The 66,646-nt window shown below is 34.7% G+C and overlaps 4 protein-coding genes across 4 annotated transcripts; 2 read left to right on the top strand and 2 right to left on the bottom strand.

The window, feature by feature from the left end:
• Positions 1–745: 745 nt before the first annotated feature.
• On the bottom strand, positions 746–14,639 carry LOC129001694 (esterase FE4-like). Its single transcript, XM_054429088.1, has 10 exons — positions 14,453–14,639; positions 12,284–12,442; positions 11,600–11,756; positions 11,083–11,268; positions 10,524–10,723; positions 8,620–8,794; positions 7,550–7,725; positions 6,858–7,035; positions 4,053–4,185; positions 746–2,043 (listed from the first exon to the last, which is right to left on the bottom strand). The coding sequence occupies exons 1-10, from the start codon at positions 14,600–14,602 to the stop codon at positions 1,887–1,889; spliced, it is 1,671 nt and encodes a 556-aa protein (XP_054285063.1). The 5' UTR covers positions 14,603–14,639; the 3' UTR covers positions 746–1,886.
• Positions 14,640–20,631: 5,992 nt separating this feature from the next.
• LOC129001752 (ankyrin repeat and SAM domain-containing protein 6-like) lies at positions 20,632–25,391 on the top strand. Its single transcript, XM_054429186.1, has 6 exons — positions 20,632–20,745; positions 21,544–21,748; positions 22,533–22,727; positions 23,314–23,860; positions 24,420–24,552; positions 25,166–25,391. The coding sequence occupies exons 1-6, from the start codon at positions 20,737–20,739 to the stop codon at positions 25,286–25,288; spliced, it is 1,212 nt and encodes a 403-aa protein (XP_054285161.1). The 5' UTR covers positions 20,632–20,736; the 3' UTR covers positions 25,289–25,391.
• Positions 25,326–46,910, bottom strand: LOC129001750 (uncharacterized protein C18orf63-like). The gene is made up of 11 exons (XM_054429185.1): positions 46,886–46,910; positions 41,475–41,643; positions 40,886–41,021; positions 39,745–39,919; positions 38,692–38,830; positions 37,570–37,666; positions 35,791–35,949; positions 29,171–29,275; positions 28,471–28,695; positions 27,305–27,427; positions 25,326–26,414 (listed from the first exon to the last, which is right to left on the bottom strand). Exons 2-11 carry the CDS (start codon positions 41,630–41,632, stop codon positions 26,169–26,171), a joined length of 1,563 nt encoding a protein of 520 aa, XP_054285160.1. The 5' UTR covers positions 41,633–41,643; positions 46,886–46,910; the 3' UTR covers positions 25,326–26,168.
• A 2,412-nt stretch (positions 46,911–49,322) lies between these two features.
• Positions 49,323–64,179, top strand: LOC129001526 (prolactin regulatory element-binding protein-like). Its single transcript, XM_054428849.1, has 8 exons — positions 49,323–49,569; positions 50,938–51,145; positions 54,537–54,732; positions 55,730–55,904; positions 57,333–57,451; positions 57,630–57,870; positions 60,008–60,167; positions 63,763–64,179. The coding sequence occupies exons 1-8, from the start codon at positions 49,435–49,437 to the stop codon at positions 63,846–63,848; spliced, it is 1,320 nt and encodes a 439-aa protein (XP_054284824.1). The 5' UTR covers positions 49,323–49,434; the 3' UTR covers positions 63,849–64,179.
• Positions 64,180–66,646: the final 2,467 nt, after the last annotated feature.

Raw genomic sequence — 66,646 nt, 5'->3', positions numbered from 1 at the left:
ATAATAGGGATATGATGAGACATAGGTAATTGTTTTCACCCTTATCAGGTATATACCAAATATATCACAGATTTTGAGTTACAAAGTGACACAGGCTGCTAGCACTCTTTATTATAAATTAGTGTTTCGGTTTGACAGGATTTTCAATTTTTTTATTTAGGTTTTTGATGGTGATTTTCCTATGAAAAAGAAAAATAGTAAAATAGGATTTTAATAAAAATTGCTACAACAACTTTTAGAAAATTTTAGAATATTGTAGGGTTATTTTAATTTTTTTTTTATGTTAAAAACTCAAATGCAATTACAGTTCAAAAGTTGTTGTAGGTTTTGTGATTTTTCCCATAAAATATCATAGTACCTAACCCCCACCGCATATGCAATATAAGCTTTGTTGACAAGCTATAATGGGAGAAAGTACGTGTCAGTTTGCTGATACTGTACCACTTATTTATTTGTAACTTTTAAAATGGATCTCAAATTACACTTAGATGATCTAAGATGACACTATTAAAAATTCATTGAGAACAACAAAAAATTGAATAACATAGGTTTTGTTTTTGATGAAATGTTATGGTAGATATGCACGTGCTAACAGAAGTTGTTTTATTTGATAACAAATTTATTTTCACATGAATTGGTAAAGGCAGTACTTTTCATAATAAAAAAAAAAATAAAAAGTATTTTATCAGAACTGTCAACAACGTATTTAACTTATTGTCGGAAAGGTTCAGTAATAACAAGCATCATTCATTGGAATTTTATTTGTATTAACTCTTGTAAGGAATGAGAACATTTTATGTTATCAAGTCAAAAACAATACTACATGGAGTACCTTAACTATAAAGTAAGGCAGTATGTCATTTCAGATGAGAGTGGCAATCTAAAATCGACAGCATTCCCTACAGTTATTAGTTCTAAAACTATTTTCTAAGATAATATATCCAAATGCTTGCAAAATAAACATTGATATGGCTTAGTATAAAAAATAAATTTCAACAGTGTATTACCAGTGTAAATTACCACAGTTTATTTACTACAGAACAAGACCTGCAATGTTCTAGCCTTGACAAAATAAACAATTTTGTTTTACTGTCTTGACCTTGGCATTAAGAGAAATGGTCAGTGATGTGATTTAAATCAGAGAAGATATTATACTTACAAGAAACACATGTAAAATAATATACGTTCTATATGTAAGATATGAACTGATATGAATAGAAAATATATCAAAATGAGTTAAATGGTCCAAAAGTTATGTTTTACACATGATAAAGGTTGTTGACAAACTTATGGGAGAAAGTATGTGTCAGAATGCTGATACCGTTTATTAACTTTGGTGTATTATTAAAAGAAATAGTATGTTTTACCATGAAACATTTTATTTAATGTATTTACAAACAGGATATTAGAAGAGGCAAAGCTAGTCAATCATCAACAGCTGACTATAACTTCCATGTAGCCTTTACAGTATGGTTTCATCATGAACTTGCAGAAAATAAATAAGAGAGTTGCATGTAGTTCTTTCTCTCCTTTTTAAAGAGAAAAGCGGCCTGTTTTAACCTATAATTTGGCCATTGACATTAGGTCTTAAATGCATGTGCATGCAAATTATCAAGCAAATGGGGAGCAGGTACATTACAAGAATGAACTGCACTGATATATTTTAACTGACGGCACAGGGACGTGCAGTCGTGCACCCACAACATCGCTACCTTAAATTTGGTAGACTGTCTCACTATCCACAGAGCCACTGTCTCATCACACTGGGTTCTCTTACTTACCCCTCAATTATAGCCCGAGAGAGATTTTGAGAAAATAATTGTGAGCAAAATTAAAAATACTGATTAGTTACTCTTTAAGCTTCCATAACTGCCAATTAAACTATATTAACAATATTTGTCTGCGATCTGCAGCCAAAAGTTGATTCTGTCAGCAAAAGGCACTCCTTCTTTGACAGTCCAGTCAGTCCCAATGTCCATGTAGCAGGGACTGGACTGGGAGTCCGGGGTCCACCTCACTCCACATTCAGCCACATTTGGATTTCTGGATCGACATCATAAAACAATGCTGAATTTATTCCAGTTTAAAGAGCTTGAATTGTACTACTGTAATTACCTACCTTTTTTGTTGCCTACGTTCGCTGAAGGGTGTATTCACCCTATGTACATTTTGTCAGCTATTATGGCATTTTAAAGGGGGTCTTATATCATCATATCACAAACACCAACACTACGAATTGTCTACTACACAAATTATTTAGTCACTGGTATTGTGGAGGGGCCAAACGGGTGACACTTTGACGGACATACGGCGGAGTCATAGATCTTTCCTCCTCAAGTTAATTTCTTACACTGATGGGGCTGGGGAGGTTAAAATTTGTTGTAAATAGACTATTCATAAATTTGTCATAAAAAAATAAGTCATTCATATTTCTGTAAGTCAATAAGTCAGTCATAAAAATAGTCATTCACCTATTGGGTCTGATGGTGATTAGAGTGCCCAATTGAAATTGATCACCACTTACCATTGTTTATGTATATTTACAATCTTGTGGCGTTTCTTTTATTTACTTTCCATAATTAAATGAATAAAAAACCTCCTTGAACTCGTTATTTTATTTGTGATTGTTATTATAGTATTTTCACCTCATCTTTCAAATAGAAGATTCAGAGTTTTGAAAAACAAGTTGGTGGACACACTCACAAGAGAGAAATAGGTAAAAACTAGCTGTGTACCCGTTCTACGCACGGGGATCTTATAATATTCAGTTGAAACCTTCTTATATAAAGAACAGCAGTTGGTTTGCATATTTTAAGATATGCTGGCCAAACTATTATACATAGCTTCATTTTATGTTGTTTTTTGTTGTTCCGGATCGGTATGACAATCAATAAAAGGTTAAATTACCTCTGTGTCTGCCGGTCGATCCTATAACGGTAGGCTTACTTTTATTTTTACTATCTGATCTCGTTTGCATGGCTCAATCACGTCCTGGTTGAAGTTCGTTCGCTACGCTCACTCACCTGTATGTTGGAGCTCGTTCGCTGCGCTCACTTTCCTTCAGGTTAGCTCGTTCGCTACGCTCACTTGCCTTCAGGTTAGCTCGTTCGCTACGCTCACTCGCCTCCAGGTTGCAAATTAGCTGTTGTCATAAATGTAAAAGAAATAATAGTGCTAGTGCTGCACCCTGTTGGTAATCCTTGTAACTTTAATGCTATTGAACATCACAGAACAGAACCAACTTGTTTAATTGAAACAGCTGTTAAGATTCAATAATTTCATTTCTCATAAGGTTAACATGGGCTTCCAGAAATTCCACGTCAAAAATCGACAAAAACTTGATTTTCAAGGGTTTACTGTTAAATATCTAACTGTCTCATATTCGATGAAATACGTCTAAAACCATCTCATATATGTATAGTATTTGGAAAATAAGTTTCAGGCGGGACAGTGCTATAGTTATTGAGGAGTAGTTGTAATAAAGTGCGTATTTTAGCGTTACCAAGAGAATGACAGATAGACAGACAGACAGACAGACAGACAGACAGACAGAAATTGAGATAAGGTTTGATTCGGTTTCTCTGACCTATGAAATGTAAAAATAACCAAAAAGTTCATTATTCTAAGCAATGTACAGACAAAACTCTAATTTTATTTATATAGATGAGCAAAATTCCTGGTTTTAGATGTAACTCACAAATAATCTACCTACTGTGGATTGTTATAGTTGTTCCTCTCTCATCAAGCTTGGTTATCATAGGTAAACTACTAGTCCTAAATTAAGCTATTGCGCCCTGGGGCCGATATATTGGCCATTGAATGGTATAAAAATGGCTTTGGAGGTCTCATCATGTGGTTTGAAAAAGTAATTAACTGAAGTAGGTACAACTTTATTTTACAATAAACAAATTGTAAACTTTTTTCCACTTGTTGAGCAAAGAAATTGAGTGTGTATAAAATTTACTGTTAAGTATGCAGGCCTCTATTAAAATGAAAATATTAATTGTCTATCACACTTTACTGAATGGATATATAAAGAGTAATTTGCTCACCCAGTTCGTGCAAAGGTAGTCCATGCTTTTACATGTTTGGAAATCCCTTCCCTGTGTTCATCTGTCAATTCTGGTAATGACAAGAAGGAGGTGGTTCTGAAGAGGTACATAAAATCGGCTGCATGGCAAGTTTCTAAGTAAACAGACCATTTGCATTTTAAAATTATTATTATCATCAATTATCAATCATTGATATGGGGACACCACCAGGGTGCGTATTTTAACCCAAATATGAGTGTAAAATGGTGAGAGATCATGGTGGAATGAAAAAACATAGGTGTGCTATTCCCGTCATATTCTGAAGTCACTTGGATTGCAAACAAAAGATCACCTGATTGTAACTGTCAAATTAGTACATGTATTTGTTTTGATTTGGTTGCTATTGTTTGTATAATGTGTGTTTTTATAAAAAACAATAACAATCAAATCAAAACAAATACATACTAATTTGACAGTTACAATCAGGTGATCTTTTGTTTGTAATCCGAGTGACGTCAGAGTATGACGGGAATAGCACACCTATGTTTTTTCCTTCCACCATGGTGAGAGATGATCTGAGGGTATTTACTCAGGGGAGGTATAGAAGAGGCTACGATGACAGCTGTGGGCTTCTTATTAGCTGAGGGAACGCCATTACCGTAACAAAACGATCAGTAGTCATCGGCCTCGGTGGTCTAATGGTTAGCGTGCCGTGCCGGGCTGATATGCTGAAGGTCCCGGGTTCAAATCCCGCTCGTGGCATTATCTTTTTGTCCAAGATTTTTTTATTATCAGCAAGTTTGGTTGGTTTGGTTCAGTTATGACAGTTTAATTTTATTATTAAGTCATTATAAAATTTTAGTAGAGCAATTTCTAGTTTTATTTAATAAACAGAATTATTTTTTCTATTAATAAACTTTTGTTATATTATTTCATTATCAGCAAGTTTGGTTAGTTCGGTTAGGTTATGATAGTTTAATTTTATAATTAAAAAATAATAAAATTGAATTTGAGGCATTTATAATTTTATTTTATGAACAGAACTATTTTTGCGATTAGTAAACCTTCTTTGCCAAAGTACTCTCTACTACAGCGCTGTTCACGGAGGAATTTTGAACTAATGCCTCATTCGTACCTCCCCTAAGTCAGACCCTGATCTGAGTAGCTTTGTTTGTTAGTGACTAAGATCAGCTGCTTCAATAGCCAGATTTTATTTGAAGCATGGATGGGAACAGATGGGTCTAGTTTTGAAAGCAGGATATGAGCTAAGTTCTCTGAGTAATGTAGCCTTGTAAACGACTCTTAGTAACTCGCCAGAAAAATTAATTAAATCACTATTCACGATGATAAATGTATTCTTAAATACTGTTATGTACTTTTAAGATCCTCTCCTCAACAGCTCTACCACTTTTCATGAGTTGCACACCAGCAGACCTGACCGTGATCAACATAGTAATGTATTTCCAAGTGGGAGACAGAGCTGTACACATATCGGAAAGCTCAAATACTGGTTAACCTAGTTCTGGTGAAGTACTTCTTAACTTGTCACCTTGATTAGCACATGTCAGGCTTATAGCAGTTTTTTTAGTTATCTTCATAAAAAAGTTAACGTTTTGTTATTAAGGCTTGCTTATGAATGTTTTTTTATGTTACTCTTTAAATGTGATATATCTAGTAAAAGGTTAACATCTCCTACTATGGTTCCTCACATTACCTACCCTGTGTGCTTTCAAAATACAACACATTACAAATATTTCTTATAGTGTTGTGATTAGTGTGGAATTCCTAAAGCAAGATTTTTAAAACTTTTGCCATGCAACTCTTAGGGTAACAGCTACACATTTTGCATCTCTAAAATCAGCTTATGTCAATTTGGCAGCATTTGTTGGCTGTTGTGAAACATTGTGTGTAAGGCTGCCGCCACACTGACATTTTTTTCACGCACAAATGCAGCACAAATAAGTTAGGGTGGCATTGAAATGAACTGCTCGCTACTGCAGGAACACACTCTGCGTGGCACTCCCCATTACATTTAATGCTGCTCATATTTTTTGGCTGTTTTCCCACTGCGTTTTTGCGTGAAAACCGCCCGTGTGGCCAAAGCCTACAAAGCCTTGTAATTTACATGTGCAGAAATACATATTTTACTCCTTACTGGTGTTAGCTTTCTTCTACTCCTGCTGATTCTTCTACAAAACTTTAGCTTACAGAATTTGTTCTTTTAGAAAGACGTAACAAGTATAATGAAAAGACTCTTTAGGTTCATAGTTTTCATCACAGAGCATAGAATAAATATAGAGGCGGCACTTGCCGTCTGGAGTGAAGCAGGATTCTTGTACCAAGATGGCGGCCGGCCCGGTCTGCATTTACATTTAACCATGGAAACCACCAATCAATATTTACTTTTACTCTCACTTAAACTCTCACCTCTGAACTTTGAAAGCTCGCGGGGCAGAGTCCTAGGTCAATATCGAAGGGCGGATAGCTCTATATGTATCCTTGAAGCAGTGGCTTCATCTAATTCATAAAGTAGCATAGAATAACACAGTGGTAATGACGCCTTGTTTTCAAAGTTCCGAGCCTGACTCTCTTACCAAGATGGTGGAAATCGGCTTCACTATTGGTATAGCTGTAGGTAAAGGAGTGGCGACTCTATATTTATTCTATGCTCTGTGGTTTTCATTTGATTACAAAAGTAGCTTGATGAATCTTATTTACTGAATAAACTTAATTTTTCTCTCAAGGTCATTTCAATTTTCATCTCAGTCCATGTTCAAGTTTGTTACACTGTTTGGGAATATTTTCTTCCTCACACATGTACTGTACCTGAACGAGATAGCAAGGCAGCCATGGGATTGTCAGGACCCATCATGGATGCAAATAACTGGCAGTAACAGTTCTTGTGGTTCGTGAACAAGTAGGAGTATACAGGTTGAGAGGAGTTTGACAACAAGTACCTCCTGGTATCACCAAGTCCGACGTTAAACAGGTAGTCACTCTCAAACTGCAGAGTAGAAAAGTAAATTTAGCAATAACAAATCAGTATTCTGATTCCCCATAAAATATTTATGAGAAAATAATAAAATACCGTAGCTAAATTTTACATACGATGTTCGGATCAGGTCATCATTTAAGATAGTAAATGTATCATCAATGCACATCTGACAAGCAAAGGATAATGTTTTGTTTCAGTTTTTAAGTTCTCTTGATAATATTTGGTAGTGTAAAAATGTTTACAATTTGTACCAGACAAAAGAAATTTTACACTTTTGATTAATTTAACCATATATACAATATTTATCCAAGTTAGTCGGTTAAGTTGCCTAACATAATATTGTAATTCAATTTGTAAAAAAACAGAATTTGTTAAACAATTAATTTAATTAGTTTTTGGGTGACACTCTTGCAACAAAGAAGAAAATTGCCAATAAAAAAACGTTAGTTCTCTCATGATATCAGGTGTACGTTATAAAATAAATAAATATACATAGGCTATAATTATAATATACTACACATACAGCAAGTAATTCCTCAATGTTTTTCACAGCTTTTCCTTTGAAGTAGAACTCCTTGATTGCATCTTGTACTTTTTTATGTTCTTTACTACCCAGCTTTATCCCCAAAGATGGGGGAACGAGTATTTCTGGCTTGGCATTCATTGCATTGGGGAGGAGGTCAAAACTCAGCTTGTACACTGAAAATGATTCATGAAAATGATTCAAATGTTTTGTTGGGCCTACTTTACTTTATAGTATAAGTGCCATTCATGTAAAGCCTGTGGTATATTAAAGTATTAGTATTACCTATAAGTTATTCCATATTCTTTGTCTTATATGATTTGTTGTGTTACGGTAACACTGTGTTGAAACGTATCTTTTGTATATCGGTGACTTCCGTTATCCTATACTAGACACAGGCTCTGAAACTGTATGGATCCACTACCATGTACTGTGCCATGATTATCGTAATAAATCCAGTGTTAGTAAAATATACTATATATTTTTTTTTAATAACCAACAAGTGAAAATACAAAGCCTGCTCCACACTTTCAATTTTACTTGTAAATTCTAGGTGAACAAGCCGAATTAACGTTATAATATGGTTAGAAAATTATGTGAAGTAAAAGTTCAAGCCAGGAGTTTGATTGTGTGTGAGAGCATCAGTTCAGTCAATCAAATCAGTTCATATAATGTTTTATATAACAAGCCATTTTGAAACCAATATTAATTTTTTATCTGCTTTTCATCAGTGAGCAACAAAGTCGAACAACGGGTTTCAATGACTAGAGGGGAGAAAAATGCTGTGCGAGTTAAGCACTTCAACTTAAGCAAGATCACAATAGTGTACCTTATTTTTGTTTGGTTGCATACTTTTACATTACAGAGTTGTTATCATTTCAGCGATCAAATGTATTTGGTTTGTAATAAACAAGTTTTTTGTTAATTATATGACTTATATTACAATTTTGTTAGTTCCATTAAGTGATATACCGTTTAAACATAAAATTTTGGTCTCTATAAACGTAGAGTTACTAATATTTTGTCTCTTGTTATATGTTGTGTATGTGTACGGTTTAAAGTGGACTTACTCATTATAAATAAAGCAGACACAGATCCCTCATTCTCACACACTCCCAGAATGGTTGGTACTTTGTTGTATTCTCCTCTCTTCATTAGGTTAGTAGGAGTGTCCGGGAGGAATTTGTCATCTCCAGCAACCTCTACGCAAGGAGAGAACACTAATCCGACCAACATTATGTAGTCCTGTGAAAGAGTATTGAATGTAGTAAGTGAATGTAGTAAGTGAATGCTTGAAACTAAAAGCTCCAAGAATCATTCACTGATCCAGCTGTCTTTTATCATTGGGCTTTTAATAAATTATGCTGACTAATGAAACACAGCTGGTCTTATAGTCAGTAATAAAGATAGATAAGCCATCATACACTCCATTCTACACTCACATTATTTGGGTTAAAAATATAGGTGGCGTCCCCAGCTCGAATGATAATGATAATAATTTAATTGAGCAAATTTCATAATTTTTTGTAAATACTGCAGTAAAAGTAAAACAGTTAATAAACAAGTTAATACATGCCCTGGTCTAAAATAGCTCTTTTCCCTCTGGGAAGTATATCGTTTTTTTTAGTCCCTAAGGAGTAAAATTCGGCTGCTGTAAACTCACTTGTAAACTTTGATTGTAAGCGATTGTGACGGCCTGGCATATTTGCCTCATTTTGTTGTCATTTGTTAAATTTGAGCTTAAGCTGATTGGTCTTACTCCATAAACCTGGCCCGTTGGCTATCACCGAATATTTGCTAGGTTGATGTGTCGACCGTATTTAGCAATATTGTATTTTATTTAACTTCATATAAGTCTCCAAGTGAACTTTAAAACTCATATTCCAATTCATTTCATTACTTTCTAACCCTACAATAATCCTAACCAGACGTCGTGGCTTAGCCGGATATACCCTGGAATGCGCTGACTTTGCAGTGCACGTGGATCGTGATAAGCAATGTTACATTTCTAGACTCGTTTCTCGCTTCAATTAGTTTCATTAGCACCTGTTGTAATCGTTTGGGCGCAGCACTAGTCGGACAGCTGTTGTTACATTGAATCATGGGCTGAGCGCTCAGCGTGCGCTGATTGGCTGACGATGGTCATGTAACCACGCTGATGCTTCCGCTCTGACAACGCCAAAGCCTCAAATGGCGCCGTGATGTAGGGTCCTAAGGTCGGGTCCGCGCGCACGGTCCCACCCTTTCTTTTACTCTTACTCCTTTCTTCTAAGTCCGTGTACGGTCTAAATTCAGTATTGTAATTCGTAGTATTCGGTCGGTTGCGGTTTGATTTTTAATTTGTAATGTGTTATTTTGATCGATATAATTGTTAAAGCTGAATTTTTAAGTAATAAAGTGTTATCTGATCCCTCATCCACGAGTTTAATTGGTCTCCTGCTCCCAACCGGTACGAAGACTACAAGAGATGGTGTCGACCTGCGACACGATCACATTAATTAAATCGATTGTTTTGATCGGTTGTAGCTTATTGTTGTGAGCTTATTACTAGTTCGGCATATTGGTAGTAATTTACACTAACACAATTTTAATAGATGAACTAATGGAACCAACAGCTGATTGTTTGAATTAGCAAAATTTAAAACAAGCTGGAAATTGTTTTGAGAGGTTATCTTTACATGATAAGTGTTTTCGTGTTCAAATCAGTTGTTTAAACATTTTTGTGCAATATGCTGAAAAATATAGTTCATCATACGGGCAAAAAGTGTCTTTTCAACCCTCGTACATTATTCGACCTCCTCTTTGCCTCAGGTGTGAAACTTGAGCTCGGGTCGAAAAGAATTACTTACTCCCTAGTGATGCAATATACTATTTAACTATTTTCTATCATCTTATGAACACAAAACTCATAATCTTGTAAAAAAAGTTGTAGGTGTATAGCAAGTAAGTTCAAGTAAAAACTAAAAAAGCTCACCTCATCCTTGATGAATACTTCTGTAGCTTTAACAATGTCATCACTTGGAATAGACTTCAGAAATTCAAATACTTCATGAGGATCATCTGATGTACAACCTAAAGTTTTCGCAAGTTTCATTCCAACTTTTTTTGGTGATGGTTGAAAAGCCCATGGATCCTGACAAAACCCACTTTGGATAATAGCTTTGTGAAACAAACCTATAAAACATGACCGGGTTAGTTGGAATCATATGAAATATTTACACAAGCTCTATATGCATAACAGATGTACAATGTTTAACATCTTGGTGTTTTTACTTAAATTTGGTACAGGAATATATTTAAGTAGGTATTTGTGGATCAAGCCAATTAGTATCAGACATGATGGGATGTTCCAACTGACTATATTTTACTGTGACCAAAGTATAAACGTCTTAGCGAAAATCTTTCTAATTACCTCCATCCTGGCTTTCAGTTTTTTTTAACTAATCCTAGAATTTCTGTTGTGCTTACTTAAAAGATAAATTGATAATTTCTTATCAATTCATAAATTTAAAATAAGAAAATACGTTAAGTACCTTTAGACAGAGGAGACAGCAGATGGTATTGCACTGAAGCACCTCCTGCACTGATACCAAAGATGGTGACATTGTTTGAGTCTCCTCCGAAACTATCAATGTTGTCTTGGACCCATCTGAGAGCTAATGTTTGGTCCTTGAGTCCTGCGTTGCCTGGAACCTCTTCATTTTCAAAAGAGAGGAAGCCTGACAAGACAATGAAACACATCACATAATAGTCTTCAGCCAAATTATTTCATTCATAAATGAATAAAACTACCTGCATTACTGTTACAAATTGCATTTTCTTAAAAGTTGTTGTATTCGACAAAAGATAGTTATTAATATCAGCACACTCTTGTGACGGCACAATTCAAATACATTAATTTTCATTTTAAAACTCCTGGCTATAACTGTGGCTACTTGTATAGTCTATGGTGATAAAAAATAGCTAGTTCTCCTTGTATTTTTGTGCTAAACATTGCCATGTTATTAAAAACATCAAATTTGTATACATATTACACTGTATCAATATTACCAAACGCTCCACATCGATAGTTCAAGGACACCAACACAATGTCTTCTGTTATGAAGTAGTCTGGTCCTGCAGCCTTTGAGCCTCCAGATCCCCCAGCAAAACCTCCTCCGTGGATGTGGACCATCACTGGCTTCTTGAGACCACTCTTCTCTGGCAGCTGGAACAGTTTGCTATTGACAATATTTGATGCATTAGGTTGATCAATTAGTAAATAACTATCTTATTTGTTATTGAAGAATTTGTTCATTGCATTAGTACCAACCTTGTGAAAATGATGTACAGCCTTTTCTATTCAACAAAATTATTATATAATTAATAAGAGTTGTGGGCTTATTGAGATTGGAACACACACACACAAAATTAAAACTCTTAATTATTTTTGACATATACCTATAACTGCAAAGAAAAATAAGTGACTACATCTGGAGGTGTATAAGCTTCCTTATACACCCTCAGATGTGGTCCCATCAATAAGCTACAACTTCTTATAGCTTATTGGTTTAAGAGTAGGAAACAACAAAGGAGCAAAACAGGTCTAGAACTTATGATCTGAGGTAAATATTAAAATTAATATTAAAATTAATTGTTATCTTAAATCACATTTTCATATCCTATGATTCTTTTAATTTTCCAGACTGTTAAAAACCAAATGTCTGTGCTTTTATGATACCACCAAAGTCTAACCTGCTTTATGTAAATGTTGAGATAGAGACAGTCCTCTTCTCCATCAGTTTCCTTGTTGGGGTCAGTCCCTGGGAGTCGCAGGAGCAGACGCTGCTTAGGGTCGTGTCCGTCTTCCAATGCATCTCTCACGCCTGTCCATCCACCATAGGGCAGAGGGGCCTGAAAAAAACAGTGACAATTTTTAAAACATTTGTATTTAGAATTAATTTCAAGTGTTGAGGTTGAAAATTGCAATGGAGGTAATTTTCCACAGTAGAAACTTATTCTGAAAAATTTCTACATATTTATATCTCTAAAGGGGTTTTAAAACGATCACCGATGGCTCATAAATGAGCAACACCTATTATATGTATTTCAATAAACCAGCCAGATATATACAATGGTCCACACCATTGCTTTCTGATGTGGTACGACCCCCAGAGAAAAACGGGACTGATCCCTTTAGCCCATCTAACAAACAACATACAAAACACCCCCTCCTCCCAGACAAATTATATGCAATCTCCTTAACTGATGTTTAAAAAATATTGACTTTAAGTAAAAATACCCCTGCCGCAGCAAGCCTGCAGACTAAGCAAATTTCCATTTGCCTGATTAGATTTTTTAAATCTTTTCAAATAACATTAGGTTTAACAAGTACCTAGGTTTGCTGCCTACAGGAAGGGAAATAAAGTGTGTTTTTTAGTAAAATATTAACAGCTTAGTATATAATAAATAGATTTGCCAAGTTTGATCCAAATATATCCTTAACAAGCAAACTACAACAGTTTAAAATTATTCTCCATACTTAATACTTTAATACTTTTCCTTAAGAATAATAAGGGCATTTTTTACATATAACCATACAAAAACACTTCAATATACTAAATTATTAGTTTTTTAAGCTCTTCAAAATGGTCTAGAGAAAATTTGGAAAATTTTTTGTTTTGAGGGTCAAAAACGAGAAAAACCTAAAAAATGTAATCTAAATCGGATCATTTTTGCTCGAGTTATCGTGCTAACGGACACATATATAATATGAATTTGAACGGTTTTTGGCTTCTGGGGACATCAAAATGAAAAAGTAAATCGATCCTGGGTCCAAATATTACCATGAGACCTACAGTAATAGATTATTCCCCATATGGAAAATTCGCTAAAAGACTACCTAATTTTAGATAATCATAGTGAATTTAGTTAAAGACAATAAACTTTCCATGCTAAGGCTCATACAACCTTAACACAAAGGACAAAAATAATCACATTTTACAATCAAAATTGTTATGATAATTACAATCTATATATTTAAAAGGCCAACATGGCCCAAAAGATGATTTATACCTCTACACCTACCTTGTGGGGAATTTCCCTTCTCTTTTTCATTTTTTTTTAATTTAAAATTTTAATGTCGATTTTCCCATAAAAACCCATAAAATAACGGAAAAATCAGATTTTCTCAAAAATGGCCCGAACGATTTTGAAAAAAAAATTAGTATGTTGTAGCCCTTTAAATTCTGAACAAAATGGTAGAATTTCATTTCTGTAAAAACTACGGTTCAAAAGTTATTTTAAATTATGTTATTTTCCCATTAAAAAAACCCATAAAATAAGAGAAAATCTTATTTTCGAGAGAAACCGATTTAGATTGAAATTAGCATGTGATAATACTTATAATTCCAAACCACATAGAGCAACCCCCATCGCTGTAAAAACTATGTTTCTAAAGTTATTGTAACTTATGTTATTTTCCCATAAAACCCCTTTTAAAAAACAGAAAATGGATTTTTTGAGAAAAAACCGATTGTGATTGAAATCCTTCTGTTATGCTCTTTATAATTCTAAACAAAATAGTGCATCCCTTCATTCCTGTTAAAATTACTGTTCAAAAGTTAATGAAACTTTTGAGATTGTATTTACCTATTAAATACCATAGTTACTCTCATCGCTTACCCATGATAAAGGTTGTTGATGAGCTAATGGGAGAAAGTATGTGTCAGATTGCTGATACCTTTTATTTTTAATACCATCAAAGTCTAGATGTCATATAATATTGAATAGCAACATCATAACATAACATGATGTGCTATCTACCAATAATCAATGCATGAAACATTGTAAAATACAATTTGAAAAAGTGAAGGTAGTGACAATTATGAATTGTGTAAAACATTCATTTCTTTTATGTATTACCTTGAACCTGAGTTCTCCGACAGGTGGCTTTCCGTAGGGAATTCCTCGGAAAGAGTAGTATTTCTCTCCATCAAATGCAGAAGTTTGAGTTCTGCCTTTCAGAGTTCCTAGTTTTGTCTCTATCAGTACGGTTTCTATCTGCTCCTCCATCTTAATCTCACAAGCAGCTGTTAGGTTGAAGGATTAACTGTCAAAAAACACTATTAGTTAAAAGTTACACCATGGATAAAACATACTCCCTTAGTAGATTTCTCATCCTTATATGGATCATTTGAAGACAATTTTATTGTTAGTTCCATCCCGTGTACTGTAGAGGTTGTGTTTTGTTTACAGTTTGTTTCTTGTTATTTCAGTCATTTAAAACCTTGTCTTACAAAATAAAACGATCTACAGTAATCATAAACAATAACTCGTCCCCTAATATATAAGGTATATATACCGTAACTATTGACTATGCTGTAACCAAACAATAAAGAAAAAATCAAGAGGAATTAAACCTAAAATAATAGAAACAAAATTTTGTTGACACTAGCGATTAGTGCCACTGGACATGAACTAGACACAAAAAACAAGCTTGAAAATTTACAATGGGATGAGAAGACTACTTGTGTTGGTTGGTCTATGACATTACACAGTTTCCCTTAACTCTGAAGCACTGCTTTTGTTTTCAGTCAATTATCAATTATCAATTATCAATTATCAATTATTTAAGATGGGGACGCCACTATGTGCGTATTTTAACCCAAATATGAGTGAAGGATGAGTGTAGGATGAGTGGCGCGATCTTGTAGTCTTGTTAGACACTAAGGCCGACATGTTCCTTAGACACAGCTGTTAATTAATAGCCCATACAGCTAATAGCAACTAAGGGACCTACAGTTTATTGTGGAATCCAAACCACATTTTTTCCTTGTAATTAACGAATTAGTCTAATTATTAGGATAGTACTGCGGATAGTCGTAGTACTCACTAGTGCGGACGTTAATCCACACCAGGGAGCATCGCATCCACAGTGCATTCCTATAATTATCCACGTACGAATGGTTGGATTAATATTGACTGTTGTATTTTTTTAATACATCAATGATTGTCTGGTTATAGTACACACCTTCAATAGTATAGGGAAAATAGGCAAATTAATCTGTCAAGATCGTCGATTGAGTATCCGTGCAGTTGCCAAAACTGTGGGAATTGACAAAGAATCTGTTCGGCAAATATTACATGAAAAATTCAATATGAGAAAAGTGTGTTCCAAAATGGTGCCAAAATCCTGACATCTGATCTGACATCTTAAAAAACATTAGAGAAGATCCTGGACTGTGGGAAAGAGTTATTGTGTGTGACGAATCATGGTATTTTACCTATGGCCCAGAAACTTTGCGAAAACCAATGCACTGGATGAGTCTGAATTCACTACGAATGAAGAAAGCTCAAATGTCAAAATCAAAATTCAAGGCCATAATGATTGTTTTTTCTTACATCCATGGAATTTTGCATGAAATTGGGTTCCTGGAGGTCAAACCTTGAATAAAGAATACTATCTTGAGATTTTGACTACCCTTCGTGAGGGAGTACAAAGAAAGCAGCCAGAGTTGTGGAAGAACAAGTCGTGGATAAGACATTTTTGGCCAAGCATGAGATCCCTCTGTTGGGACATCCACCCTACTCACCAGACCTAGCTCTGCGTGATTTATTTATGTTCCCAAAAGTGAAGGAGGCGTTGAAGGGGGCCAGAGACTGTGGAAGCTGTGAAACAAAAAGCGACGGAGACTTTGAACATGCTGTCAGAAAATGACTTAAAACACTGTTTTGAACAATGGGAAATTTGAATAAAAAGATGAAGGGATAGTGGAGTATATAGTGTATATTGAAGGTGATAAGGATAAAGTTGTAAAGGGAAAAAATTAAAACAGTTACACTAAAAATTCTGTTTTTTTCTAGCCACACCTTGTATACTAACTGTAGACATAGGCGCCCACAGAGGAGTGCAAGGGGGTGCGCTTGCACCCCCCTGGCTAAAAAATAAGAAATAAATTTAATACCCATAATGTTCTGTAATCAATTAGGTTTTTAAGGAATTTATAAAAGTACGTTCATAATGGTCATGTCTAAGAAATGTTTGAAGTTTATGTTTAAACCAAATAAGTAGTTGACTCACAGATGTGCTATTCTATGTACTACTATTCAGAAAACAAAACATAAACTTTCTTGGCTGTTATTGAGGCTTTATTCGACTGTAATTTTATTTTTCTTTATAGTTGTTTGGTTTGTGGATTTGACCATATAAATTATACATAATAATTTCAAATAGCTTATTAATTTAATGTTGGTATATAAATGATGACTTGATGCACAATATTTTGTTTTGGTTGGTTCTATGTGTTACAAAATAGTGTAAAAATACGTTTTAAAACACTATATTTACAGACATTTTCAGACCCCCGAATGTTCATTAGACCTATGCACCCCCCTGTTTCAAATCCTGCGAGCGCCCATGGCTGTAGATTTGATCCATTTTTTTGGGACAACCCTGTATTTATTATTCATTGAAGATTTAAAAGTAAAAATACAATGAAAAGAAACTAAGAGATTTTTTATTCTTGTTTCCAATGACAACCTTGGATCTTGAGACGAGAGGCCTTGGATAATGCAAGTCATTCGTTTTGCTGAATGGAGCACTTACTGCACAAGGCTTGAAACAGTTCAAACATGTTGAAAGATAAAGTGCTATGTTAGTTGGAAAAAATTATTATTTTGTATTTTAAAATGTAATATAGTCTTATTTCTATATTACATTTTAAAATACATGCTTTTGGTTGGCAATGACTAATCAGCAATTTATCAGCAAGTCTGAAAATATACTTAGAATATAGTGTTCCCTCTTTGATTTATGATCAACTTCCGGATATATATTTTTATTATTTTACCAAAAACAGTCTTATTTTATTTACAAAGTAGTGAGGCCATATTTTAATGGCGAAAGACACTCTCGCCAATCCAGTGAATACATTAAAACGATTTGGATCTTGATAGATAATCTCGTTTTTCAGGAGAAGGCCTCGTAAAATGCCTCTTTGGCCGTGACAGACAGACAGAAATAGAGATAAGACTTGTTTCAGCTTCTTGAATGTATAAAACTACATTTTTCCTGGGAACGGGGTTTTATGGGGGCTTTTATGGGGTAAAAATTGGTTTTTCTCATTTTTGACCCTAAAACATAAAATTTCAAAATTTCTCTCTAGACCTTCTTAAAGAGCTTAAAAAACCAAATAATTCAGTACATCAAAGTGATTTTGTACGGTTATTAGTTACGGAGAAAATTTAAAAAAATGTTATTTTAAAATTCCCATGTTATTCTTATGAAGAATATTGTAAAAAGTTCTAATTTGTTTGTTTATGGATATATTTTAATTAAATTTGGCAAATTTATTTATTTTATACTAAGCTATTAACATTTTACTAAAAATACACTTTATTAGTTTCCCTGTAGCAGCAAACCAAGGTACTTGTTAGCCTAATTTTGTTTAAATAGATTTATTTGAAAATCAATTCAGAATAATGGAAATTCGCTTAGACAGCAGGTTTGCTGCGGCGGGGGTATTTTTCTTTCAATTTACTGTTCTCATTTTTTCAACTAGTTTTATATTTACCTACTAAGCAAACCATACATTTTCTTATGATAGTATTTTTGTAATAAAAAAACAGTGATTTAACAGAGTTAACAACAAAATTTTTTAATTAAAACAAATTGTTGATAAGTGATTTTGATGCATAAAACAACTGCTGTTAACAAAATATTTTAAACTCCGTAATAATTTCCAACGCCTTCTTGTGGAAAACATGTGTGTTGTGAATACTGAAAATCTTTTGGAAACATAAAAATGTAAAAGAATGAACTATTGTGTTCTTTGGATTGTTGGAAACTTTGGTTCAAAACTCATGTAGCCATCCCATATTCACATTGTGATGAAAAGTGTGTTTGAGACTATTTCTGACACTTGCTACAATTATAACTCTGGCCTTGCATTGTTGGACGTTCCAGTGGTCTACACACGCATCACTTGTAAACTATGTTGAATTGCACTGATGAATACCACTTTATGTACTTGTAATGATATATAGTAAGTAAAATAAGGAAAATTTCCCGCACTAAATGATCATTGTGTTACACTGTGCTAATTTGCAACTAAAAAGACTAATCAACTGGGTCTGTGCATTAATGTCAGTGACTTTGTTTACTATCTTATTCACAAGCTTCTATAAAGAAGATTTAATCCATATTTTGTTAAATTTTTAAAAACGATTCAGTAGGTACCTAAACCATCAAATTAAAGGGTGACTTGAAGTTAAATATTAATATATTTATATTGTGCATTATTATTTGAAAATTAAACACTTTTTATAATTTTAAATAAGTTATAGTGTAAAAAATTAAAAAAAAAAAATTGCCGAGGAATAAATTATAATTAGGATTAAAAAGAATACATACTGTAATCAAAACTGTATCTATATATATAGTGTCCCCGTACTCTCTACCAACCTTTTAAAGGTATTATTCATGGACCAAAGGCAAACTAATATATATATATATTTATTTATTAGATACCTATATCACGTTACAAATTTCCTAAACTTAATCTATTTACCAAATTTCAATTCACAAAAAAAAACGGTTATTAAATGATATTTGGAAATTGTTACTTAATATTTTAGATGGTTTCTGGTCCAGGGATGAAAAAATGTTGGCTGTTTTAATCATCACTAATCCAGATGCAAAAACATTTTGTATGAACAATTAATTACAGTTAACTTGTTTGTCAACAGTTTAAAAAAATAATCTTAAGATTATAGTGACTTTTAAAAACACTTACTTAATAGAATAGTTTCAAATTTTTGCTTTTCTTTAAAATACCGTAAAAAAATCATAGGGCGAGGAAGAAGGTTGTATTTTAATTTTGCAGATAGATACATCTATATAAATAAAATTAAAGTTTTGTTATAAATAAAAATTGAGGTTTGAATTCCTTTAGTACGACTATTGTATGTTTTAGTGACTAGTATATGGCATTTTCTTTTGTATTTATTTAGCCATCATTAAAATTAACAAAAAATATTTTGTTGCTTGACATTACATTGATTAAAACTTGATCAACTAGAGGTCTCAGGCCATACATTTCTTTTCCTACTGCTATTCACCCAACACAGATAGTTTAACAACAAAGTCCAACTTACATTGTGTTCAATTAAGTGTCCACACTGCTAGTGCATCTGCTCTTGACTCCTCCCAACAATCAGCCTCAAGGTTGGCAATCCTGTTTACTGATTGTGTAATGATAGGAACCAGCACAGCCAACACTGTCACATGAAAAGCAATCATTCAGATTAGACTGTGTATACCAACATAGCTAAAAGCCTGTGATAAGTGGCTTTATCACTAGTCACTACAGACATCAATGTCAAAGTTAATAACAGAAGTACAATAGCTGGTGATGCCAATATTACCAGCATAATCGTACTATGCAATATATAAAAAATTGCTATTAAATTTTCCCTGTCCACATTTTAATGACTTTAATAATATGAATGCAAATAAGAAAAAAATCCACCTAAGAAATTGTATGGATAGATACTAGGTAGGTAGTCAATTAATAATCTCAGCATAAAAAAATAATTATCAAAATGTTGAAAACCCTTTAGAGCATATGTAACAACATTTGTAAACTCTGTAAAAACTGAATAAAAACAATACACCTTTTGACGTTTTAAAATTTGTAATGTGAAAAATTGTTGGTCGTCTCAAGAATTAGTCATGCACACATTACTTTAAAAAATGTTAAAATAGTTTTGATAAGTGTTTTGAAAGTCTAAATTATGTTCTAATAATGAACACACAACAACTTTTCTCAATATGGTAAAATGATATTTAAATCATAGATTAACATTATAAAGTACCAATAATATTATTAGATATATTATGTAAAATAAGTGAATTAATACACTATCTCAACCACTATTCAAAGCTCTATTAAATCTTGTAGAATGCTTGTGGTCATTGACTACCAGTAACTTTAAAATTGCAAAATTAAAAACTTAACATAGATATTCTCCTGGTCTTATGATTTGTTTTGTTTGGCTAGTAAAAATTGAACTTTGTCCTTGCATCCAGAAGGACTGATAAGAAAAGAGTTACTTGCTGTTTTTAAGAAGTGCTAGCTTCCTACTTCAAGCAGATGAGGTTAAGAGAGTTTTGAAATGTGATTGTCAGTTTGATACAATGATAAAAGATGAATGAGGTAATATTTGTCATAAATAACAATGCTATAGAATGTTAGATGTTCGTTATATTTCCACATTAATTTTACCTTCAAGTTCTGACAGAGTTCTTGTTACACTGGATTTTTAGTACAAAATATATTACAAGGTGAAATAGGATGTGACACATAATGTATGATGGCATTCACGTTTTATCAAAACATAAGTCTTCTTATTTACAGAGGTTTTGTAAAAATAAAAATGTCAATTTTTCCATAATCACCTTCATGTTTCTCTTAACATTTTGAGGTTAAACAAAAGAGATTAGATTTACAGTACTTACGATTAGGCACGTTTATTTTTTCTAGATATTATTTTGTTATAAGCCTGATAGCGTAAGACTGATTATATATATATTTTTTAATTGTTGATATACAATGTTTTTACAATTTAACTGCAACTAAAAACCTACATATGTTTAAAAATGTGGGTATGGCAATAGAATTTTGCACATTTTTTGTGTATTCAACACAAAAAGCCCACAACTAGTTGACATTAGAGCTAAATATATTTTGTTCATTTATATACTACAAAATGATTGTTTGGGTATTCAAGCCAAGAACTAAATAGGTTACCTCTTTCAAAAATAGTTATATAATGATGTCAAAGTTCCACATATAAATCCCTCAATTTTATTTTACCGTAGCTTAAAATATCTTATTCCAACCAAGATTCTAAATTTTGCATCCAAAAGCAACCTATTTTGTAACCTAAATTAATATAATAAAAATATTTAAAACCATAAACCACGATTTTTACAATTTGTTTTAATTCTGAAGGAGTGTGATGGTGAAAGCATCCACCAGGCAACAGCTGAAGGCAATGGGGTGAGGCTGAAAGAGCTACTTGCTGAAGGGGAAGATGTGAACGATGTGGATCAGCTGGGATGGACACCCCTCATGCATGCAGTACATAACGGACACCATGACATTGCAAGGGAGTTGGTGTGTAAAGGTGCAAATGTCTCCATCTGCAACTATCATGGTTTGTTGAAGTCGTAATTAGCAAGTAGCGCATTGTCTTTTCAATTTGCCAGAGCCGTTGGTTGTCTGTAGCAAATAGCAAGTACCATTTACTGTGCCTGTTAGTAAGTACTACATTGTACCTCTTAGATATCAAGTGTCGTTTTACGTTTCATATAAAAGTACCTTTGTCCTATATTAGTAAAATAGTTCTTTCGTCTACCCTTAACATCAATAATAATCAAAACATAAGACAACAACCCTATATAATTTTAATATATTTTATATTTTTTTGTAATAATAACTATATAATTTCTTTTTCAAACTACAATGGTTTTAAATAAGGAAATTACTGACCAATTAACCTAAGGTTATAATACAAGGTATATGAAACACCTAACCCTAACACTTGAACATAGAAATTCTTGAACAACAGTCATTATCAAAGGGAAATGACACTATGTGATGCAAAGGAGGAAAGTAGGTATAGTCCTCGCCACCCTAATTTGAGGCAGCCAAAGGCCGCACTAGAAATACGCCGTGCGGCCTTGGGCTGCCTCAACTTAGGGTGGCGAGGACTATAACCATAGTTAGTTTTTTTAGCATTTTTAATGGGATAATGCTCAATAATCTTGTTTAATTTGAGGTTCTTCAATGATTTCATATTTCACAAATTAAAAAAAATTATCTCCTGTTTCTTCCTTTCCTTTGCATAAATCCAAAGCCTTGAAATATTACCTTGTATCTATTACAGTAGGCCTACATTCAAAATTTTGCAATTGAACATGTTGTACAATATTTTCCAGGAGTTACAGCCTTCACAATTGCAACTCTCATGTTTGCGGAGGATTTACAGCTGTTGTTGTACAACAGTTTGTCATCAGAGATGAAACCACAAGAGAGTAGCATGTCTCTACTAGTGGCTTGTGCTAATGGGTTACACCAGGCAGTAAAATGGCTTCTACAAAATACTTCAGCTGAAATCAATCATATATTCAAAGGTAAGAACTTATGCTGGGTTTCACTTTTTGCTACGTTTTGTGTGTACTGTGTATATTACAATCCGTCCAGTGTTAATGATTATTGTAAGCCCTTGAACAATCCTTGTTGATCCCTAGCTCCTCTCAATCTTCTTTTCCTACCTCCTCCCAAAATATTTACAGGATGTGACCATGAAGCTGTAACTTACAAATAATATTTAATGTTTTCACAAGTTTGAACATTTCAAAGATGGTTAATCGGTCATATTAGACTCTACGTGTAAGTAAATTTTGACTTGATTACCACTGGAAGCATCTGCAGTTTACTGTACTTACTAAGTACAATTAGCAATAACTAGCAACTATGGCACTGTAGCAGCAGTGAGCCAAGTCACCAACTGTGTCAAAGACCTCAGAAGCAGTTTTAGTTGGTGGGCTTGAACTAATCACAAAATTCATTTGATATTTCAAATCTATATATTTTCAAATAATTGAGGATTTTTAAAAGAATAACCTGCTCAAAACTTAATTAGATATCCAAAATACCCTTAAGCAAGCTAATTTTAGTATTTCACAATTTACTAAACTTGTGTATTTTCAATCACAGGAGTAACTCCTCTAATGCTGGTCGCCATGACTTCAGGAGATTGTGAGTTGGCGAAACTGTTGTTGGATTCCGGAGCCGACCCATTCGTAATGAGTCCATTGGGACAAAATGCATCAGAACTTGCTCTAGCGGCTGGTAATAGAAAGCTGTTCCTACTTCTCAACCCTACAACACCTACGCACAACATCCGCTTTAGCTTTGAAAAAGTTGAAGACACAGATTTTGAATCTATAGATCCAATTTTTACCAACCAATTGTATGTTGATACTCCAAGAGATGGTAAAAGCGCTCAGTGCCGTCCAGTGTTTAAGAATAGTGATGATGAGATCAATGAGGATAAACAGTATTCCAGTCCATCCATGAAGAGTGTTTTTATTCTATCTCCACAACAAAGGACTCCAGATAGTAGAGGATTGGTCTGTCAGTACAACCTGGCAACTATTGCGACTCCGAGGAGGTTTGTAACTAAGACACCAAGCAAGGGACGCAAGAGGAAACTCACATCTGTCAATGGGTTTTCATCTTGGCTTAAAAAAATTACTAAAAGGTAAAATTTAATTTAAACATTAATGTTCTGCTTTAGGAACTTTTTAGCATGAATAAAGTTTAGAAATGGCATGAGAAATGCATGGTTATGAATACAAAAACAATACACCTTTTTCAGCTGAATTTATTTGTGTAACAAATCATAATGTAAGCAGTAGTTAGTTTCCTAATTTCACTGAGGAGCTCCAAAAATAATCATAAATCATTAGTCCAAATAATGATCTGTTTTTTGTTTTCAAAGGAGGATCTTCCTTGATTTTGACTTAGGACACTTGTGCCAAGTTTTGTTTAAAAGCAGTCACTAATTAATTAAAATATTTCACAACAGTACAAACTACAAATGACATTTTTTAAAGAAAAAGGAAAGAATATTATATACAGTAAACACTTAACTTCAACTTATGGAAAAAACATATTTTTAGAACCAATTCCCTCATTGAGAATTGTGGTACAGTAACAAAATAAAGTTCTGAAGAAGTCCTTGACTTGATAGCAGTCAAAAGTTTGGACTGAATAATTTTTTTGCGTACCGGTAATTAACAAAAAACTTTGATTTTTAGGAGGTCCAAGTCTTTGGCAGATGAAGATGACTATGATGACTTGAATATTAATAAACAAAATGGAGTTGACTTTTTAAAACTGTTGAAAGACTTAGGACTAGAAGAATTTTTCCCTGTTTTTAAAGAGCAAGAGGTGAGTACTGGTACTTCCAGAAGTTACAAATAATCCGCTGCCTTAAAAGGAAGGAATACTTAATAGAGTTATAATTTTTAGGAATATAAATACCCTGCAGTTTAACTAAAAAAACCTATTTAATAATTATAAAATTTTCATGCCTTTGGAATTTTCAGATATTTTTAACATTTTGAAGAGTCAATCATTTAAATTTAGAGCCATTTATTAAATTGCTTTACAGGACTTAAATGCTACCAAAAGTAAGGTTATATTTTACTTAGTCTGACAACAAAACCTACAACCTTACGCTCCTTTCACACTATATGGATTTTTCTGTCTGGTTGTAAACAGTATTATTTTATGTTGTGTCTATGACATTATAAACCGTTTTGACTGAACGGTGAGATGAATATGTTTGTTTACAGTATCACAATAAACATACAATAAACAGTGTCCAATTGACAGGTCAGATTGTAAACAATAAATATTGCGACAGCTGATGCATTTTAATCTACGCCTGGTGGGCATGAGATCGATTAAATACCGAACAGTATGAAAGTTTTCATTTAACAACATTTTATAGTTATAGTTAATTGAAGTACATCTAAATGTTGTTTTTTCATTATTCTAGCTTGACATTTGGACATTTCTCTCACTGACCGTCCATGATCTTGCAGCAATGGGGATTGACAAAGCTTCATCGCAACTCCGTATCTTGGCAGGAATACAAACTCTCCGAACAACTCAGATATAGGCTTTAATAAAGACAAAATTAGGTTAAGTTTTAAACATTTTATTTTGAAACAATTTCATGGATTGTATGTATTACAAAGATAACAATTAAATTATTTTGACAATTTGGTTTACTATTTCAAAACCACACACAGCAAGGTTGGGGGATAGTTCCTAGACAATATTTTTATATTACTAAGAAAAGCAAAAGAACGTTAACACATTTTCAAAATACATACAAACTAGTCAGTATTGACAACATTATTAATCATCAGTAAAACTACACTCAGAAAGATTTTAAATTATTTTCTTTACCCATGGAAATATTATATATTTAAAACAGTAATCTTTACTCCAATCCTTCTACAAAAGACCTTTCTCGTATATTCTATAATTATAATGTAACACATTATGAATTGATTTTCCCATCAATACCTTGTGTAACTTCTAACCTTTAACAAATCTCGTTTGACAACTAAACACAACTATTTACACCATAAAGACAAAAACTGGACAAAAAATGTGTTAACTTTTCCTATAACCTTGGTTATCACAGGCGAATCTTATACATTGGTATACCAACTTTGTAACTCAATATTAGAATCTAAAGAAGTCTTCAACGTTAACCATAGTGTTAGTTTAAGATTGCTGCAGACGTATTGACCTTTGAAGAGACATATTCAGTAGCTAACTAAAGGATCAGCCTAGTCACTGAGGTTTCAAAGTCATTAATGTCCAGCAGCAATCTTCAACTATGGGTTGTGATCTTCAACACAAGCCATTAAAGCCTCCAAACAAAGGTTGTAACTTAACCTAATCTAAATACAAAGATTAGTACCTCAAATATCACAGATTATGGCTCCCAAACAATGTATTATTACTCCTGTAATGCGAGCATGACACTACATCTCTTGACTGCTGGTGTGGGTCGCAGACGCAGGTGTCTCAGCAAGCAGGTGTAGGTGAGCCAACACCTTGTTGACCAAGTCACTTTTCTTGTCTTTGATCTTACAATGAACACCGACCTCTCGCAGATAAGCTATCAGCGTAGTAGTGTTCACTTTGTCCAAACCTCCCTTTTTCCTTGCAAGTTCTTTCACGTCTACGTCTAGTTGTAGTTGTGGCCTGCTCCTTGATTTCTTGTTGGTCTAAAAAAGATTATTTGGGTCAACAATAAAACTGAAGATTGAACCAGAAACCTTAGAAAAGAAGGGGGAATTTGACTCCATTCAGCTACTAAGTCAGTACTGAGTTTACCCAGCCTTTGCAGCATAGTACGAGGGTTATTCCAAAAGTAAGGTACGATTCGCTGTAACTATTTGAATTGGGTGCCAAGGACAAAAAACTCATGCACACCGACTCCTGGTATGCCTTGCGCGTCAAACACCGCCATTAGCGTTGTTACTGTTGTTGTGTGCTGTTTATAGTGTCAGTTCACAATGTTTAAGACAATTGATCGGCCCGCCGATTGTGAAGTACAGTTTGTGATACGGTTGGTTATCATTAGTTTTAGTGATAAGGCTTATTTCTGCAAGAAACGTTTCAGCAGCAGAAATTCATCGGCAGATTGCTGAAGTTTACAGTCCTAACATAAAGCACGAGTCACATTAGGCTGACATCAGCGGCGAATTGAAAGAAGCGCTACTATCAGGGTAATGTGACCAAAAAATTATCAGCTGACACAGCCGGCTTGGTGATGCTGGTGCCAGCTGCTGATCACCAGCGGCGAGCAGCCTGGTGTGACCCGTGCTTAATGAATGACTAGTGACAGTAATGTGTGCAAGTGGGTGCAGGCTTTTAAAGAAGTTAAAACCACAACATTTTGAACTCCAACTATATTGCTTGATAATTTTAGTCTGATTTAAATCTTTAATAGTAGGCTCTAAGACCCAAACCAAGGTGGTGTATGACCAACTCATTCCTTAAGAATTTAGATTTCCCATATCCACCATTAAAAATTACAGGTTTTAAGTGGCGGCTACTATACAATAACAATTAACACTGCTGACACGATACAACAACAAAATAGCAAACTTACATTATCAGGGAAATTCAATAGCGTTTTCACTTTTTTTGGTCTGGACATAGGGTTTGTTTTTGGAGAACCAAAGGAAGGTTGAGCAGAAGTATTCTTTTTCTTCAGTAATTCGAATAACAATGGCTGAAACAAAAGAATCTTCAGTAAACAACCAAATTGTTTTGAAAAGCTAATAGAAAATGTATTAACGAAGTACAGTTAAGTATGTTAGTGGTTAGATCCCTAAACCCGATTGCTTTTAGTAACCCAAAATCGAAACTTCTCACTAAACATGTAACGCACCTTTCAGCAAAAAGTGTTGATATTTATCAAAATATCTCAAAACATTATCATTATTATTATTGTAAATTTAGATTCATTAGCAAGGGATATTCATAGACTGCAGTTGCCATTTATTAACATATCAATTAAACTTCACTAGTAGTTTGATATACCCAATAATGCGTGTCAGAGCGAGACGGCCAGTCACGTTCTTACTTCAAAATTTGTTTCAATCCCCAGAACTCCTAGTTGTAAACTGTCGTTATATAAAAGTTGTTTTATATTTTTACTAAACTTTGATTTGATAAACAAATCAATACAAACTACAACAATAAAACACAAAAAAAGTTACTGTGTCAGAGTGTAGTTTTGTGGATGACCGAGCCAAGCCAAAGACTGGTTTCATTGGAGTGCCACAAAACATAGTCGGTGCATGAGGAGGAGAAGCAGACGACGTATGAGTTGAGGTGGAGGTGGAGGTGGTTGGTTTTGTGCGAGAGGTGAACTTAGGCACAAACACAGGCTTAACTGGAGCAGGTGGTAGAAGTTGGGAGAGGCGGGGGAGAAAAGGAGGAGGACTTTGACTTCTTATCTGTAAACAATAAGCAAATTAAGCGCTAAAAAATTACAAAAATAAATTGTAAAATCTACATCCACTAAAGAAGTTTACTAAGAAATAATAAACAAAGAAGACAAACAGTGTTGTTAGTATATCTCACTTCTTGGATTCTTTTTTCATCACGTAAACTGTATATTCCTTTCAAACTTTCATAGTAGGTCCAGGATTAAAGGAAGATGATCATTATACACTGTACAGTTCCTTATCCCTAAAAAATACAGTGGTAGTATGATACGTAAATTCAATATTGTTACGGGCTTAACTGTTACTGTCCTGTTTAACTTACCGGTACTTTGTTCTCCGCTTGACTTCTTGGTCTGCTCATAAGGGTTTGGCTGATTAGTTGGCTGTATTGGCTAACTGGCTGGCTATATTGGCTGACTGGCTGGCTGTACTGGGTAACTGGCTGGCCACACATGCTTACATTCTGGCTAGCTTCCGAGTTGTCTTCCTCTATGTACTCCTTCTTTCGCTCAGGCTTGACCTCGGTCAAGTTGCTTGGGTAAAGTATCTGTTTTAAGTTGAATCATGCAATTTAAAAGGGATAACTAACTAACGGTACATTACACAATTTATTTTTTTTTCATTTCACATTATGCTTATTGAACAAACAATAAACCTTAAAAACAATATATAATCAAGTTAATAGTTTAGCTCTACACGTATGATTCAAGTGTGTGAGTACAACAATAACCTACAATAACTAAGTCATGTCAAAAAAAGATTTTTTAAATGCTTAAACACTGAGAACAGAAAGAAATTCGTACTTTAATGACGCTTCATGGATTCATGGTTAGACAAATACGTTGGGAAACAAAAGTGAAAGCAAAGGAAAGAGTATAACGGCTTAAAATGAAAATTATGATACAGTACTGTAACAGAACCTTCATTCTACAACAAACCTTTAATTATCTAATAGTATTAGAGTTCTAAAACAGATTCCTTAAAATGGCAATATAATAATAAGAAATTTGACTCTTACAAACCTCAGAAAGGACATTAAGTTTGGGCATTGCGTAGCGGACTTTAGCATCTATTGCAAATGGATAGCCGCAGATGGTTGGCACTTTGGAGTGAAGGTCTGCAAGTATCTGGGGGGAAAATAAGACAAACTTAACATGTACTGTAGATTAATTTGTAACTAGTGTACCTGTTGCTCGAATTCGAGCAATTGCGAAGCATTACAGGCGAATCAAAGCTTATGGAAATACTCACGATCTACACAACAGTTAAGATATAATCAAAATCTTTTGTAAATATCTTATCTTTTTTCAAAAAGCTTATCTTGTTTTTTTAGTGTTTTCTACAAATTTTTCCCTCTAATAGCCGCATTAGGTTGTCTATGACAACGATTATAAATGAAAAATAAATTATTTCTATTTCTTCTACTTGGTTGTGTTCTATGACTTTTTCTATGATTCCATTGTTTGCAAATCGATTATTTCAATGATTGCTCAAGAAATGTATAACAGTGTTAATTCAGTTTTATTTATAGCCCATATCAAATTGTCCAGGATTTCTCGCTCTTTTCCATTGTAATAATTACACCAACCCAAGTTTCGTCTACAGATGCAATATGCAAACGAATATCACCTAAGTACAATCTCCAAGAAGTGGTAAAAAAGGCAGAAACCAACCCATACAATAGATATAAGTTAACTCCAAAAGAAATAATTTTAAGAGTTACTGTGATATTAGGATTTTCCACTGATTTGGTAATAGAACATTATATTGCAAAACATGACACGATGCAGAAGAAAATCCAATTTATATCAATCAGAAAAACCCATTGCAAATACTGTACTTCATTTTGACAAATTCAATAAATCACAATTTAAATATTAACAGCTGTTTCATTAAAAAGTAGTGTAGAATTAATTATGCATATGGTCGTAATGTAAACAGATCTGAAGAGGCAACTTTAAAGGCTTCTGGGGCAGAGCCCCAAGGGAATTTACCTCGTTCCTCTTTTGATGGCTCATCTACAGACCAAGACCTTTCTTTAGAGACCCCTACCAAGTTTCTACACCCAGCCGTTCTCTCAAATTAGCTGTGACAAAAACCCCGTTTTCCTCCATAAGAATAACATGGGATGGGAATTTAAAGGCCACTGGGGCAGAGCCCCAAGGGAATTCATCATTTTTCTCTTTTGATGGCTCATGTACAGACCAAGACCTTTCTTTAGACACCTCTACCGAGTTTCTACACCCAGCCATTCTCTCAAAATAGCTATGACAAAGAAAAACAGTTTCAAATTAATATATAGATAATTAAGGTATAAGCTATACTTCCACATGATAAACACAGAAATGTATAACTATAAAGGTATTTTTAACCCATGAGAGACATTAAAATATGTTCATATAGTAAAATAAAATATCCAATCTATATAGGAGTCAATAAATTGTATTAGAGCGGGCACGTTTTTAAATACCTCCGCCGCAGCAATCCTGCCGACTAAGCGAATTTCCATTTGTCAGAATTGATTTTCAATTAAATCTATTTAAATAACATTAGGTTTAACGAGTACCTAGGTTTGCTGCTACAAGGAAACTAATAGTGTGTTTTTAGTAAAATATTATTAGCTTAGTATAAATTATATAAAATTTTGATCAAAATCTTATCTTACTAATATTATAAATGTGAAAGTTTGTGTGTTTGTTTGTTTGTTTGTTTGTTTGAAGTTCAATCACGCATTAACGACTGGACGGATTGGGCTGAAATTTTGCATGATGATAGCTCACATTCCCGATTAACATATAGGCATATTTTTTCCGGAAAAATCCTTTCGGGCTCCGCCCCAGTGGCTCTGCAGTTTCCCATGTTAACCTTATGAGTATTCATATTAAAAGGGAATTAAAGAATTTTGTCAGCTGTTTCAACTAAAAAGTTGGTTCTATGATATGAAAAGCATTAAAAAGTTATAAGATTTACCAACAGGGTGCAGCACTATTATTTGTTTTGCATTTATCATAACTACAGCAAGCAGCAACAAAAACTGTGATCCGCAATGAGAACTGTCAAAGTAGGATTGTTTAGTTATGTTTATGTTTTTAATTTCATGAATAATTTGTGATATTTTGCAAACTTTTAATAATTTATTTTTCTCTATTGTTTAGGTGAAGTGGTAGAACATTATGACTATGGTAGATGTGTAATACTATGGTATACCGTAAATTTAAATAAGCAAATTTTATCAAACTGTGTCCTCCCCCATTGAAAATGCAAATGCAAAGCTCGAGTATAACTGCAATAAGCGTTTTATACTCATATGCCGACCCCGTACGAAGGACGGGTACTCTGCTAGTATATCCATAAACAAGCCAACTAGAACATTTTACAATATTCTCCATAAGAATAATATGGGAATTTTAAATTTATAATGTTTTGAATTTTCTCCAATACCAATAACTGTACAAAAACAGTTTTGTATACTAAATTATTTGATTTTCAAGCTCTTTAAAAAGGTCTAGAGTAGAGAAGTTGGGAAATGTTGTGTTTTGAGGGTCGAAAATGAGAAAACCCACTTTTCACCCCATAAAACCCTGCTCCCATGGTCCGATAACACTGGTTCCCAAACTCATTCAAGTTTATCCTGCCTTACACCTTTAAACCAAATTTCATCAAAATCGGACAAAAACAACTAAAGTAACAATATTTTTAGGGTTCTTCAACCCTGCTGAGTACGTATCTGCCTGTTGCCAAGCGAAATTTGAACCGGAAGTGCAGTATCCAAGATTGCGGCCGGACCCTGTTTGCCCCACATCGGCCATATCTCTCTTGTTAGTTGGCCTAAAATAATGGTTTAAATATCTGTAGCCTATGGGGGTTTTCTCGGATGCCAAACACATTGAAACACTCAAAATTTACTTACATCAACTTTTGGGGGCGTATGTTCCAAGATGGCACACAATATTTACGCCAAAAACTCTGTTTCCGCATATCTATCTATATATTTAATACGCGACAGGGAAACTTTGTGAACAATAAGGCTTTTTTGTTTTAAGATTTAACCCAACATATTATATACTAAAATTTTCGTCTAAGTGTGTAAATGTGCAAATTGGCACCTTACATTCGTCAGAAGGGGAGCATCCCACATATGCCCAAATTTATATCTACGACGTTGAAACCGCTGTTCAAGAAAGAATGCTAAACCATGCTAATGGCTCTTGCAGCACTGAACTCATGCACATTTTGACTCAACATTTAGTTGATATTAATCCATACGCGCAAGTCTTCAGCATGATTAGCTCCGTCCTACAAAATACTCCTATTGAACAGCAAAAAGAACTTAGAATGCATATAGTCAACGATCGAGCTCAAGACCAACGCCGATACAACTTCTAACGACGTTGCTATTATTTTTAAGGCGAACGTCGATTTTCATTACAGAAACAGAGAAACAATTCGTTAAGAGTGAAAGTTTCATCCATACAATTAATCTTGTTTTTAAAGAGATTTTGTAAACGGTGCATTTATCTTATTATCTAATTATTTAAAACATGTTTTATACGTACCGCACATCCTGTTCAAATTTCGCTTTGGCAACAGGCAGGTTCGTACTCAGCAGGGTCGAATTACCCTAAAAATGTTGTTTCCCCAATTGTCAAATGAAATGCTTCTTGCACTTTATAGAGATGGATTTCATAATTATTGGCCTGGTCTATATAATAACTGGTCTAAATAAACTTATTGTTGTAAATATCATATTACATGTTATTCACATGTAATACGATATTTACAACAATAAGTTTATTTTATTTTTATCAGAACGAGATAGAAGTAGTAATGAGATAACGTACCATTTATGAATAAGATCCCTTTGTTTTTGGTTTGATAGAAATATATTAAAACTGGATTTGGCTCTAGAAAGCAAAGAAAGGCAAAAACTCTCTTGATACACACCACATTTAAATTAAAAATATGTTTTTAGGCTTTAAATTGCACATTTTGGGGAGGGGGGGGGGTTGACCCTGAAAAAGGAGGGTCCGACAGCCCCCCCCCTGGGAAAAATGTACAATTTTTTATAGGGGTGTGCGAAGCAGCAAAAAATTTTCGATTCGAAGCAACGATTCGATTCAAAAGATTTTCGATTCGATTCGATGCAACTCGATTCGAAGCGATACGGTATTTTTCTATTCATAATTGTCAATTGAGTGGATTAACAATAATTAAAATTTACCACATTTGTGTAATACAAATTTTTGTTGATGTGGTATTAGGCCTATTCATACTTAACATATGAATTTTATGTGAAAAAATATTTATTTTCAATCATAGGGATTAGAATAACCTGTATTGCTGGAAATACCAGTGAGCTGCTTTACTTGCCTATTTCATAATTTTTACTTGGAATTGGCTGAACTGCAAGAAAGAAGAAAATATTTTTTTATCAAGACATTCATTCTCATTTTAATGTTTAAATAACTAAATAGGTACCGGTAGCTAAATTACAACAAATTTGAATGGTACTTAATATAAAAAGACCATTAAGAAATAAATTTACATATCACAAGTTTAGAGCCTGAGGACCGGCTTCAGGACTGCAAGTAAGAAGAAAATAAAAATAATATGTTTCCACCATGCAATATGTATCATTCATTCCCTGCCTCCTAACCTCCTTAGTATAATAACCTCACACTTACATTATTTGTTACATCATCGTAAATAAAGAACTATCTATTATTGGCATCAGTAGGCCTACAGCTTTACATAGGCATTATTTTTTATAGGGCCTAAAATAGTAATAGGCTAAGCAACATGACAAGTGGAGAACTCATTGAAGAAAAGATATTGTGTAAACTAATTTACTATAAAACTCAAAAACAGTAAATAACACACAAACATTGTTTATGGTATAATTATTAAGGAATGTAAAAAATGCATATCATGTCATATAGTAGTATAGACCTACTGCAAGAGATTAAAATCCTAAAACAACTGATTTTGATTTTGAAAAGAATTAAAAATCCATAAAATAAAGCCAAACAATATCACAATATTACATCTATATATTATTTAAGAGTTACTTTTCGGGTACCTAATTACCTGAAAAGTAACTCTTAAATAATATATAGAAGATTAAAATAATATTAAATCAAGAGATAAGAAAGTTAAATGCTAACTTCTAGTGCCCTTGGCAACACAGGTCAATGTTTTTAAACTACCCTCAATGTTTTTGGAACAGCAGGGTCTTTTTCTCTGAAGGAAGGGTAGTAGTATGTCAACAAAAACAATGAATCACTCTCACCAGCCAGGCCCGGCAAGGATGTGTGCATTCAAGGTCATAGGCCCTCCCCCTCCCCTCTTAAACCACCCGGTTGCTACCCAGTTGCTTCAATTGCTGACAAAATGCAAGTGATGAAACAAGGAAGTAGAGACAAAAAAATATATTTCTTTATTCAAAAACACAAAACTGTTACAGATCATTTTCAAAGAAATTAATTCATTGTAATTTGTGAGTTGTAAATTTTTTTAACCCCATCCAACCAAGATACAGATCTGTTCACTATATCAGATATTTCTTTTGTTTATAATTTATTATGTAAAATACTAAAATATATTTTTAATTAGGTATGAAATAAACAATAAATGATTAAACTAGTATGTCTGAATAAATAGTCTTTCTATTCTTTTGAATTTGTTTTCTTTGCACTATTATTAGTGTTGCGTCACGGCTTTTGTCTTGTCACTCTTGTCAGTAGACGACTAGACTGGTTCTGGCTAGTGGCAGTGCGGCAATTGCTCTGTTGTGTTTTTATTCTTAGGTCGTGAGCCAACTTAATCTTTAATTCTCATTTGAACATTTTAATTCCTCTGTAATAATAGATATAATAATATAAGTGTTTCTTTGGAAATAAATTATCCTTTTTTTTCGTTTGCCCGAACAGACCCCTTACAAAAATACCAAATGTATCAGTCTATAACATTAATCTTACTAGTTAAGTATTAAGTAACAATTTTTCAGACTTATTTTTAAAATGATTTTGGAGTAACATATCTTGTTTTGGCTAGGTTTACAGTAGTAAAATATTTCTCACACTGCTTACATTAAGACAAAAAACAAAACCTCTCATCATTTGCAATGTCAAAACAAAAAATAATATAAAACAATTAAAGCTCTATTTAATGCAAAGAATGTATTAAATAAGAACGCCTTCGTAAAGTAAACGCAACAGCAACGCGCTCCTGTATTGCGGGTATTGCATTGACTTTCTGCAGGCGTTTTCGTATATGGATACTGACTCCCTCATGAATCGAATAGTTTTTTGACCACCGCTGAATCGAATCGCGATTCGATGCATCGAATCGAATCGAATCGAAATTTCGATGCATTTTCGATGCATCGCACACCCCTAATTTTTTATAGCGCTTACAATTTTTATACGTATTTGAGCTCTAAAATGGGCTCAAATTAATAGTATTTATTTTAGCCAATCAAATATAAAATCTTTCGGGGGGGATACATCCCACCCATCCCCCCCCCCCCCACTGATACACACCGTTCATTGTATCACCTTCTCAGTGAACTGATGTCCAAACAGTTTATCAATTAGGCCTAATTACCAAACTAGTTATAGTTCACTAATTCAACTGAATATACCTGAAGCAGGACTCGCTCTGGCTCTCGTTGGCGAAGAAAGACTGGCCGTCTCGCCCTGACACACATTATTGGGTATGTCAAACTCTCAGAAAACCAACGACCGAACTTGACTGTGACGTAAACCACTCCTTCCTCACTATCAGGCAGTCTGTAGCCATACTGTGACATACAAGTAAATATTACCATAGCGTGGAGCAGTTTTCAAAAACTCAAGTAAACCAGGGTCCCACCACTTTATCATAATAATCCCGCTGTAAAAACACCCTGCAGACTACGAAAATTTCCTTGTACCTGGCTGGATTTCTACTAGGGATGGTCGGGCCTCGAAATTTTGGGAAATTTTAAATCTTGTTCTACGAGACAAGATTCTATTTTGGTCGAGATTTTTTCCAGACGAGATTAAAAAAAAATTTATTTAAAAAATTGTAAATAATAAAAAAATTAAATAAAAAAATTATTATTTAGTTAGGCTTATTAATTTTTTACATGGAAATATTGCTTCAATTGTTTTATAATTTTTTTTACATAGCAAATTATGAGAAGTTTTGTTAGTGTAAGCAGTGTCAGACATGTTTTACTACTGTAAACATAGCCAAAATAAGTCAATCCACAATCATTCTAAAAATAATAACATAAGACTTAAAAATTGTTACTAGATACTTAACTAGTAAAGTAATACTGTTGTTTTAGACTTATAAATTTGATATTTTTCAAAGCTGAACTATATACTATAACTTATATCTCCATGTTTCCTATGCCGAAGAGTTATTTTTAATAAGTTAGGCCTTATTAATATTTTATTTTATACTGATGTTTTCATTAATGTTTCCTAATAAAAGATTTTAAATATTTTTGTCCATTATTATTTTTGTATTTCACCAGTCTGTCATAAATCAGTAGGTACGGTATTTAAAAATGTTAAAAAAATCAGGTTAAAATGTGGAACGTTCATTTCCCGTTATGTATGAGAAGGGAAATCCCGTCTCGATCTCGTCTCGAAATTTTATGAGAAATAAAAAATCCTGTCTTGACTCGTCTCAAACTAAAAATCCAATCTCGTCCATCCCTAATTTCTACAAAAAAGTTTCTTAAAATTCAGTCAGATTCATTTTTATTTTTAAATAACATTAATTTTAATGAGTAGGCCTAATTAGGTTTGCTGCTACAGGGAGGGTAATAAAATGTGTTTGATACTGAAATGTAGCTTAGTATGAAATTAACAAATTTGCCAAGCTCGATCAAAATATATCCATTAACAAACAAACTACCACAGTTTATTTATTCCACATAAAAAACCATGAGAATTTTACATGAGAACATGAAAGTTTTTTTTTAGTTTATCGGTAACCTTTGGGAATACAATGCTACAGGATACTAAATTATTTGTTTAACTTTAGAATATAGTTGATAAATAAATTGGAAAATTTCATTTTTGAGGCCCAAAAAATGAAAAAATCCAGGTTTTATTCCATACAACCCTGTTCCCATGGTCTGATTATGCTGGTTTGCGAATTTGTTTGAATAAAGGTAGGTTGTCATGTGTGTACCAAATTTAATCAAAATCAGATCATTTGTACGGGTTATTTTTGTTTTTAGCTTCTAGGGACATCAAAACAAAAAAGTAAAACGGTCCCGGGTTGCTATAGTACAAAAACTAATAAAAGAAAAGTAATAAAAAGTAAAAAGTAATAACAGTAAAAATTCGCTATATGAGAAATTCTTTTAAATTTTACTTAATTCACTAAATTTCAATGTGCATTAATGTATTAGAAAACTTACAGAATTTTTCCAGTGTCTCTTAAGGTCCTTATATGACTTGAATAAGGAATTTTGCGGTATTGAACTTGACACCATCTCAACGTTGGCTTTGTTCAAACTAAAAAATACAGTGGAAATATAATTGACACAGAATTAATAATTAAGATATTGGCAAGTAACAAGTATAAGCAAGTGTAACTGTATGTAACTCGATAGTGTAACTGGAATATTCTAGTTAGTTAATGGTCTGCCTTCAAGTACAAACAGTAATCAAATCCATTTTGTTGTATAGCTCGTGACACGTAAGCTGGCACTTGGGCCTAGTGCAGGTAGTGTTGTTTGGGGGAGGTTGGAGGTAAGGAATTTTTACTGACTCATCGGGGGTATACCATGTTTTGTATACTTGAGCACCTTCACATGACTTGTCAGGACAGTTGACGCAACCCGCATGACGCCACATAATTTTTTTGAAAGTAGTCGGTCAAGTGCCTGCTTACATGTCACGAGCGTGTACATATACATGTACTTGTATTGTAAATAGTGTAGTGACCCTTGCAATTAATTCACCCTAGACATAAAAACAAAACTGAGAGGATAAAAATGGCATCCTTGATTGACGGAGGTGCCAGAAACAAACTCGATAAGTTTGGGGGATAGAAGTTGACTTCTCATTTAAAACCAAAAATGATTGGGAGAAATTTAATAAATAAACAGTTATATTATTATATTCTGCTGGAACTTTCAGAGTTTGCTTCTGGTACTTCCAGTGACCAATATCATCTAAGCATCACTTTGATTTCCTCAGTCTTAGATTGGTCCTGACGATGAGTGTTGTGACTGTTCAAAATTGATCGCTATTGTTATTTAATATTATTATTCAAATTTGATTACTATTACCCTATTACTATTACATTACATATAGGCTACCGTAGCAAATTTGACTAAAATAGGATACTTTTCCTCCATCAGAGTTAAATAATAATTGTTCTAAGTTTATTTCCAAATAATCTGCCAGGGGTAAAAACTAAAAAATTGTAAAACACAACGGTTTATTGAAGTCCAATTATAACAAATTATAATCCAATGAATTTCAATATTAAAGGTACAACGACAGCAATCTACATAGTAGTTCTGAAATCTTACCTAGGCAACACATGGACAGTTTTATTGTTTGCGGACAGATCCCAGGAGAAAGGATGGGATGAGGTAGCTTGGAGGTCTTGGGGAGCAAGCAAGGGAAGTCTCACACGTAGCGGCCACAACACAATGTGCATGTCTACTTCTGTCATACCGGTAACACAACAGTCTTATGTCACTTGGAAATCTATAGATTGATAGGCAAGCATGTTTCTTAAAAAACTTATTTCTCAGCTTGTGTACATCGCAGGGAAAATCTACGCATACTGTTAGAAAGATATTTTCCTGTATATGTGCAGAAGCCCTTTATAAATTAAAATAGGCTAAAAAATAAGAACAAAAAATCAATTTAAAATTTAACAAAAATTTACATGGGTTGCCATGCTGGTGACGAAATAACAACAAAAACATATGGAAGAAATTATTCCAATCACATGTTTTATTTACACACAGCGTGGGGTGAAAATAGAGAAGTCTGTACATTAGGCATATATTTTTTTGGCTGAGTTTTCTACCACTGGACGACCTCTAGTTCAAACTAATCAATGCAATGTATATGTACATATAACCAACAATCATGATTTTGTTTGTCTTTGCAAATGGTTTGGTGATCCTGGTAGCTCAGTGGTAGTCTCTTGGTCATAGCAGTCATGACTAGGTTGCCTACTGTGACTTACAAGGAAACGGTACTAATTTATTTATTTATTTACGGTCTTGAGGTCACCACACTGATCAGTGGACTTAAGGCCATAGACAGACTTATGGTGACCAGCAGTTAAGATTTAAGCAAATAAAAAGTTAAATTGTTGTCGAAGTATATTTTCAATGACAGTGCATTCTTTAGCCTGGACAACTAATCGATGGCTAATGCAAACTCTGAAGAACTGTTTGGTGCCTTAAAATCTACAGGAAACAACTATCATGGACATGATAAATCTTTGGGAAGGGTATTGTAACTGTTAATTATATAACAGAGATAGAACTAAGGTGGCAGTACAGAATATCAAGCACCGATTAAATAAGACTATAGTTGATTGATCACACTAGCATGTAACTTACCATTAATGACTATATCCAGTTTGACAGCATCGCTAGGGGAGGCGGAGAGGAGAAAGTCTCGTCCTCGTACAAGATACTTCTCCACCTGGTTCCAAGAGGGAGCCAACCGAGCGAGGATTGTGTATCTCAGACAGGCTTCATAGACTGCATTGGTGAGCGGCAGTGGCTCAGTTACCTGCCAACATTACTAGCATTCAAAAATGTTTTGATTAATAATTAAAGAATAATATATTGGGATTTGGCATCAAAGAAAGGTACATAGTTTTGATAAACCACGGGTTGATGTTTAAGCTTTGTTATTGGCTTTCACATCAATAGTGAGTCGGTGGCTCAGTCGGTAGCGTCGCGGACTTCGTGCCCAAGGCAGCGATGTCGTGGGTTCGGATCCTGGTCACTGCCGATAACATTTTATCAGTAAAGTTCACCTTTGTACTGTACCGGCTCACTCCTTGCTTTGCTGTAAACGATCCACGCACGGGCGCTTAGTCTATGTGGACGGGCAAATGCAAGGTTAAAAGAGGCCGCCAACCTCTTTAACAAAAAAAAATCTTCCAATAGGTTTGAAAGTTTCACTAAACAAAGATAAAACTTGATACCTTGATCAGTATTGCTCCATAATTGTTACACCTTACACTTCAGAGTAAGAACAACAAGTTTCTTGGAATTTTCCAACTTAACATTGAAAACCTTCAAGAGTCCTTGGAGGCTAGTGGCCATCTTGGATAATTTCAAACAGCTGCAGAAAAGTTAATTATCATCCAAAAATAGTTGTTCATACACCAAAGTAAAATTATTTAAATATCTTGTATAGGTGAGATTAAAAACTGTATTTGTTGTTTTGAATTGATTTCCAAGGCAGTTTATGGAAGCCAATGACCATCTTGGATTTGCACGATTTGGATTAATTTTGTAATTTTTAAACAGCTGCTAAAGAGTTACCATCTCAAAATATTTTTTCAAGTACCGGTACCAAAGTGATTGTAATTTATATATCTAGTATACTGCGAGATTAAAATTTGTCTTTGGATTTTTTTAATTGTTTTATGAGTTAGAACGTCTAGACTCCAAGGACTCGTTATATTTTTACAAGAAATTCCTGTAATGTATAAGAATAAATAGTAGCCTACTGAGAAAGATTTACCTCTATGTTCATTCTTTCTAGATGAGGAACCAACTTGCCAGATTTATAATAGCTTTTACTTATTATGATGTGTATGTTTTCAACAGCTCCGAGCATGGGAGAAGAAATCACATCAGGTACGGTGAAAATTAAACATCTGTAAACAAAATAATGCACCTATAATGGTATCAGTTGTGTTTTCTAATTCCTAAAAGATCTGAAAAATATAGGCCTGGGGCCTAGTGCAATTCATATATGGTACCAGGTAAACACAGGAAAATTATTTTAATCTTGATCGGTATCTAGTTTTCTCAAAGTGCATAGGTCACCTTTATTTTCGGCAGTTTGGCATCCACAGAGACGTCAGAAAGGCAGAAATTGAGATAAAACTTGTTTATTTTAGGCTTTATTTTATTTATACAGATAACAAAGAAAATTTTAAATAGGGCAGGTTTGCATAGAACCATTTCTAACAGTCGATTTTGAAGGATTGGATTTTTACCCAAAAGAAAAGTTATTTCCTTTTTCCCTAAGTCTTTATTAAATTTTTTTTCCAATGAACATTCCAATTTGATAACAATCAAATTGGAAGGTAAAGTCTTACACATACCTGCACTTGAAAATCTGACATTGATATGCTTTGTTTGATATACTTGCTGCATTATTGTCAGAGAAGTTAATCGTTCCTAGGAGATAAATCAAATCTTCATGTTTTGGAATGGTTCCGAATAAGATTGAACGCAAATCTTCATCTCCAAATTGGTCCATTTTCTTCTATGCTAAAACATAGAGAATTACAAAATTATATTTATTTTTTCCTGAAAGTTAAAGCCTGACTTCATTTGAAATGTAAATTTTTAAACACATAGCTCTGCACTTGAAACTATTTCCCAAGTTAACAAAATCCAGACAAGACTTGTTTACATCATTCTATAACTTCATTGTTGATGTTAGCCTCCGGATTACGTTGAATATAAAAAATTGGTGTAAATACCTGCTTCTTGTAATCCAAAATGTTGCTGTTATGACGCAACTAGTTTCAACTTATCACAAAGTGATCTTCGGGCGTCCAGGGGATGTCAAATCTATCCGGTCGTGACGCATCATCCTCACTGGTGTTACCATTTTTAGCTTTTACTCATTAAATCGTACTTTTTTCGTTTCAATGTTCGTGTCTGTGTTCGTGTTCGTAACCGTGACCATGTTCGTGTATGAACGTATGTGTGTATTGACGACCTTCTGGTGAAGTGATTTGACATCCCCTGGACGCCCGAAGATGACTTCGTGAGAAGTTGAAACTAGTTGTGTCATAACAGCAACATTTTGGATTACAAGAAGCAGGTATTTACACCAATTTTTATATTCTATAACTGTTTATAGTATATAACTAAACATGTGACTACCGTTTGAAGTCTGTCTATGGGTTGATATGTCATCTTCTAATTTTGTTAGAACCAACTTACTTGGTCACAGTTCTAGGGCTTTATAGGTTTTTTTTTTGGGACAACAATTTTTTTTTTTTTTTTTGGACGACAATACTAGTAAGTTACTAAGAGTAATAAGATTCAATAAGATTCAATAAGTATATTGGGTGAAAAGGCTCTCAGATGGTTATAGTGTTAGATAAAATGTCTTTATTTACTTTCCGATAAAATGTCGGCCTTATTTTTGAAAATGTAAGGATAACAAATAGTTGAGTAAGTAATGTTAACAGCTTTAAATTCATAAAAAAAGGATATCTGATGTACCTATATTTAGCATTGAAATTGTCAATATAGGCAATGTCAATATAGGCAATGTCAATATAACGCAAAACAATTACAGATAGGCCTATCAATTCACGTGTGTAAATTGCCGTCGGCAAGACTGGAAGTAAACCATTGACTATTGGATACTGAAGACTAGGCTATTGGATATTTATGTATTGATAGTCAAAGAAGTCAACTGAGTCAGATTAAGGTTATGGATGGACCAACACCGACGTGGTCTCTGGATTGTCGTCTGCGTTTTCAACAGCTGATATTGGAATATTGTACTGACTGAGAAGAGTGTTGATAAAATAACTGGATTCATAATTAATCGAGTGTTTTCATTCAAACATTGTGTGCCGTCCCTAGTATTAGGTTATGAATTTCAATATTTCAAACTCATCCAAAGTACATATTTAATAAATTTTCTTCCCCGCAGTAATGTAGCATTTCAAGATCATATATATCCAGCATATAAATGGGTTATTATTGTTAATAATTTTGAATGGAAAACTCAATTACGAATCCCATTATATTTTCAAAACTCTCCTCCGTCACTACACTACAATTAGTCCAATATGCTGTAGATAACACAGACGACAATCCACGTCGGTCCGCCATAACCTGATTCAGTTTACTTCCAGTTCTGCCCGCGGCAATTTACTTGCGTGAATTGATAGGCATATCTGTTATTGTTTTGTGTTTTTTGTTTAATGTTTGTAACATATTCTGACGACACCTCCAAAAGTGGATGCTTTTGTAAGTTTGACGATGGTGGAATTAAAGAACCGTCAAAACACTACCATTATTAGTCATAAAACTAAAACCTGGGGCTATCAAAATGAATTATAAGATTTCTTGTCACAAAACCTTTTGTGGTGCTGGTGGCAATTAAGGTATTGTGGGTATTTTGCCCGGCGATTTTTGTACAAAGCAGCCTAGGAGTGGATAGCAACGCCTCCTAGTCTACCCTATTTCTTGACCTAATTTTGCAACAAGATACTTTTTGCCAAAGTATTATTTGTGCACATAAAGTTATTTGAATTCTTAAGCCCTGTAAAAATTTACACCACCTAATAGGCGTATATTGTACAGTTACAGTACCTACTGTGTTGGAGTAGAGTAATTCACCGAGTATATTGTTGAATGTTTTGAAGATGTTGCCTATTTTAATACTGAGCACGTAATGGCTGACAATACAGATTCTAATTTAATTGGTCCATTAATTATGTATAGCTTTGTATTGTTAAATGGTATTTCCTATTAAACATTTAATTTTGATTATCAGCAAGTTTGTTTTTCTTTACCTCATGTTTACTAAAAATACTTTAAATGCTCGTTTTATGTGGTAAAGGGGAAATTGCCAGGTAAATTGGAGGGAGGAGGGTAGGTTGAAATAGAGGGCAGTATAAATTGGTGGGGGGGGGGGGATTGCGCCACTGGGTTTGGGGGGATTGGCACCTCTGTGATTACTTCAGATTAAACTTCCCAAATGACAAATGTAATGTTAACAAAAACCATCTTCTTTATTTTTTTTTTGTCGAACAACAACACTCTAAATTAATTATTATCTTTTATTAACAAAAATTATTGAAACATTGAACATAAATCGACTGTCTATATTATCAAAAATAATAGAAAAGATTGTAAAAGAGCGTTTGATAAACTTCCTGAATAAAATCAATTTTTTTGTAAAAACCAGTACGGGTTTATATGTAAAATGTCTCAGGTTTATAATGGAATAAATCAAGGTAAATGCAGACAGTTTTTTTTTTAACTGAGTTATTTTCGATGATTTTTTTCTCGATATATCGATATTAACAAATTGAAACCTATCAGCTGACAACTACGATATATAAATATTGTTCAGTATCAACAAAAAATAATTTTAAAATTTTTAAATTAAAACTGTTCTAAACTAACCTAACAAAACTAACCAAACTTTCTGTAACATTTAAAAACTGTTTGATATTCTCCACTTGCCTTTTCTGTTATCAAACAGAATTTTTAAATGATACAGCAAATTTGGTTGGTTATAATGTTAGGTTAGCTTAGAACAGTTTCATTTCTTAATCCATATAATAGATTATTTTATCCTAAACAGGATCAGTTGTCAATTTGTAATGGATCGTAAGGAAAAACAAAAATATTGATATGCCCTAGGCCTATATTGCAAAAAAAATCATCGATAATAATGAATGTTCCCTTTAACAGGAAAGTACCACTTTGCCTATTAGGCACAGTAACAGTAAACTTAAAAGAGTTAACCTGCTAACGGTATATTATTGGATGAATTTAACAATAAATATAGATGTTTATCCAATTCAATATAGGCTATTGATTACAAAGTAGGCCTAACTTATTATATAGGTCCCTTAGTTGCCATTAGCTGTAGGCCTATGGGCTATTAATTAACAGCTGTGTCTAAGAAATGTTGGCCTTAGTCACTAACAAGACTACAAGATCACACTCATCCTACACTCATCTCCATTCATACTTGGCTTAGAATACCTACTTTGAATGGTCGCCATTTAATAAGAAAGTATTCAGGTACCTATTAAAAGTAATACATGCTCCTCCCCCCACCTCAATGCTATACTCAATTTTTGAACCTATCAGAGCATTACCTATATAACTTAGCTCTCAAAAAATCTTTTCTACATATATTGGCCTCAACATATAAAATGTCCGGATGTAGGCTATTTCAATAATTTTGGTCGGACTGCCTCAATATGTGTTTTCCAAGATAATTTTGCGTCCACATTTAAATAAAGTTAGGCCTAGCGATCATCTGTAAGTCATTGGTATTTGACTATTATAACTTATGATTAAGTAAACTTAGGCCTACTTAGTGATTAGGGCCTACGTACCTATGCAAAAAAGGTTTCTTTATCAATATAATACAGTAGAGTCCCGCAAACTCGGCACTCGATAACCCGGCAGTCTGGATACTGGGCCATCACCTGGCTCAAAAAATTAGTGATTTTTTGAGTCCGAGTTAAGCTGGATTCAAGTCAGCTTTAGTCAAATTATTTGCAACTGGTAAGGATTTGTTGTACTATAGACTATCTGATGACTTAATACTGACTTGTAATATAAATATAAATAAAAAAGGTGGTTAAAAAGCTAAATTGTTCTGATTTTTAACCCTAGTTCCCGATAACCCGGCATTTCACAAACTCGGCACCCTTCCAGTCCACATTACGCCGAGTTTGCGGGACTCTACTGTACTGAATTTCACACATTCCAAACAAAAGGCTGACTAAGCAATCTACAAACTTGTAGAGTTCACAAACCCCACAAGACTCTGATTGGACAGACATTAAAAATCTAGAAGTTCTCATAACTTCTAGATTTTTAATCTAAAAACAGGCTTTGTTTTGTACTAATAGCCTTCTCCTAACTTACTATTCTATGCTTGATGCTCATGAATAAAATACTCTGAAGCAATTTACCTTTGGTTGTTTCAGCCAAAGTAGTGTAGCCTTTTCAATTTTATTGTGGGTTTAATTTGGGCTCGAATAAGACAAATAACAACTAGGCTTAAAGATGCCTTGGAAAGAATAAACCATTGATCTCAAAATAATTGGTGAACTTGAACTAGGCCTAGAGAAGCTTACACATGGTTTAATAAGGGATTCCAATCTCCAATGTACTGGTAAGTTGTTAGGCTGCTTAAAGACTAGCTCCAGCTCCATTTCCAATAAGCCCCGTTCACACGGGGCGAGTTTACAAGCTACACGCCGGCTTTTTTACACGCAGCTAGTAAAATAGCTCAGTGTGAACGACGTACTCGCTCAAAAGCTGCTTGTAAAAAAGCTCTGGAAAAAGTTGACGCTGCCGCTACTTTACACGCCAACTCGCCTGCTTTTGAGCGAGTAGGCGTGTAAAGTAGCCCAGTGTGAACACAGTTGCTTGTGCTTGTGCGCTTGTTACACAAAGATGTTGGAGGATATGGTTCAAGCTAGCTACTGAGCGAGTGGAAAAAGCATCGTGTGAACGATTAAAAGCGCACTCGCTGACTCGCCGGCGTCTTTCTACACGTCAGCGAGTAGGCGAGTGGACAAGCTCCGTGTGAACAAATACAAGCACACTCGCCAACTCGCCAGCTTCTTACACGCTGGCGAGTAGCTTGTAAACTCGCCCCGTGTGAACGGGCCTATACTTAAGTTACTTAACTTTTGGGGGGTTAGGTCTAGATTTAAAAACGACCCAGACGATTCTAAACTATGTATGATGCTATTGATCAAATTAATAACCTAGCAGACCTTACCTTCCTACCTACGATGTTGAGTGTTGGTGTTGCTGTAGGAGTTGTTGTTGTGTTTGTGTACTACCAGTAGTACCACAGCCTACTGACTCACTGACTGTGTTACTGTAGTGTGTAGTGGTCATTGAGATAATATAGATTATATAGCTCAGTGGTAGTGAGTCAAGCAGTCAAGAGCACAGAAAACATACTCAAGCAAGAGTCAGTGTAGTTTAAATTTTAAAATCAAATCATAAACATGAACATAAACAAAAAACAAACAAGACGTCTTGTTGTTTTTTCGGTTCTTTCACTCCGCTTCACTCTTCACTCACTCTCTAGTCCTAGTCACTGAGCTGCTATAATTCTAACAGTGGTCCTGTCCTAGTCTATCAATCTCTACTCACTCTACTCTATTCAAATTTTAAATTTCGTTTTGTTTGCCTCTCTCTCATTCGCTTCGCACTGCAGGGCAGGGCAGGCACAGATAGAGGCAGTGCCACAGCGCAGTCACACTCACAATTCGCAATCTGACATTCCAAATTCCAATGCAACACAACTAGCAACCCTGAGAATACAGTATTTTGGAAAAATACAAATTACCTTTATCATTTTATTGCAATCGTAACCTCCGGAACTGTACCAAGTAATAAATGACCAAGGGACCACGGATGGAAGAAACGTGTTTAAATCATAATAGTGGAATGTAATAAATATTATATAATATACACAAACCACTACACCAACGGAGTAAATCAAATGGACACGAAATACCTATACACCACAGCAAATCTGCATTCTAAGCGAACTCTTAGTTGCGTGATTGAATTTTCAATAAAATCTATATAAATACTAGGTTGAACGAATACCTAGGTTTGCTGCTACATCATGGAGGGTAAAAAGTAAATATTGGTAAAATAAAATATTATAGTTTAGTATAAATTAAATAAGTTTGCCAAGTTTGATACTATAAATCCATAAATATAAAATATATCCATAAAATATATAAACATAAAAATAAATATCCATAAACAAGCAAACTTACAACTAGTACAACAGTTTACTTCTCAATAAGATTTAAGAATAGCATAGAAACTAAATTATTATCTAATATTTTTTTTCCGTACCAAACCGTAAAAACACTTCAATAAACTAAAATATTTGTTTTAAGCTCTTTAAAACGTTTTTAAGAGAAATTGCTGGGAGCTTTTATGTTTAGAGGGTCAAAAATGAGAAAACCCAATTTTTACTACAAACCCCCGTTTCTCATGGTCCGATTATTGTGGTTCGCGAACTCATGCAAGTTTATCCCGCCCTAAGTTCAATCATTGGCAATATACACTTACAGATATATTTTATATAGTATTAATATCTGTAGGTATATACTATATAGACATTGGTTAAATTAAAGTTCAAGTTAAATTCGAGTTAAATTTCATCAAAATCTGACAAAAAATGCTAAACATTTTCAACGAAAAATAAAATAAAATAAAGATACGTATTCGAAAAGTTCCGAAAACTGATACAATATATTTTTCTAGTATTCGTGCAATATACCTGAACCAAAATCGTTTTTCATTAGCTGGTGCATAGACAAAAATAATTAAATAAATAATTAAATATAGACCATCAGCCGTGCTGCGGGTACCATAGGTTCTGGCACACACTGCTGGGAGCGCCATGTAGTTACGGCGTACGAGCTACGTAACTACACTGCGCTCCCAGTGGTGTGCGCCAGAACCTATGGTAACCGCAGGACGGCTGACAGTCTATATTTAATTCTTTTGTCTATATGGCTGGAGAGAGTACATTAAACCTCAGATAAAATATATTCCCTTCTTGGTTAGTCTATGACTACATGCCTCAAAATTACTCTCTGTAGATACTGCAAGTCATCGGAGTAACATGTTTCTTGACATAATGGTTGGGACTAACCAAAACGAGAAAGTATGTTTTATCTATGATATAACCAACAATAGGGGTTTTTGATCTATTGTATCAATTGTATCTATTTGTTTGTGTAGTTGCGTTGTCGAGTAATTAATTAATTGTTCCTATATTTTGCGGGTAATCGTATCGTTGATTATATATTTACCAAGTAATTCTTGGGAATTCATAGCTATAATAATTATTGTTAAGTTTGAACTTTAGTCTTTGGTAAACCAGGAGGAAAGTAGTATAGCAAATTGCCCGTTATAATTTGTCCTAAAACCTAAAAGCGTATAGTATCATGGTGGAAGAAGGTATGGTAAAATAAAAAATTAATAAAATCTAAGAAAAGAGCTCAATCAAGCGTTTTAAAAGACTGTCATGCTTTGTATAGTACTCCATTGACTCTTTTTTTCATGGCTTGTAATTTTCAAATTCATCTTACATGTCAGCAGTTTTGACAGACCATCAAATCAGCTGAGCGTAGTAGTGACGTAAATGTTCACGTTTCTGTTTCTGTCTGCTAGCAGAAAGCAGAAGCCGTAGTAACAAAGTTTTATAACGAATTAATAGGTTTACAATAATTAAAGAATATCTTCCTACTTGGCTTAAGTGTAGACGTAAGCTTCAGAGTGTTATTTAAGATGCCTTCCAGAAATCAGCCTGGTCTTCTAGCTCGAGTGAATTTTCCTCTTTACACTCTACAAATGCTTACAAGCCGTCATGTTATTGTTGGAGGTGGTGGAGGTTCATCTAAAACAGGGGTTGCTAACGGGTTTGTAAGTGAAGAAGCTTTAACATATAATTTAAACATTATCATTATACATTTTGTGATGCTCCAGCCCTAACTATTTGTCATATTTGTGTGCAGCCTGGAATGTGTGATATGATCAAACCTGCTGTTAGGAACATAGGCCAAGATAGGCCTACCAGGCTTGTTGTTTAATACATCCTAAAATTAAAGTAATTTTTGATAGCAGTAGGAGCACTTAATCGTTAATGGCTTGTCTGCGAGTTAATAACCCAACGTCATTATTAGGTTCACAGCTATTAGATGTGTAGGCCTACATCACATGTAAACATAGCCTAGGTTATGCTATAGCGCAGTGTCTTCTACACATTCTGATTATCGGCCCAGACTTGCCTTAAATGGCTAATTTGAATTGACAAGTAATATCACAACAATGTTGTGTTCAATAAGTTCAATTTATTTTGAATTTTAAAATTTGACAGTAGGCCTACCCACGTTAACTTACATTTACACACTGCTCAATAATAATAAAAAACTTTCAGTTTGTCACAAGCTAAGTTAATTAATTTATGGTTTAATAATACTCAACAACTTTGCCATTCATTTTCAATACATTTTTTGGGTTATCAATTGACTAGGTATCTATAGATATTGACAGACAAGCATGTTTCTTAAAAACCTTTTTCCTCAGCTTGTGTACATCACAAAGAATATCTACGCGTATTCTTAGAAAGATATTTTACTGTAGATGTGCAGAATCCCTTTATAAATTAAAATAAGCTCAAAAATAAATAAGTTAGGCCTACGAAAAATGAATTTATAAAAATAAAAATTAAATTAACATGGCCCTTGTAGGTTGCCATGCTGGTGACGAAATATAAATGGAAAATCAAAACAAATAGAAGAAATTCCCATCACATGGTTTTTTTATAGTGTGGGTGAAAATAGCTAGAAGTCTTTACATTTACATATTTGTGGTTGAGTTTTCGATACTGGACGACCTCTAGTATAGTTAAATAGGTACAGTAGAATCTCAATAGTTCGACACTTTGTGGACTTAAGGGGTGTCGAACTATCGAAATGTTGAACTATAGGTAGTGAATGGAGTTTAATATACAGGAAAGTAAAAACACAAGTCTTATAGAAATCGCCCAAATTTATTAAATAAAAAGCTCAACAATTTCACTGTTCATTAGTTAAGCATCAAGCTCAAGTCAACAATAAATGACAAATTCATGTTCAAGTCAGCTTACATCACAATAGTAACAATTAAATTTCACTTGACAAAATAGCTCAGCCCGTGTCAAACGACAAGGAGTCTTGAACTATCAAAGGTTTACTGTTCCATACTTAAATGATCTTTTTCTTGCTATTTATATTAAACACACTTGTCTAGGAAATTTTTGAGCTGTCATACAACGGGAATCGGTTTGTCGTTGAAGAGATGATACGACATGAGACAGGGCCCAGTGTTGTTATGAATTGCGCTTGTGTGAGTACACCAAAGAAAACATACCTGGTCGCTGGACAAGAGAGCCACTGCCAACTGTATCTGGTCACATCAGAAATTGTCTCAAGGAAAAGGAACATAAGCACTTCAAACGGTATGGTTAAAATAATACTCCTCATATTTTAAATTAGTAGGCCAATCTCTCTTGAAATAAGTTAGGCCTACATATTTATTTATTGCTCTTGACAATTTTTACATTGTGTAGCATATAATACTAAGTCTAATATTTATAGTTACATAGAGGTTATTTTATAAAATTGCACTTTACATACATTTTGTTTACATTATACTTATTCAAATGTATTATGACAAGAAAAGCATTTTACATTCCTTCATATTTCTACAAGTAATTTGAATGTACCCTTAGACAAAGAGTTGTTCAATTAATTATTAGGGCCTATAGTATAATAAAAATGCAACGCACAAACACTTTAGTAAAATATTAAAAATATGACAAGACTACACTTAGGCTACATCATTGTAAATTATAGCAATCTAAACATAATAATAACTAGGTAAATTGCAATGTTTTAAGTAGCCTAGGCAAATAACAAACATAACAAATCTAAACAGTTTATAACGCTACAAATAATAAAAAAAAAAAAATAACATACTAGGACCACAGACAAGGGAAACAAAGTCTTTTATTTCCTTAGTCAATGCTAGGACTGAACAGTTAGCCTAAAATGCATTAACAAAGAGAATATTTTGACTGGAAATGAGAAAAAAGTAGCTCAGTAAATACGAACGAGGGTGGTTTTTGAGCGGAGCGAGTGAAGCTCTTATATGTCGACTCTTATGCATTTCGTAATACGCAAACTCCTCCTAGACGGCTGAATAAATCGTTTTAAAATTTTGCATTGTGATAAAGACCATATCGGAGAGTGCCAACATCTAGGCCTATATGGCGTTAAAAAATTCTCTCAGGAATCTGCCCCACTGGGTCTCAAAGTTTCAATGTAATTCTTATGGAAGCAGTATTTGACAGTTGACACATAAACAAAGACGTATGATCAGCTGTTGACTTTTGAATGCAGTAGATAAAAAAATAGCTGATAGCATTATTCCACAGATATTAGAACAGAAACGGTATGGATCATAAATATAATCAAGTGACGAGCTTGAGGTCCGTGACGTAGGAAGTGGTGAAGGAAGTAGTAAAGGTGAGCAGTCTGGAGGGTGGAAACTGTTTATGACAATTAGATTTAGGTATCTGCATTCCTAAAATTCTATGGGAAGGGAGGAAAACAGGTCCGCGACGTAGGAAGGGGTGAAGGAAGTAGTCAAGGCAAGCTGTCCGGTGTGTGGGAACTGTTTATGACGATTAGATTAAGGTATCTGCAATCCTTAAATGCTATTGGAAGGGAAGGAAACAGGTCCGTGACATAGGAAGTGGTGAAGGAAGTAGTAAAGGTGAGTTGTTCGGAGTGTGGGATCTTTTTTGACGATTAGATTAAGGTACCTGCAATCCTAAAATGCTATGGAAAGGGAGAAAAACAGGTCCGTGACGTATGAAGAGGTGACGGAAGTAGTCAAGGCGAGCTGTCTGGAGTGTGGGAACTGTTTATGACGATTAGATTAAGGTATCTGCAATCCTAAAATGCTATGGGAAGGGAGGGAAACAGGTCCGTGACGTATGAAGAGGTGACGGAAGTAGTCAAGATGAGCAGTCCGGAGTGTGGGAACTGTTTATGACGATTGGATTAAGGTATCTACAATCTTAAAATTCTATGGGAAGAGAGGGAAACAGGTCCGCGACGTAAGAAGAGGTGAAGGAAGTAGTAAGGTGAGCAGTGTGGAGTGTGGGAACTGGAAACTGTTTGTAGCAGTTAGATTAATGTATCTGCAATGATGAAACGCTATGAGAAGTGATGGATCCATGCCCACGATCACAGAAAACATACTACTACGACATAGAAAATGGCGAAAGAAGTAGTAAAGTCTAGCAGTGTGGAGTGTGGGGAATGTTTGTGGCAATTAGTTTAACGTGTCTAAAATACTTAAATACTATGGAAAGTGATGAAAACAGGTCCACGATGTAGGAAGTGGCTTAGGAAGTAGTAAAGTATGAGCATAGTGTGAGAACCGTCTGTGGCAGTTAGATTAATGTATCGTCAATCCTAAAATGCTATGAGAAGGGAAGGAAACATGCCCCACGAAGTAGGAAGTGGTGAAGGAAGTAGTAAAGGCTGGCAGGGCAGAGTGGGGGAACCGTTTGGGCAGTTAGATAAATGTATCTAATACTTAAATAAATGCTATGAGAAGGGAAGGAAACAGGTCTATGACGTGGGAAATGGTGAAGGAAGTAGTAAGGCCTGCAGTGCAGAGTGTGGGAACGGTCTTTGGCAATTACATTAATGTATCTGCCATCTTAAAATGCGATGGTAAGAGAGGGAAACAGGTCCACAACGGAGGGGTGGTGAAGGAAGTAGTAAAGGTGAGCAGTGTCGAGTGTGGGAATGGATTAATGTATCTGCAATGCTAAATTCTATGGGAAGAGACTGTAGACAGTAGGTTAAAATTAAAAACGACTGTTTTTACTGCAGTATGACAAAAACAATATAATATGAACCCTTGATGACTCCGCTCAATTTTGTGGATGCCTCTGCGAACGCCACCTAGTTTAAGTAAGGGCTGGTTTAGCCTATAAATCCGTAGTTCGCTTGTAGGCCTACACCGCAACAAGGCCCATCACCATTTACTAGCATTATTTGTGAACAGAATGACTCAAATTTCATTCTGTAGCTGTCATGTATGCTTCGCTGCGTGATTTAAAATCTTTTAAATAGGTACCTAATCAAATCTCCCGCCGTGCCCATAAAGCAAGGTCAGTGATACCTTTGGATTGCAGAAAACATATACGATGCCGGCATTTATCACCAGATGACTGAAGATTATGACCCTGATGCAAAGATAGCATGGAAAGTGCCGAAATACGCTAGGGAGTTTTAAAAATGGCTGTGAAAATGCTAATTTCATAAGAAATTGTGTTTTTGGTGGGTACCCAGACTTCTTAAAGAAGACCACTAAGAACAAAGGATTTCTAGGCCATTTTTACACTCCATAACCCATTTCTGCACTTTACCCTTTCTTGTAACAAAAAAACGTATCACTGATGCGGTGGGAGAATTGATTGCTAAAAAAATCTAAAAACACAGCTAAGCGGAGGTACATGACAGTCATAGAGCTGAAAGTTGTGTAATTCTGTTCACAAATGATGCCAGTAAATGGTTATGAGCCTCATTGTGGCATACAAGCGAACTAAAGTAGCCAGGTTGATCTTGTTTTGTGTTTGGAATTTTAAGGATTGCAGTTAAGTTTATAAAGCAAGTGTTACAAAAAAATCCTCATTTACATCAAATGTAAATCCGAGCTTTTATTCCGTTTCAGGGAAAGACCAAAATAACTGGTGGAGGTTTACCATTTTTTTTAGTTAATACAATTTTCTGTTGCCGTTTGCGCTTATCAAAACGGTCATTTTACAGACGTACATCAGAAGAAAGAGGGAGGTGTTCGTAGAAGAACGACATCTAAATCAAAGAGTAGTACAAGTGAAGATCCACCATCAAAAATTAATGAAGATCATATAAAAACAGAGGGCAGTAAAGATAGTCAAAACACCTTAGATCGACATTTAGAGTTTCATATTAAACCAGCTGATAGTATTCAAACTGATTTCAGGTATGTACTTAGGATTCCTTTATCTGGTAAAAATAAATGTATTAGTCATAACATTTAAAGCTTTAAATTTTAATCTACCGCTGTGTAGATTAGCTAGTATTCTAGGAATGTTATTGGGTTTACCTGACTGAATTTTAAAGATTGTAAAGAGTTGTCGATAATAACCATTATAATTGGCTTTTGTAGAGGCTACTGAATTAGGCATCATACTTATATAGGCATGCACTGTGGATGCAATACTCCCTGGTGTGGATTAACATCCGCACTAGTGAGTACTATGACTAAATCATCCGCAGGACTGTCCTGATAATTAGACCAATTCATTAATCACAAGGCCAAAATGGGGTTCGGATTCCACTATAAACTGTAGGTCCCTTAGTTGCCATTGTCTGTATGGGCTTTTAATTAACAGCAATGTCTAAGGAATGTGTCGGCCTTAGTCACTTCACTAACAAGACTACAAGATCACACCACTCATCCTACACTCATCTCCATTCATACTTGGCTTAAGATACCTATATTCGTATGGTCGCCATTTCAAAGTAAAGTATGTGACATAAGATGTTATAGCCTACAATAAACCCATCTGGTTACCTGATTACCTCCTCCTATGCTTGAGACCAGTTTGTACTGGAAAAGCTGTGTCATTATATAATAAACGTATGTAGCCTAGATATTTACAAAAGTTCCATGATGGAATGAGGTTATTTGTCTATGATTTGGTTAACCCTATGATGCAATTATGAGCAATTATGACTTTAAAAAAATGTTGATACTCTAGAGGAATCAGTAGCCTAATTTACATTGGCGTGCTCTGTTGCTGGCTTAATTCAATGATGTCCATTTTGATTGGGAAACTGGCAACAGCCATTATATGGGGATGGAATGTCTACTATCAATAGTTTAAGTTATTGTTTATTCTAAAATGTTAAGATCCTGGCAAAACAATGGTTTTGACTGCAGCCCAGTGTTCATGTCATTCTTGTTCATTGTTCAGCTCAGAGGCGCTACAGAGAGTTGTAAGGATCAGCCCGTCCGGTCAGCTGATGGCGACTGGAGGAACTGACGGACATGTCAGACTCTGGAACTTCCCCTCCATGAAGCCGCACTGTGACATTGTGGCACACCACAAAGAGATCGATGACCTTGACTTTAGCCCTGACAGCATTTCTGTATGTTAATTAGGTTGTATACAATTATAAACTGTAGTTAGTGTGAGTTTCTGAACTGTGTAAAATAGATAAGCCCTCTTCAGCCAGGTTGTTATTCAATGTGTAGTGTATCATATTATTTTGCTGTTGGGTCCTGAAGTACATTGCTAGTAGATTGCTTTCAAATGTGATATGTTACTCCAGGATAACTTGCACGTATACAGCGCTCTAAAGAAGCCAAAGTTGTTTAAATCAGCTAGGAGTGGGGTTTCTATAAAAAAAGTACTTTCCTATGGAAGATGTATTTATTAGAATTTAACATGAAATTAAATCAAATCCGCAGGAATATGATAAGTTGTCTGGTTAATGTAATAGAAAAGCCTTTAAAGTCAACTCAAATTCTGAATAAAAAATCATGATAAATATCATACCTACATAACTAAATTGGTTAATTAATTCCCTTTTTCAAGCAAAACTAAACTCAGATGTCCATCTATCTCAACTTTCGATCTCCCTACAACACCGTATGATAGATCCTAATGCAAAAAGAGTATCACTAAAACTTATACAACCTTTTCTTTCATCCGAACACCTTGACCCAACCAACTTAACTCCTTACCCACCAATATTGAGTAATAACCTACTTAATATCCTAACCCTGATCAGTTTGTAAGTTCAAAGTAGACATCAACCTAATTACACTCCATCACAGAAAAGCTACCCTACGTTTATCTAGTATAGTGGCAGAACAGAACACAAACAAGTTAATTCTTAGTCACTTGTCACACTGAGAGTGTCCAGTTGGTCAGAGCTTTCTCTTTAACCCTTTCTACTCCAACTACGGGAGGCCTATTTTCCCCCCAGCTCCATTTAATTTGTGCCAAATTTGCATATTTCATTTGTTTACCAAACAATAAATATTGTCTTGATTTATAGAAGGCTGGTAATCTTTTTCCAAATACTTACACAAAATAAAAAAAATTTCTAAAATCAAAAATCAAAATACAAGCATAATAGTCCTTTGTTGTCAAAGCGACGGGCGGGCCCGGCCCGACATTAGAGTATATGCGGCCATGACGAACGGCGGGGCTCCCCCACCAATTGAGCGGAAAGGGTTAAAATTGATAACTATTTAAAGATAAATCCATTTGATATGATCAAACAAAGATTGCTACAGACCAACCAGTTACCTTCTGACGTTCACTGTTACTTCTGTGACATGTTTTGTCTACACAGTGACCTCATCTAACATCTATTTGCATGTTGTCAACAATTATATAAAAAACACAATTCACGAACAAACATAAATATTGGTAACAAAATAATAAGGTTGAGGCAATGGCAACATCAAATGCACGTTTTACTATATCTTGGTGACAATGACTAATCCGTTCATTAGTTGCTATCTGTTTTTAACCATGTTTTATCTATACATTCATTTTTTCCAAGGTTGCTTCTGTCTCGAAGGACGGCAAAGGATACATTTGGTGTGTCAAAACAGGCAACAAACTGACTGAGTTGGAGTGGACCCCCACAAATGGAACAAAATACCTCTACAAGAGATGCAGGTACTGTAGCTCCAGGAATAGTCTTACAACTTGCTAAACACTTAATGTTAAATATTTTTCAGTGATTTTTAACAAGGCTGGATGAAAATCGAAAAAAATGTGGGGTAATGAACAATATCACCTTTTAAACATACTCTCTTATGTATTTATGATTTAACTCTTAACTGTTCCTGTTTAGGTTTGGTCGAGTTGAGGAGGATCCAAAGAAAAGTAGGCTGTTCCTGATATGCAACCCTGTGAGCCGCGTGGGAAAGCAGACTGCGCACATACAGTTGTGGGATCCTGCGCAAGGTCTGCGTCGCACTGCGCAAGTGGAGGAGAGTCTATCTGCGCTGGCCGTGCGCGACGACGGACGGTTCATTGCAGTCGGCACCATGTTTACGGGAACTGTCGACATTTATATTGCCTTCAGTCTACAGGTAAAATGTTTAAATCTGGATTATTTCTACTTAAGTATACAGCTTATGATCTGTATTTCTAGAAATCTGATAGAAAATTGTCACTATCTTGGGGAAGTTATAGATAATCTTTGTATGTGTAAGAATTATTAAATGGGATATGTTATGAATGCTTCTGAATAGCCTACTTTATGTTTGTAAAGAATAATGTTAACATAGGGATGGACTGATAACTGGACTTTGAGCCTGATGGTAGTTTTACATCTTCTTTCCTTATACTTCTGATAGCTGATTTTTTAAGTATTTAGTTAATGGCCCCATTCTTGGCTTCTTGTAATTGCTTATTGGGTCTAAAAGTGGTTGGAATGTCAGAATCCAATCCCTGTTTTTTACATTACAGTATGTTTACTACCACAGTGTGTAACTAGGGATGTGTCGATAACAAAATTTAACGTTTCTCGACTCGATACCGATACTTGAAAAATCGATCCTCGATACTGACACAGATACCTAAAAATTGATTCTCGATACCATTTTTAATAGTTTTACCAAATGTTCCCAATGGATTGGTTATACTACAGCAATCCCTGTCTTTTTGCCCTTCCATAAAGTATTTTTTAGGTAATGGGGTGTTTTGCAGTAAAGAAAAAAAATAATGCAGCAATGAATAACTCTAAATAGCCAATTTAAGTTTAACCCCTTCTAAACACATTAAATAACACCATATCAAAGGTAAATGAAGATCTAACAACAACAAATCATAAATAAAATCTAATTATATAACTATATTTGGGCTAGCCTGAGACATCATCATCTTCTTCTGGGATCATTGCAAAATAATGAATATCTTCCTCAGTACGGAAACATTACCTATCACGTCTTTTGTGCCCGGCAAAATTCTTTTATAATCTCCCGCGGTCATATAGACATCATCATGGTCTCCCGTGGTCCTATAGAAATCATCATAGTCTTCCGCTGTCGAGGTAAATTTCTTATAATTTTTCTGCAGTCGTGTAGACATCATCCATAGACTCTTGCAATAGCGGCAAAATCATAAACATCTCTCACGGTTATGTGGACATTACTATCTTCTCACGTAATGGGGGAACATTTCTAATCCTGCGGCCGTGTAGAAACCATTATCGTGTTTGCGGTCGTGTAGCCATTATCATCGTCCCGCGGTGGCAGCAAAATTCTGACCATTTCCCTCGATCAAGAAGACATCATTATCGTCTCCTGCGGTTGTGTAGACATAATTATCGTCTCTTGCGGTCTTGTGGACATTATCATCATCTCCCGCAATCGCGGTAAATTTGTTAACATTTCCCGACATCGTGTAGTCATTATCATCATCTTCTATGATCGTAACAAATTTATTAACATTTTCGCCCATGTAGTCATCATCATATCCTGGTCATGAAAATGTCATTGTGATCCTGCCTGATTGTGGCAAAATCATGAACATCTCCCCGACCCTTGTAGATATCATCATTGTCTCCCGCAGTCACAGAAACATCATCATTATCTTGCGCAATAGCGGTAATTTTATGATTGCGCGATCTTTGCAGACGTGTCGGGTATTGGTATCTGAATCAAATGTTGACGATCGATTCTCAATACCGATACCAATGTCTAAGTATTGGTGCTAATGAAAATCTACTTATCCCTAGGTAAATATATCTTCAAAGTGGAATTAGGTGTGAAATTTAACAAAGGTCTCTTTGCAGTTATATTTTAAGGAGTAGTCTTGCATTGTATTGTTAGGGCAACAATGGTGTCTACAAAATTCAGGGGTGATCAAAGGCGGACTGGGGAGATAAAATGGCCCTGTTACCCTTTAGGCAATTGGCTACAAGCATGATTGAACTGTTTAGGGAGAGGAGACTCCAGGACCTTCCCGGATCGGGTATTGAATTAGAAATAAACTTTGAAGCGAGTTAACTTAAGTAAGTGTATACTCAATCCTTCTATGAGTGTATTATTTTTATACTATACAGCACGTATTCAGTGTATGGCCAGTAGTTTGCCCCTGATGTAAAAAGATTCACTGCAAAAGAACGGTTAGTTGTGTTTCTGTTCACTGTTTCACACATTTTTATGCCTACAAGTTTTCCTCTTTGTGACCTCGTCAGTGCTACATTCTTTGCTTGTTTCACAGAGGGTACTTCACGTCAAGGATGCCCACAGCATGTTTGTCACAGGACTAGAGTTTCTACCAGCGCTCGGCTCTGAGACGTCCATCACCACCGTGTCTGAGGCAGCCGTCGTCAGTATCTCTGTGGATAACAAAGTCTGCATCCACAACCTCCCGTACAGGCGTAAGTGAACACTGTTATAAACTGAGATGTCTTCTCTGAGAAAGAAAATCTGAAGGAGTAATTAAAGACAAGGACGGAAAATGTATGGTTAACACGATGCTGAGGGAACCTCGAAGTTGGTCATTCCACAAGTGCTCGGTGCCAAATGCAAGGCGCTGTGAAATTTCAATTTCTCGGCTAACCAATGGCTGTGATGCTCAAAATTGTAGTACAGCCCGCCCTCGCTAGTCCGACAGGTGCGGGACTGACGTAGTGTCGAATTACCGAAAACGTCGGATTATCAAAAATGGCTATTCTGTAATGCATTTGATTGCCAAAAAGATATAACTATCATTTTAATTGTAAACAATGTATTAATCACCATTAAATTCTTGGGAATAATTAAAAACACAGAATAAAGGAAACACAATTTTAATTTATGTAGCTAAACTTATTTTACAGTGTTACAAATAAGGCGGGCATTTCAATTACAGTACAGTACTGTACGTACATCCCAAAAAATACGCATAAAAGTACACAATTCATTAAAAAAGTAGGCCCCTGTAAAATTAATACATACGTGTTTCAGCATGGTATTTAGTTGTTGAAAAAGTCTGTGATTGACTTCTGCTTCTTTTTTTGTACACAGTTCATCATTGCTGCTTCTTGCCATCCTTTTAAAACTAAAATTTTTGTCATGTCCACATCTCTCTCTTGGCACCAACGTAACAAAGTATTAGCTGCCGATACAGCTTCATCACAGCTGACAGTGAAGGTTTTTTCTTGCGCTGCGTCCTCGATCACGTCGTCATCAGCTGCTGTAACTTCCTGGATTATATCTGCGTCTGTCACGTCAGCATCAAGGTTGTCCTCCATGATCTATGTTCTTTGCTCTTCAAATGATGCGGGGGCAAGCTCCAATGTAGCCCCAAAACGGGTTCTGGATCGCTGCTGGATGTAGGATTACATGTTGTAAGACATGGATTGTTAGGCCATACATTTTTCCAAGATTTGATCAAAGTTATGCTTTTTACTTGTTGCCAAGCATATGCAGCGTTCAAAATGGCGTCTTTAATGTTAAAAGCTTTCAAAATCGCTGCAGTATCAGCATCAGGTTGACTGACAACATCCATAAGAATGCGCTTTTTGTAGTGAGCATTGAGAGTTTTTATCACATTTTGATCCATGGGCTGGATTAATGCTGTGGTATTTTTTGGTAGGTACATAGCTTCAATGTAGCCATCAGCAGTTTTGATTTTCAATTCATCAGCATCAGGATGTCCTGGTGCATTATTCAGCAAAAGAAGAGCGTTCATTGGTAACTTGTTCTTCTTTAATTCAGCCTTAACTTGTGGAACGAAGCTGTTAGTGTACCAGTCATGAAAAACTTCTTTTGTGACCCAAGCGCGACTTTGTGACTTGTACGTTACTGGCAGAGATTCAACCTTGACATTTTTGAATGCTCGAGGGTTTTTTGATTTTCCTACAACAAGCAGTTTTAAAGCATGAGTGCCTGATGCATTAGCACACACCATAAGCGTGAGTCGTTCTTTTTGCAATTTCCTTCCTGACACTTTTTTTTCCTCATCACTTACAAATGTTTCTGCCGGGAGCTGTCGCCAATTCAACCCGGTTTCATCTGCGTTGTACAGTTGCTCAGGAACTAAACCAAGCTCAGTAATTTTTTTGTCTAACATTTCAATGAACGCATCAATCTCAGACTTGTCAGCAGATACCTTTTCACCACACATCTTCATAAACCGTATACCATGGCATTTTTTGAAGTTGGTTTTCGAACCATCCATGACTAGCTCGAAAATCATTCTTCTTCGTTATTTCTGTGTAGAAATATTGAGCTTTTTGTTTAAGTATGTCTCCGGAAATAGGAACATTCCGTGTGCGTTGTTGTTTAAACCAAATGAACAGTGCTTCTTCCACCTCAGGAAACTCGCTTGTTCTCAGGGTTTTCCTGTTTAAAGCGTCGTCTTCAACAGACTTCATAAACCCTTCAATTTTTTCTTTATTCTTCATTATATCATAAATCGTAGGCCGTCCGATTTCATAAAATGTCGCTACTGCAGTCGGCGTTTCACCGCTATCTATTCTTTTAATAATCTCCCACTTCTCCGATATTGTTAAAGTTTTGTGTTTCCGTTTAACACCACTTGTACTAGCCATTTCACACAACTACTGTACACGAACACTTGCACTTACTAACAAAGGAAATACCACTGCACCGGGAAAGTGTACTGCACCTCCCGAAAGTCAACTGAACACTGAACGGAAGTGCTCCGACGGCAACGAGACGTGAGTCACAGTGTTTCATGTCATTGCATGCTTGATTTTTTGCTCCCGTAGCGGCGCCTGACGGCGCGTCGGATTACCAAGTACGTCGGATTTCAAATCGTCGGACTAGCGAGGGCGGGCTGTATTGTGCTACAGAATAGCTGAACGAATTATTTAAAGTACCAACAAAAAGATGTGCATGCTAGGTCAAAGTAAGGAGCTATTATTTATTACAATATGTAGAAAGGAATATGAGCAAAACAACAACAAACACTAGGTAACAACAAGATAACACACTGTAATCTGGTCTATTAATGATTGCTTCTTCTTCATTCATTCTGCCTTAAAGTATGAGTACAAAATTAATAATATTAATTTAATTCAACTTCCTTATCAAACTTAAGAAATGCAAAGTTTTGGTCCTTTTAAGTATCACTAATTTCACTATATATAAATAAATCAGTTGTATGCTAAAATGAAATAAAATTTCAAGTCTTTTGGAATTTTGCAAGTGTTTCGCAATCACATTTTTTTCTGTGCCTTTTATACAGCATTAAGTAATTGAATCAATCTAAGTAAGAATATAATTGAAATAATAAACATGCAAAATAATGTTTAATTTGTACGAGGCATGTTTTTTAAGTAAGTTCCGTTTTTAAATTTCTTTGTTCCAGCGCTGCGCGATTGGCATTTTGGACCATTGTGCTGTGTATGTGCATCTATTGGCAAGCCTGCACCGGAAAATCTGCAAAAATCGGCCGTGTTTACATACGGTTTCGAGCATTCAAAATGGTGCCGCCAATTGAAACTGCCGCCGACTGTGAAGTGCGTGCTGTAATTAGATGTTTAACTGCTAAAGGTGTGAAAGCCATTGAAATTCATCGAAAGATTATTGAAGTGATGATGCCACCCAGTGCGTTGCTCATCATGAACGTTAGTGGGGCCGTCTTTTAATGCCCTTACCCACTTGTATACCATTCCGTCACTCATAATGTTCTCGCCATACATTTCACGATGAAATTCAATGATTTTCACACCTTTAGCAGTTAAAAATTAATTACAGCATGCACTTCACAGTCGGCGGCAGTCTCAATTGGCGGCACCATTTTGAATGCTCGAAACAGGATGTAAACACGGTAGATTTTTGCCAAATTTCCGGTGCAGGCTTGCCAATAGATGCACATACACAGTGCAAATGTCCAAAATGCCAATCGCAGCGCTGGAACGGAGAAATTTAAAAACGGAACTTACTGAAAAAACATGCCTCATATAACTAAATAAATATGTTATGTGTTGTTTAGTTAACTAACTTTGTAAACTTTTGTTTCAGGGACACTTCCATCATGGCTTGTAGTAGTTTTGATCATAGTCACTCTATTCTTCACATTTGTGATATGCAGTTACATGGGGTTATGACGCCCTAATGACACTTAAGTTCTTCTCAGATCACTTGTCTTACTGTATAGTTCTATTTATTATCTTCCATGTACCTAGTGGTGAGTGTGTTTTGTACATATGAACGGAAAGGTATTGGATGTTAAAATTTGTAAATACTATCCTAAACTGTGTTTGTCCGACTAGTACGTAAAAATAAGTTATCGGATCTTGCATGTTATGACTAGTAAGCGCAATAGTCTTCAAATAATCAACTTTTAGAGGAATAGATTTTAAATATGGAATTTATAAACATTAAAAAAGTGTTACAATATCTAGAGCATTTTTTTCACTGTTGATTAAAAGTTTGTGTTGTTCGTTAATTTTATCTTTTATTTAATACTATTTATTGCAAAATATGTTAATTCTTTAGCTTGTTAAATGTTGCTACAACATTTTTTCAACAATGTACTTTATACTTTACTTCACTTTATACTTTTTGATGAATTGGCGACCATACAAAGTAGGTATTTTAAGCGAAGTATGAATGGTGGAGATGAGTGTAGGATGAGTGGCGCGATTTTGTAGTCTTGTTAGTGATTAAGACCGACATATTCCTTAGACACAGCTGTTAATTAATAGCCCATACAGCTAATGGCAACTAAGGGACCTACAGTTTATAGTGGAATCTAAACCACATTTTTGCCTTGGTATATACAAATATGGTCTAATTATCAGGATAGTACTGCGGATAGTCGTAGTACTCACTCGTGCAGACATTAATCCAAACCAGAGAGTATCGCATCCACATTGCATGCCTATAAATATTCACAATTCGTGACCTCCTAGTAGCTGGATTACAGGACGACGCCACCTGTCCCAGTCTTATGTCTATAAGATATAAGACCTTTTTATCAGTGATTGTATTGTGTGAACGGAAATAACTGAATTGTCCTTTTTAAATAAGTAGCTAATGAGGGGTTTTGTATTGAATGAAAAATTTAAAATAAGGGATGAGCTGATTCTGAACCTAGATTGAGATTCCTCAAAACCCTTGATTCTATCAGTACGGTACCAAGGAATTGTCAATTTATCTTTTGCAACTTTGGTTTTAAAAAGTGCTATGGCCAGAATATTTAATCGTTAAAATTTTGTAGACTACTTGGTTTTAAAAAGTGCTATGGCCAGAATATTTAATCGTTAAAATTTTGTAGACTACTTGTACATTCAAAACCCCATGGAAAAATGTAAATTCCCCACTTTTTTTTATTGTGACGCTTATTAGCTTTTGTAAAATTTGGAATGAATAGATATTTTCTATGATGTCAATTTACTTGTACTTAAGTTTCATTCAATAAATCATCTCTAAATAAAGCATGTCCTCTGGAAATTGTTTGGTAAATAATGAAATGCACTTTCTTGTATCAACTACTTTTAAAACACTTTCTTTGTGTTGATTAAGTCTCTTAATACGGCCTGAAGTTGTAGTTACACCCGTAATTGTGATTCTACATTTTTTACCATTGGAATCAAAAGGTTGTTTTAGAATCAACCCGTAATAAAATTTTCTAGGCTCCTCACAAAGATTTTTGTAGATTATTGTAGTACTGCAGTAGAACTTTAGTAATCTTATATATTAAAAAAACTTTTGCAAAACTTATGACAGCTAGCCACCATATTACTGGACCGAATTACACACGGGTTGTACCAAAAGAAAGGTTATTGGTCCTATATGTGCAGGTTTTATTTGTATTTTGAAAATATTTATGTTAATTGGGTCAAAAATGGATATTCAACTTTTCTTATGGAGATTTAACTTGGGGTTAATTCTATATATTAATAGACAAGCATGTTTATTGAAAACCTTTTCTCTCAGCTCCTGTGCATCACAGGGAAAATCTATGCATACTATTAGAAAGATATTTGCCTGAAGATGTGCAGAATCCCTTTATAAATTAAAATAAACTCAAAAATAAGCAAACAAAAAATGAATTTAAAATATAAAAAAAATTAACATGGGCCTTAAGGATTGCCATGTTGGTGACGAAATAACAAATAACAAAATATAAACAGAAAATCAAAACAATTAATTTGAAAGAAATTCCAATCACATGTTTTATTTACTGTGTGGGGTGAAAATAGAGAAGTTTGCACAATACATAGTTTTGGCCGAGTTTTGGACCACGGGACGAGCTCTCGTACTAGTATCAAACAATTTTTTTTGCAAGAGCATGATAATATTAGTGGATTTGTTTTTTATTTATATTATGATAAATATGCTCAACTGTTTATTTTATTAAATGTTGATACATATTAAATAATCTATATATGTACTACTTTACAAAAATGAGGTGTCTTACTATAACGCAAAAACCACTTCACAAAATTAGTTCAAATTTTGCAAGGTGTTTACTTAATGAAGATGGTCATAGAGATATTACCATGTACATATATTGTCATTAGGCTTCAATCCTTCAAATCCTTGTGGTTCACAGAATGTTAAAAAGGTTTATAAAATATAAATAACAGTGTTATTTGTCCTTTGTTGGTTATAAAAAAATGTGATATTTCCTTTAGGCAAGGGTACTTGTTTTTCCATATGGGTGTGAATGACATGCTTGTTTCTATTTTTGTAGTCATGCACTGTTTTAAGCATGGACAAAGCCACCATACTACTTGAGTATAAATAGTATTTCTTTCTTTGTGTTTTGCCTTTTTTGAACATTAATGGCTGTGATGAAGCTCTCGGAAAGGTTTGGGAACTCATGTGGGCAGTTAGAAAAAGCTGGTCTTTTAATCCTTTGAATGTTTATTTTTAATAGATCATAGAATTAAATATA

This window comes from Macrosteles quadrilineatus, unplaced genomic scaffold, assembly GCF_028750875.1.
Source record: "Macrosteles quadrilineatus isolate MER2022 unplaced genomic scaffold, UCM_ALF_1.0 Scaffold_8__2_contigs__length_117827958, whole genome shotgun sequence".
Taxonomy (NCBI): Eukaryota; Metazoa; Arthropoda; class Insecta; order Hemiptera; family Cicadellidae; genus Macrosteles; species Macrosteles quadrilineatus.
The sequence above is the reverse complement of the archived record's forward strand: the minus strand, read 5'-3'. Positions and strand labels throughout refer to the sequence as shown.

Excerpts from the sequence above, each read along its gene's own strand:
- LOC129001750 (XM_054429185.1), bottom strand. The coding sequence starts at position 41,632 with ATGGACCAATTTGGAGATGAAGATTTGCGTTCAATCTTATTCGGAACC. Across the intron at positions 39,920-40,885 it reads TAGAAAGAATGAACATAGAG|GTAACTGAGCCACTGCCGCT; the intron begins GTAAATCTTTCT and ends TAATGTTGGCAG. Across the intron at positions 26,415-27,304 it reads TATTGAATTTCCCTGATAAT|ACCAACAAGAAATCAAGGAG; the intron begins GTAAGTTTGCTA and ends AATCTTTTTTAG.
- LOC129001752 (XM_054429186.1), top strand. Across the intron at positions 21,749-22,532 it reads CTCCATCTGCAACTATCATG|GAGTTACAGCCTTCACAATT; the intron begins GTTTGTTGAAGT and ends AATATTTTCCAG. Across the intron at positions 24,553-25,165 it reads CTGTTTTTAAAGAGCAAGAG|CTTGACATTTGGACATTTCT; the intron begins GTGAGTACTGGT and ends TCATTATTCTAG.
- LOC129001694 (XM_054429088.1), bottom strand. The coding sequence starts at position 14,602 with ATGGAGGAGCAGATAGAAACCGTACTGATAGAGACAAAACTAGGAACT. Across the intron at positions 10,724-11,082 it reads GCTGTCTCCTCTGTCTAAAG|GTTTGTTTCACAAAGCTATT; the intron begins GTACTTAACGTA and ends CATGTTTTATAG. Across the intron at positions 8,795-10,523 it reads AAGTATTCATCAAGGATGAG|GACTACATAATGTTGGTCGG; the intron begins GTGAGCTTTTTT and ends ACTCTTTCACAG.
- LOC129001526 (XM_054428849.1), top strand. The coding sequence starts at position 49,435 with ATGCCTTCCAGAAATCAGCCTGGTCTTCTAGCTCGAGTGAATTTTCCT. Across the intron at positions 55,905-57,332 it reads TTAGCCCTGACAGCATTTCT|GTTGCTTCTGTCTCGAAGGA; the intron begins GTATGTTAATTA and ends ATTTTTTCCAAG. Across the intron at positions 60,168-63,762 it reads CCACAACCTCCCGTACAGGC|GGACACTTCCATCATGGCTT; the intron begins GTAAGTGAACAC and ends CTTTTGTTTCAG.